Here is a 62,937-nt window from a genome sequence, read left to right on the forward strand (position 1 = left end):
TAATGAACGGAAACTGATGATGACGGAATGACGGAACAGGGTAACACTATATGCCCCTGCCATTATATGGCGGGGGCATAAAAAGACTACAAGCAGTTTGAGAAAAGAGCTATCATGCTTCATGACCTCTCAATAGGAAACATTAACCAGTTAACGGATAGTGTGAGGCAATATGAATCTGATGTGTGGATGATGAACTACAAAAACACATTTTTCACTGGTATTAGACGCACAAAAATGTTATGCATGTTTTAAAAGCATAATATTGCTAGTATAAACATGTTTTATTTAATCTTAACAAATAAATTACAGCCAAGGTATATAAAAATACAACCGAGACATAAAAAGGCAGACTATGGTGTGCAATCAATAAAATTAGTTCAGCTTGTTACTGTGTAATTACCGCCTTACAACAAAATTACTGACAACTATAGCCATTTAAGTCCGGAAATGACTGTGTGATGTATTCGCACACTGTTTTGTTACAGGTGAGATATACTCTTGTTAAAATTGCTTAAATTAGGTAAATTGCTATTTGCTTACATAAATATTATTCTATGAAAAATCCAAATATTTCTCATTCTGATTTTGAATACGGAAATATGACATCAAAAATAGAAGTAAATATTTATATATATTCATAATATAAAATATAGGCATTTAATAATTGTATTGGATGCTCTTAAGTCAAATTGATGCTACTTATTATTAAATGACTTGATTTTTCAATAATTCTAAAAGAGAATGGATTTTAGACGAATAATATACAATGTAATTGTGTTCAAGCATTAATTACGGAAGAGTATACTGACCCCCCTTATATATTTTTTATGCCTTCAAGAAAAATAAACCTTTGTATAATACATATCTTAAAAAAAATGACAAGTTATATGATATTTAAAATAGATCTTACAGAGTTTAATCCGTTATTATACACCATAAATCACAAATATGCATTGTTTCTTCGATGATATTTGGAAATTTAAGAGAACAGAATTTTCTTCTTAACATACAGTAGATGTGCACTTTAGCCTTTATAATATGTATCTCATGAAAAATATGTATGAATTTATAAATTAATAGATTCTCTTGGTATAATAAGTCGCATCTATTATTACAATATTTAACGGCCCTTTTCTCGTTTTGATATAAAAAAAACATGTATAATCATTGAAAAAGATGTAAAAAATATTTATAGTATAAGTTACTCAAAGTTTCAATACCATTTATATAATAATAATATATAACAGTTAAATTATAATTATATTATATATAATACTGGCAAGGTACTCGTGTACCGCAAGCGTGTTATCATAACGATCAACTTTTTTTACGACTCTTGACCGAAGAAGAAGCGGGAAACGCGTGCTAATCGTTGAGCAAACTGGAAAGCATGCAAGCTGAACATTATCCTAGCCAGACAGTAAGTTTTTTTCATTATTGATAAAATCATTAATATTTAATACACTAGTTTTTTGCAGATTTTTTAAAGTGTAGTCTTTTTGGACATGGAATCTAATGAAAGGTAATTTCAGGCAAATAGAATTTTTAGCTAACGTTTGTGAAACTTAGGAGGGCCATTGCCTTTTGCCAATAAAATGACCCTTACTGATTCAGAAGTTCAAAGGTCTTGATCAGTGGTAAATAATTATGTCACTGTAACAGTCAAATGAAGAGCTTCTGACTTATTTATATTTGACATAGTTATGACCCCTTTTATTGACAATTTTCCAGGAAGATGTTTTCCACATGAGGCAGTCACAATAGTTAAAGTTATTGTTACACAGATGTAACATCATAAAATTCAGGCTGGGTTCAAATATCTCTTTAGATTAGTATTCTAATTTACTATCCATGTGGTGGATGGTGGTGTAAATAACTTTTAGTGATAGCTCTAGTATGTGTATTTTTTGCAGACACAGCCACTCTAGTATGTGTGGTATGATCATGTGTTATGTCTATAATTGTTACAACTAAGTGAACATATTTTTAATAGAAAAATTCACAAGTTTTATAACTATTGGCAATTTTCTTTTAACAGATATAAACTGATTTTGAACAACCCTCATATACCAAATTTTATATCTATCCAGACCGCAGTTACAGCTAAACACTTCTTTCAGGAAATTCTTTGCTTACTGGTATTTTGTTAAAAATGTCGGGATTATTAACAATTGTATTTGAAAGCAGCGAGGACTTCGAAAAGGCTGCAGAACAGGTTAGATTATAGTATTTAATATTTGAACAGTTATTTAGATAGTTCTTTTATTCGAATAACATTTTTAGTGTTTAAAAATATATTTTGTCCAATTAGATTTTTTCATTTATTTAAGTTGCTGGCACATGAATTAATTGAATTTGATCTGCAATAACTCGTCATTAAACACCATTTCGTTTAATGTGCGATTACGTCACGATTCAAAAAAAATATATATAGTAGGTTAGTGTTTGTTAAGTCAGCATTAATGAAATTAAATCGGTCTGGCACGGCGCAGCACAAACACTAACCTAGACATAAATTGTTTCCAAAGAGAAGAAAATTGACCAGTCGTGTTTCATTCATAGATCAGTATCGATCTGGATCACCGCTTTGCAAAATCTGACGAAAGTAGATACTTACTTCATTATTTTTTTAATCTGCAGAGCAGACGATTTAGATGTTTAGTCTTCAATTAATGCGCATGTTAAGAAGCACACTCTTTATTATTATGAAAATGATTTTTTTTTATTTCAAACTTATTACTTTACCATTCCCAAATTGCTGACATGTATAAGTGACCATTCAAAAGATTTCATTTTCATGTGAAAAAATCTAATATAACATTTTTTTTTCATTTTGTCAAATGCAGTGTATAAATAGTCTTTTCCTACACAAATAGATATACATCATTTCATAACACACACAAAAATAAAAATAAAAACAGTCTTGTATACACGGAACCCCTTATGTATCGAAACCTTTTAATGAATCAAAGACGAATTTGTAGTTATTTATGAAATATCTTCAAAAAGTTAATCGTGAAAGAAACTAAAGTGAGTGTAAATCGCCACGACGTCCAAATATGAAGTACATGTATAAAGTAGTCGAATGCAACAAAATGATTTAATCTAAATAAATAAAGACCATTTAATCATTATAGCTGTTGTGGTGTTGAAAAATATTGTTAATAAGTGGTTTCAAAAAATAGAAGCAGGCCTTTATCCCACTTGGCACCATTGTTGTGGTGTTGAAAATTAAGTGTTTAGTCTTCTATAAATAGAATTTTGTTTACTTTTTTATGTTCTTAGTTTGCTCAGGAGTACTCTTTAATAGGGAAAAAACTAATTGTCAGGATGACACCACCCTTTGAATGCAAAGGGAAATAAAACACAAATGTTGAATAAATTTAAATCAACCAAATTTTTAATGAACAAAGTTTGTATTTACACTAAACTAAAAGTTACTTAAAACTAAACAAGTTGACAATAAAGTACTGTAATATAAACTGTTTGTAATTAACCAGAAATATGATAATCAGAATTTACTAGCAAAGTAAAAGATTTAAACCACTTGAAAATTGTTAAAAAATATAATAACTGAAAATATGAAAAATAACCTTAATGATTCTATGCTGTTAAACTAATTAACCTAAATAGTAGCAAGCCCTGTTTTTATCAGTATCAACAAAAAATAAAGATCTTATAATTCAAGATGGCTGCCACTTAAAACGAAGAAAAGATATTAATTAATCTTAATTAATTCTGTCAAAAATAATTACTTAAATTACTTACAAATTTATCAAAAATGTTTCAGTGAATTTAGATAATCTCTAAGGTTCATTTAAATGCCAAAGTGCCTAAAATAAATTAAATAATTAATTAACCTTAGAGAGCTTTTAGAGATCTTACTTTTCCAAAAATTAGCAGCAGAATGTCAAATTGCCTGAGATGCTTGTATAAACAAGGGGCAGGAAGCGAAGTAGTTGCACACTTGGTTCAAGCGGGCGAATTAGTTGCAAACTTGACAATATGGCGAACACGGCGTGATTTTTGAAACGGGTGAACACATTTTTGCCAGGCAAGTGGGTTTCTTTGTTCTTTTGAAGTTCATTAGTATGTCTATTTCATAATGCAATATATATGCCACACTCGGTTAAAGGTTTCAGCATCATAGATTCTGTTTTGACGAAGTTATTGAAGATATAAACTGATCATGTAGATATTTTTTAAATTTGACATGTGACTGTTCTGGTCGGTTTTTCTCCTAATTTATTCGAATTTGTAAGTTTTGAACTGCATTTAACAATAACAAAATATGTTTCTGTCAATGCTGTACAAATGGTTTAGTTAGCAAGTCCGAAGATAACGTTCAATACACAAAAATATCTTCTTCAAGCACATTTTGGTTGCAGACTTATACTTCAAGCATTGTTGGTTGCAAACTTATTCTTATTCTATTGAATTCCGCAAAAGGAGTGTAGAAGGTTATATTTATTAACCTTTTTCAATGGCAATTATTGACATTTATGTACTGTAACTTGTTTTTGTCATAAATGTTATTTATACTTTCTTCTTTTACAACAATTATGCAATTTATGTTTCAAATTACATGGTTCTCAGTTCATTACTATAATCATCAGTAAAAGCATGCAAACAAAATAATAGCATATAGAAAAATATTTATTGATACTTCAATTCTAAAATATGTCATCATATGTAATATGCAAATGAAAACTACATACAAAACAATAGTATGTGAGAGTACTGTTGTATGTAAGTGAATTATTTTCATCATAAACATAAGGACATGACTGTGCACAGATACGATGTTACTCGGTAAAATTTCCAAAGTTTATCAAAACCACAATAAATGTTAACTTGTTTGTTTCGTATGTAAAGATCAGCAGTTGCTTTAGACATAAAGTATGTAAATGTACATTTAAATATTTTTACAAACCAAAAGTTATCATGACATGCTTGTTTACAATATTTCGGATTTGATGTACATCATATGTTAATTGGTATTCTAAAGATGATTTTGATTATTAGATCATAATATAAATGATATACTATTTGTTATTTACATTGACTGATACGTGACAAAACTACTTAAAGTCATTGTTCGAGTTAGGGAATTTAGAAGATGTTTCGATTGGTCAATATTAAGGAACAATTTAATAATGCCCTTGTGTCAATGTTAATATAGTTTTTATCTACTATACAATCAAATTTATTTCAAATCTCAAAAAAGAACAATAATGAAAGCTGTTTTGCTATTTTTTCTTCTTTTCCTTTACAGTAAGTCATGCCAAGATATAAAAAAAGTCCCAAGACTTTGTAAAAAGAAAAGAAGTATATCGAGGAGTAAAAATGATGAAGATAAACACAACTGAACTTCAATTTAGCATTTTGTGTTTTATATCTATTTGAAAGACCCTGTGTTAGGATATATCTGCACGCATGCAGAATTTGTATATATATTTCTTATTAGATGAACCATTTGCGCCTGTTGTCTACTTTTGTAGACACTAGCAGTTATCAGTACACTAGGACCTAATTATGAGCGCACATTTGTTTACCATTGCTATTCTATACTTGTTGTCATGATAAGCGTTAATTGGACTATTTTGCTAGACAAAATGCAGACCACTACGTTATTTGCAGTGTGTTTTCAACAAGAATGTGATAAAAATTGCCTTGAAAATATTATTGAAAATGGCTAGCAGAAACAGGTGTGTAAAACTTTATATTGTTTTTATTTTATATCATAAAGTATGATTGTTTTATATTGTATAATTATATTTCTGCTTAATTCCTGTTTTATAATTCAGAAATATGTATAAAATGTGTTATGACATTCAATTTAGATTTTGTCTACAAAAGTAGACAATAGGATCAAATGGGTACGTTTTATCATTATGAAAATATTTTGTTGTTTACAGAAGATACACAGTAAATGAAATCATATCAATGCTTGAGGATGAAGGTAACTTTGAAAGGGCAGATATACATGTTCAACCACCTCCTGTAGATGAACTGACAGATGAAGATAGTGCAAGTGAAGATGAAGAAGTAGGTTACAACAACCTCAGTGGACGTCAGTTAGACCAACAAGCAACAGCGACAGTTATTCGCCTAGATGGACGTCATGTTGTTGATTCAGCATCAGACTCCGATCTAGTTAGTAATAAATAAATAAAATAAATGAATAAAATAAATAAATAATAAATAGATAAATAAATAAATACGAAGCAAGTAAGAAAATAATGTACAGTAAATCCAGTTGAGAATAAGATTTTTTATATTTATCATATTTTATTTTTCAGGAAACTGACCATTCTTCAGATTCTTCTGATACAGATGAATACGAAGTGCCTGCAAATATTGCAAAAAGACCTCAAGTAAGAATTGCACTACGGGATCCAGCTCCGCGTCCCAAACGACCTGCACCAGTAAAGAGGAAGTGGGAAAATAAAGATCTACCTGAGCAAGATAAAGACAGATTCACTTGGCATGGCTCAAATATAGACAAAAGTCGATGGCCGCAAACACCAGATGGCATCTTCAACTTATTTTTTGATGATGACGTGATCAACATGATTGTTGAACAGAGTATAAGATATGCTGGTTCAAAAGGCAACCATTCGTTTTCAACTTCACCCCAAGAAATTAGGATCTTCCTAGCAATTCTGCTTATATCAGGCTATAACACTGTGCCAAGACGGAGACAGTTCTGGAGCCGGGATGATGACGTAAGGAATGAGGCAATAGCTCGTACAATGCCGCGAGACAGATTCGACATATTGGTGCGATATGTACATCTTTGCGATAACAACAATCTTGACAGAGAGGGCAAGTTTAGCAAAGTAAGACCACTGCTATGTCTGCTGAATGAGCGCTTCTTGTTATACTTCTTGAAAGAGAAAAACCTTTCAATTGACGAAAGCATGATCCCGTACTATGGGCGACACGGAGCGAAACAGTTTATTCGTGGGAAACCAATTAGGTTCGATTATAAGATGTGGGCGTTAACAACAGCACTTGGATATGTTTTACAATTTGAGCCCTATCAAGGGGCAAAAGGCCACCAAACCCATGATCCTGGCTTCCTTGGAATGGGCGGAGCAGTAGTTATGGACCTGCTTTCAGAGCTGCAGAAAGATGATGCATACCATCTGACTTTTGATAATCTATTTACTTCCCTGAAGCTCGTGGACCGGCTTACAGATATGGGAATATCTTGCACAGGAACCATCCGTGCCAACTGAATAGAAGATTGTCCTGTCAAAAATGTAAAAGACATGGGAAAAACGCAACGAGGAAACTATGATAAAAGGTATGACGCACACAAAGGTCTGATAGTGGTGAGGTGGAATGACAATAATATAGTGAATGTGGTGTCAAATTGCCATGGAGTTGAACCATTGCAACAAGCAACACGGTGGTCAAAGCAGGCAAAAGCTAGGGTGCGCCTTCCGCAGCCATACCTTATAAAGCATTACAACCAGACAATGGGAGGTGTGGACAGGATGGATCAAAATGTTGAGAAGTATCGTATCTCTATCAGATCCAAGAAGTGGTGGTGGCCAGTGTTTATGTATTGCATTGACCTTGCGGTGCAGCAAACCTGGCACATTTACCGTGCTACTGATGCAGGATTGAGGCAACCATTAGATCTGTTAGGTGTCAGACGAGCTCTGGTTACTGTGCTGCTTGCCGAGGGGCGTACACCTGCTGTCAGCCCTGGCAGACCAAGAGGTAGGATGAGGCCATTGTCAAGAAGAATTCCAGACCATATCCGACTTGATGGTAAAAATCATTACGCAGAGCCAGCAAAAGAAGTGCGCTGTTCATTGTGTGGAAAAAAATGCAGGACACAATGTTCCAAATGTAATGTTGGAGTGCACAGGAAATGCTTTGAAATGTTTCACAGTGTTTAGGTACTCATACGATCAAAGCCAAAAGACATGAACAATAATAATTCATATTCAGAATGAATTTCAGAGTGAACACTTCTGTGCCTAATGTCTACTTTTGTAGGAAAAGTAATAGAAAACATTGCCTGTATAAACTTAAAGAATTTTTCAAGTAAAAGTTATCAAATAAACCAACAATAGGTTATCTGGACATATATTCTATATGTGTTTTACACATACCCATTTGCGCCTGTTGTCTACTTTTGTAGACAAAAGACAAAATATTAAAACACTAAAATAAAAAATACAGTACTTATATTTGAAAAATAAACGGATATATGTTATAACTATATGGTTACTATATGTTTTATACATTTCTTATATAAAAATAAAATTCCGGCACAAATGGGTTAATATTGCTAATTATTTTAAAAAAATAATTAGTTATTCCTCACTAAAAATATGCATGCCACATTATCGACACAAAAGTTTGCAACCCAAAAGGCTTGAAGTATAAGTCTACAACAAAAATGTGCTTGAACAAGATATTTTTGTGTATTGAACGTTATCTTCGGACTTGCGAACTAAACCATTTGTACAGCATTGACAGAAACATATTTTGTTATTGTTAAATGCAGTTCAAAACTTACAAATTCGAATAAGTTAGGAGAAAAACTGACCAGAACAGTCACATGTCAAATTTAAAAATATCTACATGATCAGTTTATATCTTCAATAATTTCGTCAAAACAGAATCTAGGATGCTGAAACCTTTAACCGAGTGTGGCATATATATTGCATTATGGAATAGACATACTAATGAACTTCAAAATAACAAAGAAACCCACTTGCCTGGCAAAAATTCGTTCACCCGTTTCAAAAAATCACGCCGTGTTCGCCATTTTGTCAAGTTTGCAAGTAATTCGCTCGCTTGAACAAAGTGTGCAACTACTTCACGTCCTGCCCCTTGATAAATGGACTTCTGCATCCCAGAGGGAGCTAGCATCTACCTACAGGTGGCACTGTATGTAACAACTTATCAGATTGGTCAAATTACAGCCAACCAGAACTTACTTAACAAATGCTATAGGCTTATCAGTTCTTTACATAACTATTCTAAAAATAGATTATGACTCATGGAAAATTTTGCAACCGTATCAATTGACCAGGATCACAAAAATAATAAAGTTTTGCAAAATATTTGTAACAATAAAACTAGTAACTAATATCAACTAAACATATTTACAAACATATATAAATGCTAAATCAGTAACTTGTATCTCAATAAGTTTAAGTATCATTGTAATTGAATGTAGAACCATTCTCTATATATTGTATGTAAAGAGTCTTAGGCTATGCTAAGTTACTGTTAAAGAATGTATCAATAAGTTCTACAAACTAGAATCAACATTAAACTAATGAATGATAAGAATGAAATGTCTATAAAACAATACATGTTCATTATGATTAAACTTTAAAATAAACTTAAATACAGGTTAAAGTTTAAACCCTTAATATTTCTTGAAAACATTTATGAAGATTATATATGATTTACTTCTTTAGTAATATTATACAATATTATGTTATCATTATATAACCTGTTGTAGTTGGAATCCAACTTTACAACATAGCCTGTAGATATTAATTTTGATTACGTAAGAAAGCTGACTTTTTTCAAATTCGTTTATGAACTTGAAAAATTTTTCCTTGTCTTGAAGTTATGAAATTGAGCGCCTGCAGAAACCATTCTTTGGTATAAAAGGAAATCGATCTTTAATTGGCGTGATTTCTAATAATATAATTATTCGTTTTTAGTCCCCTACCGGTTTACCGGAGGGGACTTTAGGTTTACCCTCCGTCCGTCTGTCTGTCTGTCCGTCCGTCAGTCCGTCCGTCCACAAAACTGGATCCCGCGATTATGCAAAAAGTACTGAAAATATTTTAATGAAACTTGATATATGGATAGATGGCAGTATGGAGATTATGCACGTCTTTTTCTTTTCTTGCTATGTTGAAAATTCTGGTTGCTATGGCAACAAATAGACTGAAAATATGGCAAATTTTACACATAACCTGGATCCCGCGATAATGCAAAAAGTACTGAAAATATTTTTATGAAACTTAATATATGGATAGATGGCAGTATGGAGATTATGCACGTCTTTTTTTTTTCTTCCTATGTTGAAAATTCTGGTTGCTATGGCAACAAATAGACTGAAAATATGGCAAATTTTACACATAACCTGGATCCAGTGATAACGCAAAATGTACTGAAAATATTTTTATGAAACTTGACATATGGATAGATGGCAGTATGGAAATTATGCACATCCTTTTCTTATCTTCCTATGTTGAAAATTCTGGTTGCTATGGCAACAAATTGACTGAATTTCAAGATTTCTGATTCTAGTTTTTAAGTTTTTTCACTATAAGTACTTTATTTCTTAAGGTATTTTCTTCGAACTTTAAATATAAGTTGCTTGTCATCAACCACATCATATGTGACAAAGTTTACAACTCTAGCACAAAATTTATCAGAATAACCTCCCTTGAACATAAAATTTTCATGAAAAAATTATTGTTTTTTTTAATAACTTCTTTTTCTGAATGTATCTACTTCAAACTTCATATAAATGTTTCTTGTTATCACTCAACATTTGTGAATATTCAATACTCTAGCAAGATTATATCCAGAATATATCCAGAATAATGCCCCTTTTGAACTTTTTTTTGAGAAATTGGTAATTTTTACTCCAACTTCTTTAATCATGATAGGATTTTAAAAATATTATATTTTGATAACAGGGATGTTTAAAAAATAACTTTAGAGTGTCCTTCAGTCTGTCTGTCTGTCTGTCTGTACATAAAAACTGTTTCCTCTGATCACTTTTAGAGTACTTTTTCAACAAAGATAGGAACATAAGTGAATGGCCAATGGCCCTTCAGAATGTTGCTTGGGCTCTTACTGGTAGGGGACTTATGGATTGCTTGCAATACTATGATAATTGCTTGTATTTAAAAGTTTACTTCAGGAAAATGTTTTACAATAGATAAGATATGTTGCCAGTTTTGTTTTTACACTCTATGTTTTATTGCATTTATATCATGTTTGATGTATATGTTTATTTATTTCTCTTCATCAACAGGTAAACAAAGGAAATATAATTGTACGTTTTGTGAAAAAACATATGTTTATTCTGGCTGGCTGAGGCGACATATAAGGCTTAAACATGGCTCAGAGGTGGGTAATCTATTATTTATAACAAACATGTACTCTACTGTTTTATAAAGCTTTTTTGTTTTCATTGAGTTTTGGTGTATACATTCAGCAAACTTATGAATGATACAAAAACTACTACCAGGTTTAGTTTTTTTGTTATTGCTCGGGCCATATTCTTGAAATTACTTGAAAAGGAGATAGTTGGTGTAAGAGGTAAAGAAATGCTTGTTTTTTTCTATTTTTTTCGTTTTTTTTTTTCATTTCACTATAAGGAATGCCCATGCTACACGATTTTATCCAATGTTATTGTATACGAAGAAGTATATTTTTGTTTATGAATGACTTGTGGTAGAAAATGTTAAGTTCAACATTCTTTTTATCATGATGTTTAATCAATAAATGAATGATATCTCATTTTAGGCAGCTACCGAAAAATGGAAAATTGAAAAAAAGAGCGGTTATCGGATGACTTTCTATACAGATGAGGGAGGTGAGAAAATGAAGCGGTGGTGTCAGGAGAACAAAACATCCCCTTCAAGACTGAATAAAAAAATGTGAGTTTACATATACTTCCAATTCTCAGTCTTTTTTGTGCTTTCGAACTCTTTCACGAAGACCAAAAATTTGAGGGTTTGAAATAATATATTACATTTTTTTTTCATATTTTGAAAAATACAGCCCCTCAAATCATGACTGAAATAAAATGATATATTTAGTAAATGTATCGAACTAAGTTGTCTTTTTTTTAATGCGCCTCTCTGCCCCTTCCCGCCTAAAAAACTGATGTTTAGACCAGGAATGGGCAGCAGAACTGGTTATTGTCCGCATTGCACTCTTTAACAAGAGCAGAATTTCCGAGGTTCAGGATATGAAGGTCTCGGACTATTTGACATTAGACAAAAATGACGAAACTGACAAGGACATCCTGAATTCACTTGACGTGTCCGAGAAAATTCTATCAAAACCGTATGTCTCTAATGATTTTGTTTACATATAACACTTTTGAGATGCTCTATTTTGTTTTTTTTAAGATAACCATTAACAGTATAGTGGGCTACTATTTCATGTTGACTAATGCTTAATGTGCAATCTATTAAAAGTTGTCAATTCATAGCAGATCTAAGCCTGATAGCAGCTAGCCATACATCAGTAAAGTATATTTTACAGCTGTTTACTTTCAGAATGAAAGTCATTGAAGTCAGATGGAAGTCAACAAGAGGTTTGAGGAACGTCTTCCTGATTTTCACTCCAGATATAGTGGATGCATTAGAATTTTTAATGAAAACTAGATACAGCAACAGTCCATTTTTGTTTTGCAGGTAGTCAATTACGTCAAATTTCTTTGAATGTTAAGTTAATTGACTTTTTATTCTGTTTCATATCTCTTTTTATTAAATAGCTTGTTCTTACACTATCATACTGAATTTAAAATTGATAGCATACAGTTTGTTATGATCATGTCCGTGTTATGAAATTAGGTGCTAATATTTAAAATAACTGTTTAAGTTTTGACAGGTTAGTCGTGTCTCGCATACCCTTTTTGATTAACTTTTATATTACTTATCATGATCTTATCTTTATAAATGGTCAAACCAGTCATAATATGATTTTATAAGGAAGAGCGAAAGGACACCCCTAGACGGTTGTGAGGCAATGCGAGATGTGACAAAGGCGTGTCCCGGCCTTAAACATCCAGAGAGAATACGCACTAGGGAACTCAGAAAATATCTTGCCACAACACAGGTAAAATACATCAATAAGTTACTTACAATAAGTACTTACAGAGTAGTTATTACGGTTTCTGTTTACTGCACCTTATTCTTCTAATAAGACTTACTGAACAATTATTTTTTTATGGAAAAAAAGTTTAAAATGATAATTGACATCTTATAATTTCTGTGTTCTGCTTATTTTTTTATAGAATATTTTCGATTTTTAAATTTTCATATTGCTATATAAGGAAAAATAAAGTATGAAGTGTTTCCCAAATGCAAGTGATGGTACTTGCAATGTAATAAATTGAGTCGTGCCGCTTCCATTTCATTTTATTAGTCTCTTAGTTCATGTTTAACACGAACCAAATAAGGTGTTTTCTGTATGACACTGTACATTTAGAATAACTACATTTGTGTATAGAATTGTGAATTTTTATTTGTTTTACTTCAGCAAAATCATAAAATCTCAAGTCCTTTGAAATAAGTGTTCTTATTTCAATATTTTATAGTTAATAGAAATGACAGAAGCTGAGTTGAAAATGGTGGCAGATCATATGGGTCACAGTCTGAATGTTCATACCGATATTTATCGGCTGCAGAGCTGCCTTTTAGAGAAGACAAAGGTTGCCAGAGTCTTGATTGCAATGGAAAATGGCAACATTGATTCATTCCAAGGAAAAAGCCTCCAATATATTGAAGTTGAAAGTATGAAAGTTTATTCTTTTTATTGTGTTTATGTCTCTGATTTTTATTTTTCCTTTTTCTATACTTATCTTACTTATTTCTAGAACGCATACACTACCCATCAAACATATTATTATGCAAAAACATCAGGGCCGTTGTCATTAGCTATGTAACAATGTACACAAGGCCAATTTTTATGAAGTATCTTTTTACCAGTGGTAATTAAATGGTTATTTAATGGTACAGAGCACTTCATCAGTTATTGGGCGTAGTTTATATACTGAAATGTTGAATACGACTGTGTCTTAAGTTTTAAATTAAAAGAAATACTCTTGAATCCTTCCTGAACGCAACCCGTACTCAGCAGTGAGTATAAAATTTCTCGTTCAAGGAAACGACGACTTGGCTCGGACCCATACAAATAGCATTCCTCAGCACACCAGTCTGACTTGCACATTACTCTCCGCCACGTCGCAACTCATATATCATAAATACATGTTTACTTTTGTATTGTTTATTCATTAAAACATGACACGGTAACAGTTGCCAATTGTTTAATGAAAATATAATAATAATGCCAATGTTTCAGATATACCGCAGAACCAGTCTCCTATGATGATGCCTGGACGACAGAAGGTGTGTACCTTTTTAACGGAAACTTCATTTTGTACTATACTCAGCAAAAGTATTGAGGTAGTAAGGGTGTGACGTTAATATATACTACATGTATATTGCTTTCATAATCTAAAACAATTATCTTTCTAACATTTAAACAAGATTTAAAAGACAACGTTTCATATAGAATGTATCAGTTCGGCGTCCCGAATCCATTAGTGTGGATTAAATTGAATCTAAGACTTTTATAAATTCATTTAAAGTGAAAAGGTATTTTTTAAAGTAATAAATGATCACACTTTTAACATCAACAGAAAAAGAGACATACAGGATATCGGTCCAAAAGCTCCGAAAAGAAAGGTGCAGGACTTATAGAAAAACTGGGAAAGAAAAGAAAGCAAACTATAATGACCCCTGAAGAACTTCACACCTTTCTAAGAAGCAGAAAGGTGGATTTATCAAGGGCAATTTCGAGGGTGAAGTTTGCTTTTAATCCAAAAAGTGGAGAAGACATTGTTAAACAGTTACAAGAAGCATACAAACGCTTGGGAAGACATTATGCCCAAGGTATGCTATTTAACATTACTTTCGGTGCTTTCCTTAATGATGTGAGAGCCTCAGGTTTCTTAAGGAAAAGGAAAAGGGATTGTACAGTGGAACGTGGGACACATGGTTATCATCTAAGATAGATATATCTATACCTCATGCTCGTAAATTAAGACAACTTTCTAATCTACTTAAAGGATTTAAGGGTTTTCTGAACATTAATGTCTCAATCAATGATATTCTTTCAAAACAAGAACTTATCAAACAAATGTTAGCAATAGATGAGTTTGCCACCTTTTGGAGACAGGCAGACAGTATTCCAGTAGATAGACTTACTCACAAGAGGTTTGATATGTATGTTATATTGATTTCCTTATTCCATATAAGGAGTGATCATACATGATCAGTGGATGTGACAGCTCTTACCATGAGCGGTTTAGGAAAAAGAACTCAGAACAGTGATATTATGTTTATTTTATTGTGTTTGACTTGTATGTATTTAACAGTGGTGAGAAGACGTTTTTACCTCGCCTCTTGTTACTGACACAAAACAGTAAAATCATGACAGAAATTTGCAAAGAATTAAAATGGTAATAAAAAGTAAAAATCTGCATATTTGTATTTTCTTAGTTTATGCGTGAAAATGTGAGAGAAAGTTCATTTCATATAAATAGGTGGTGGATCATTAATTATTGTAACTTTATTCAATAAAACCAAGCATTTTCTATTTTTTTGTTAACTCTGTTAAAGCCTGGGACTTGCCTTCCTCTATAAGTTTTTCTTTCTGTCTCACTCAATCCTGTTTGTTTTGAATGTATGCTATCTTTCAGTTCATTATATTTATCTAATTCATCTAATACAAGTTTAAATTCATTTTCAGATATCTGCCCATCTGTCAAAGCCTTAGAAATCAAGTCTTTTATACTATTTAACTTACTATCAGCAATAGTTTTAATCTCATAATGTGTGTTTTGTATGTAATCTACGTCTAACAAGTTTAACAACCCCTAAACTTCCACACACAACAGCAGCAATTTCCAACGGCAACATAATTGGAATAGTTAAACCAACACCTGCTAAAATAACAGACGCAGATTAGACCAGTATCAATTCCATCAGTAATATTAATTCCACGTTTATATTTCTTGTATAATGTTTTACTAGTATCTTTCTCATTAATTAATGTTTTCTCAATCTCTGATATCTTCTGTAATCTATAATTTTTCAATGTTTATTGGTGTTTTTTTTTTATTACTTGATCATTGTTGTCATAGACTTTAAGCTCTAATGTACGTAATCAATTTTTCAAAAAGTTAGGAAAATGCAACTACCGTATACCCCCGTTTAAACGCCCCCGGGGGCATTACATTTTACCAAAACAAAGTTCCAAATTTTTACCGGTCCCTTTTAAACGCCCCCTCTTCCAGCTTCCAGTTACTACCTTTAAACTAACGTTTGAGTCGACCCCTGTACGTGTACACTCTAGGTAAAGATAGCGAGCGGTTTAAATCAGCTGATTCTACCTAACGGTATACACAGGCTTGACACAAGTCATGTACGCATCGCTTCCCAAATAAGGTAATCCGGTTAACAGCATTTTAGTGTTAGCCAATCAAGTTATCGGATGATGTCACATGTTCGCTGCTGCGCGTGTTGCCGAAACTTTGGCGGTTTATCACTGCATTTCGAAGAAATGGCTTCAAGAGGGCATCGCTCTTTCACTGCAGCATTTAAATTGAAAGTTATTCAGCTAGCAGAAGAGAAAGGAAAGCACCATGCTAGTCAATTCTTTAAAGTGGACCGTAAGAGGGTTCGGGAGTGGTGCCAGAAAAAAGCACTAATTACAGATCTTTCTAAATCAGCCCGGTGTGTGTCAGGTGCCGATCATGGAGTTTTTGTTCAAATTGTTGAATGTTTATTATTAAATAAGCAGTTTAAGGAAGTGTTTGTGTTTAAAATTCGGATTTGGATTTATGCTAGGAGAGGAAGAATTTAAATGGAAGTTTTTATTTTTATTTAAAAAAAATTAAATTGAACAGACTTTCAATTGTTTAAAGACAAGTTGACGTTGTTGAAGACAAATTGATTCAAGGCTTTACAGGAATGTTGATCAGACTTATTGCCCTTGACTTACTGTAATATAAATTTGCAATTTTCAACTTGTTCAGGCATAGCTCAAAAAGTATTTCACTTGTAGGCCTGAAAGTTTACAAGAATGTTGGTCAGCATGTGTACTTATGCACCTTGGGGTTTGCTTGTGGATTTATTCAGTATTTGTAAAGTTCTTGCCCTTTATTTCAGGCACTCCAAGAGGTTCAAACTCACAAGAGGACATATGCACAGCTGGATATTATGAAATAGGAACTGATGTATCTAATTGATGTACAGTGGTAAGAAATGACATATCTTTGGTTTAAAATGATATAAAGTATAACTTGGATTTATTGTTGTAAATTTGATGGTTGATACATGGCTTTTAAAGAATTTTCATTAACAAATGACACGTAAGGGGTAAAGTGGTTCAAGATAGCAACTTAGCACTTACCAATACAATAGAGGCTCTCCAGTGAATCTCAAGACTTACCACTTAGCAACAATGGGGGCCCTCTGTAAAACCTCAGGGAGGTACCATTTCATTAATTTCCAAATGAATCAGAAGATTTTTATATAGATAATGGATGTTGAAATTTGACATCTTTGTGTGAAAGAGTCGTAACTCCTTCTTTATTTTATAGGAGTTACAGTCCTTTCACACCAAGCCTTTGGTTTGTTTGAGCTTTTAATTATTGAATGGAAAAATTTTTCTTCTTTGTTAGATACAAAAATATATCCGAACCTGAAGATAGGCTAGATGTTGATAAAATATTTTTATATTCTTACAAGGAACCAGCATATTTCTGGGACTACTCATATTTGAATTGTCTGACAGAACCAACAGGAGACCTATACCTTACTCCAGGTAAATTCTTTACTTTTATTACAAGTTTTAAATAATTTGTTACGATCTTATATCATAAGACAAAAATTTAAATGGTTGTGTAATGTTGGAAAAAAAATCAATGTTCTATTGTTATAATATAGGTTTGTTTATTTTTAAATTTTTGGTATTTAAACTGTGCTTTATAAAAATGGACAGTATCAAAAAATTTTGTGAAACCACCTAAATAATAATGAACAAGTCTAAAACAAAGTCTGGTAAGTTATGGATGCTGAAACCCCTAAACATATAAATGAAGAGTTCCAAATACAAATCTGGCTTGTCCATTATACATTTTATGATGTTTCCAAGGTAATGGGTCAATAAACCTCTTAACATATGATGTAAAAATTGATAAATTCTTATCACAATAAAAAAAGAAAAGGACTAAAATATTCCCATGAAAATATAAAGATTTTACAAAAGCATGTATCCTTGTAAAGAATTTTGCCCATTGTCATAATTGAAAGCATTCTTGATTTCAATTGTATTTATTTATATAAATAAATGATTTCAAAACAATGCCATGAGTACACTTATTTAATTTTTTTTTTAAAGTTTCTTGTTATGATTGTATTTATGACGAGGACATATCATGTTGCATGCTGGCTCCCACACACTATGAGCTAATAAGGAAAACACATGACACCAAATTTAGACACAATCTACATCTGCATAGATATATAATAAAACTCTCTGAACATTTATATTCCTTATGCAAAGAAAAGTGGAACAGCTAATAGATGAGAAGAGGAAAGAGTTGCTCCTGTCTGTTGTATTACGTGAGCCAGGTGGAACAGCTCATCGATGAGAAGAGGAAAGAGTTGCTCCTGTTTGTTGTAGTGCGTGAGCCAGGTGGAACAGCTCATCAATGAGAAGAGGAAAGAGTTGCTCCCGTCTGTTGTGGTGCGTGAGCCAGGTGGAACAGCTCATCAATGAGAAGAGGAAAGAGTTGCTCCCGTCTGTTGTGGTGCGTGATTCAGGTGGAACAGTTCATTGAAAAGAAGAGGAAAGAGCTGCTCCTGTCTGTTGTGGTGCGAGAGCCAGGTCTAATCCTGGATGCTCACAGAATCTTATCACTACCCAGTGAGGGACAACCACTAGAGCCAGATCCAGACCAGGGGTTGGGCCAAGCTGGTGTCAGATTCAGACAACTTTGCTCCTGATAAGCCATCCAATCAGATAAGCATTTGTGGAGAAATAGACCGATAGTCTATGATGACGACTGGACAGTAATATTCATAACAACCATTGTTTCCATAATGATAATCATGAACTCCTGGTGGGAAGTCGATCTTCAGGATGTATATGACATATGTCAAGGGAATTATTATCAACATGGCTGACGCCTGCAGTATGTATAACTTTTGTCTTTTTTACCATACATTTATGATATTACTTTATACTACTGCAGGTAAATAAATTTTGTTACAATTTTTTTTGCTATATTAATTTACCATTTTCTCTTATGGGAGAACAAACTTGGGTGCTATTCAAACGGACATTATTCCACATGAAAGCAAAGATAAGAAAAACAAGCAATTATCATAGTATTGCAAGCAATCCATAAGTCCCCTACCGGTAAGAGCCCAAGCAACATTCTGAAGGGCCATTGGCCATTCACTTAGGTTCCTATTTTAAGTAAATTTGTTGAAAAAGTTCTTTAAAAGTGATCACAGGAAACAGTTTTTATGTACAGACAGGCGGACTGAAGGACACTCTGAAGTTATTTTTTAAACATCCCTGTTATCAAAATATAACATTTTTGAAATACTATCATGATTGAAGAAGTTGGAGTAAAAATTACCAATTTCTCAAAAAAAGTCTAAGTTCAAAAGGGGCATAATTCTGGAAATAGTCTTGCTAGAGTATTGAACACTCACAAATGTTGAGTGACAATAACAAACATTTATATGAAGTTTAAAGTAGATACATTCAGAAAAAGAAGTTATTAAAAAAAAATGTTTTTTTCATGAAAATTTTAAGTTCAAGGGAGGTAATTCTGATAAATTTTGTGCTAGAGTTGTAAACCTTGTCACATATGATGTGGTTGATGACAAGCAACTTATATTTTAAGTTTGAGAATACCTTAAGAAATAAAGAACTTATAGTGAAAAAACTTAAAAACTAGAATCAGAAATCTTGAAATTCAGTCCATTTGTTGCCATACCAACCAGAATTTTCAACATAGGAAGATAAGAAAAGGATGTGCATAATTTCCATACTGCCATCTACCCATATGTCAAGTTTCATAAACATATTTTCAGTACTTTTTGTGTTATAATGTTTTTTTCATGAAAAGTTCAAGGGAGGTAATTCTGATAAATTTTGTGCTAGAGTTGTAAACCTTGTCACATATGATGTGGTTGATGACAAGCAACTTATATTTAAAGTTTGAAGAAAATACCTTAAGAAATAAAGAACTTATAGTAAAAAAACTTAAAAACTAGAATCAGAAATCTTGAAATTCAGTCTATTTGTTGCCATAGCAACCAGAATTTTCAACATAGGGAGATAAGAAAAGGATGTGCATAATTGCCATACTGCCATCAACCCATATGTCAAGTTTCATAAACATATTTTAAGTACTTTTTGTGTTATCACTGGATCCAGATTATGTGTAAAATTTGCCATATTTTCAGTCTATTTGTTGCCATAGCAACCAGAATTTTCAACATAGGAAGAAAAGAAAAAGACGTGCATAATCTCCATACTGCCATCTATCCATATATCAAGTTTCATAAAAATATTTTCAATACTTTTTGTGTTATCGCGGGATCCATGTTATGTGTAAAATTTGCCATATTTTCAGTCTATTTGTTGCCATAGCAACCAGATTTTCAACATAGGAAGAAAAGAAAAAGACGTGCATAATCTCCATACTGCCATCTATCCATATATCAAGTTTCATTAAAATATTTTCAGTACTTTTTGCGTTATCGCGGGATCCAGTTTTGTGGACAGACTGACTGACCGACGGAAAGATGGACAGACAGACGGACAGACGGACTGAGGGTAAACCTTAAGTCCCCTCCGGTAAACCGGTAGGGGACTAAAAAAGTTTACAAGTTGCTTTGAATTTTTTTTTGCATCATGGCTTACAAAAAGAAATCAGAACTACTGAGAAATATGAAACAAAGAATGTACTTTGATACAAAATGAACCCATTCAAAAGAAAGGACTGAGTTTGTAAGGTTCAATGAGTATGTCCACCTGTATACAAGACAGACAACTCTCAAACAAAGTTGCTGTGATGCCATTCAGTTGACATTGTCAAGATTATTTCTCTATAAGTCATGTCTGTGTACATAAACTACCACTCACATAGTCAAATTTAAAGCTTATTCTATTTCTTTGCTGGTTATGTTAAGGTTGTTTTCCTATATGTCAACATATATAATAATGTAGACACACAGTCATGAACATTTTTTTGTATAAAATTATAAATTGTCAATTCCCCCCCCCCCCTTACATGATTCGCGACAAAATACATTGACACTGGAAAAGACTCAAAATTAACATGTTCATTGTAGCAGTGGAAGAGTATGTTCCTATTGCCAAGAATTGCAGAATAGCATGATATTTTTATACTTTATTGAATTCAGCTTAATTGTTTCATTGATATCTCTTAATTAAGGGAGAATTATCAGGACAGACAAGACACGAGTTGCAAGAAATCTTATCTGAAGCTGTTGGAAAGTATCCAAGCCTCATGTTTGACATCATAAGACCAGCACAAGGCCAGCCAAAGGGTTACCAACCAGTACCTGGACATAATGGTCCACAATAATGCACTTGTAGAAAGTGCAGGAATATGCCGACTGAGGCAGAAAAAGTGTGCTGCAAGAAAAAAAAAACTGAGTTTTATGACACTGTTTATTCAAAATGTAAGACAAAAGATTTAAAATGTAGTTTTTTTGTTAGTGAAAGTGATAAAACTTTGCATATCTTGATGTCTTACAATGTTTGAAATATGCATATAAAAATCATTACATATATTAACTTTAATTTTTCAATAACAAGTTGCTTATTTTAAATTTGGTTTTTATAATCAGGTTTTTATTAAAGGTCATTATTTACAAAACAGTTTAACAAATAAAGAAGATTAAATGCACTCTGTTGTTTCCGAGGTGTTCTTCCTTCTTACATTTTATGCTAATCATAATTAAAACAAATAGAAAATATTACTTATATGAATAACTTATTTTTTCAACAATTATGTTAATTTATTTCTAAATCAAATAAAATGTTATTTTTTTTCAGGATTTCTTCAACAATTATGTAAATTTATTTCTTAATTAAATGAAATGTTAATTTTTCAGGATTTCCAGATGCTTGTCATCGACGAGGGTGTTCTAGCCATAGCTAGAATGTATAGACGAGACATCCTGGTCTTTGATGACGAGTCAGACCAGAAGAAAGCAAACAGGCATCAAGCCTACAGACAGTATATACTATGGAGCATTTTGAGGCTCAGTACTGGAGAAGGGAGTTATCCCGTCTTATTGTGTCTGGAAAATACAGGATTAATATCCATACTCCTTTTCCCAGTTCACTGGGTTTATTCCCTCGAGGATTTAAAATTTGTTTTTAAAAGAAGCATGCCACCAAATTTGTATAAATTGGTTTGGATGGTACATAATATCACCAATTTCTGCATTGCAGAACCAGCTTTACCAATCCAGCACAAATGTTAACTATGATATACTGTAAAATTCCTATTAAACGCCCCCGGGGGCTAAACATTTTTCAAAAGGGGGGCTATTATTACAACACGTTTTTCCTAAATCCAAAAATCATTGAAAATACATTTAGTGTAACATGGGTTGGTAATAACATTAAAATGTGTTAAGATTTTAAAGTTCATGTGATACATTTTTGTGTTTACTATGAAATAAAATGTGCTCAAAATCGCAGTAAAGAATTTACCAAAGAGTGAAAGAGAACATTTTGAGAGAGGATTGGCACTTTTAGAGAGTGAACTTGGCATTTTTAGAGAGTGAACTGGGTGATAAAGAAAAGAAAGCACCATCCAAGTCGACAAAGCTTAATGATGAAGCTATATTCAGAAACTCTATTAGTATTATTCCACAGATTGAAAGAAAAGTAGCAGAAATAGAATTAAGAATTTTTTAAGAGTAACTGCAATATTGGATAAATGGGAATAAAACCCATGCTTCACTGTTTCATCAAGTAATACAGCAGTTATATACCTTTATCTATAGTCTTGATGTGTTTATCAGTGAAATTAAAGTAACAGGCCTGCTACCTCGGACACTTGAAATGATCAATTAAGCGTCTTCACGATTATCAGCTGATATTCATATCTTTAGTGGGTGAACACCATGGTGCAAAAAATAAAACGTTTGTCAAAATTCTCTGAAGATGCGCTCAAAATCGCAGTAAAGAATTTACCAAAGAGTGAAAAAGAACATTTTGAGAGAGGATTGGCACTTTTAGAGAGTGAACTTGGCACTTTTAGAGAGTGAACTGGGTGATAAAGAAAAGAAAGCACCATCCAAGTCGACAAAGCTTAATGATGAAGCTATATTCAGAAACTCTATTATTCCACAGATTGAAAGAAAAGTAGCAGAAATAGAAAAGATGGAATTATCTAACCAGAGATGTGTACTTAAAAGTCAGATTTGACTTTAGAACAAACTTCAATGGATTAACTGAGGATCAGCGGAGAAAAGCGCATGAAAATGTTGTTGCTTAAGAAACGGGGCTAAAGAGTCTCACATTGCTTGCCCAGCTCTCCAGAGGTATGTTGTTCATAACATTGGCAAGAGAGTCGAAGCTAAACAAACAGAATTGGAAAAGTTTTGTTTCTGATGAGATAAAAAGTTCTACAATGACAGTGCTACGCTATATGACACTCAGTTCAATTATTGTCAATTACCCAAGGCTTATTCTTTGTGAACTCTCTTTTACATAGAGAATATCAATAGATATATCAATTAGAATTATCAACTTATACAATCAATGAAACAATTATTGGCTAATAAAAATGTTTTTCATACTAATCAATTTAAAACAATTAAAGAAATTGCCTAATCAAAAATGTGTTATGCAGTTGATAATTTACCATAATTTTAATGAAAACATCTAAACTAAATAAAGGTTAACTATTGATACATAATGATAAATAAAAAACAAAAGTTCATTATTCATCAATTTTTAGGGAGTACAATAATAAATTATTCATCAATTTTTATGGAGCATAATAATACATTGATTAGAAACCTATGAAACAAGGGGATTTTGTCCGGGTAGTGGAGGGGATTTTGTCCGGCCTTGCAAAAAAATGAAGGGGATTATGTCCACCAATGAAGGGGATTTTGTCCGGGTAGGCGAAGGGGATTTTGTCTGAAGGGGATTATGTCTGACATTCAATAAACATATATATTATGTATATTTTGTTGTGAAAATTTGTGAATATAATACTAAAAGTATTGATTGAGGCCCTATTCAGATACAACTGCAATGAAAAATTGAGCTTTTCTTTTTGTTGTTGTTACTTTCTTTTTTCATATTACAGAGGGAATTAACACAAGTATTTTCTATTTTTGCTTGATCCTAATTTTTTGTTGTAAAATGCGATAATGTAAAGACATACTTAAATTTACAAAATAATAAACATTAAACAAATAGTAAAATGATCAACATATTTTTTTTTTCTAGTTACATAATTGACTTAAGAATTCTGTTGATCAGTTCTGGTATTTTTCTTAAACAACTGAGCACCATTTAAAACCTGAAAATCATGTGGCAAGCTTTCTATCATACATATCTTAATTCCTACATCCTATAACTCTAGGAATGCTAGATTGACCATAATGGACTTTTCTCATTTTTAGCAGTGAAAAATTTAGCCCTGCCTTTTCCATACATTGCTATGTCAATTACTCAAAGTGTCACAAATAAACCATGTCTAGACAGATCCATACAGAAAACAAGGCAGCCCATTATGTGCAAAGAGCACTGTGAAAATTAAATGATGTACCACTTTTGCAATTGAACAAATAACAATAAATCTCTTAATTGTAGACAAAGCAGTAATATTTACATTAAAATTGTTAAATGTGTAAAAAAAGATAAGCCTTTTATGGTTAACCAACAGATTAGGTTAACTGGCTTCTTGCAGAGAGATAAATTTCTGATAAATATAAATAAATCTCATTATACATTTACTTATTTAGTAAAATAACACTCTTATAAATGGGCATGACTTCAGAATAATGTAACATTTTTGGTTATAACAAAAATACAGTTGTAAGTTATTCAAAGCAATGGTTTCCAAGCAAACTCTTTACTTGTGAAATCCTAGATAAAATACGAGAATGAAAATATTGTCAATGGAACAAAAGTATATCCAATTAGCAATTGATACGAACTAAATCTTTCAAGTAAAACTGTAGGAATGCCCCTTTACAAAGTGACGTAATGCAGGGTTTTCATTATTAAAAGATTTATAGATTTGTGATCCATTTAATCAGTTACAATATGTTGTACATTTAGCCTGTACATTAAAATATCCCCCTTGACCTCTAGCTAAAAGTCTTGTTTTAGTTAAGCACATCTATTGCCTCAGATAAAAATGAAAACTCTGTAATATATGGATGGTCAGTCTTATTTATATGTACAGAAAAGCAACCCATTTGACATTGAAACAGTACTATAATTTGACCTTGAAAATGCAGTGACTGTATAATAAAACGAGACATATATTTCAGTTTTCACTTTATGTACATGATTTCACTAGGAATGAGAAGCCACTGCTCTTATTTTTTGTAATCTTATGTTGGGTAATTAAATTAAAATCTCATTTTGCCATTGTTTTGTTAAGAATTTATATGTTATATTACTACCGATTTTCAAACCGAAAGTTGAATTGCTTCCACAGATTTTGTTAAATACATATTAATCGAGTAAATGTCTAAAATGGCAAAAATATATGTTAAACCAGGGTCTTTTGATTTTATAAAACCCTGGCAGAACAGGAATTTTTGGGCAGTATTTTTGATACTTTCATACTTTGTGGACAAAGATTTTATAAAGCTGAATGTATTATAATATCTCTGACAATTAAACAGTTGCCAAATAATGAAGAAGGTTAGTCATCAGACTGGTAAATTTCAAGAACATATTACAAAGAAGTTGTAGATTGCAAACAAATCTGATATAAAAACAAGGTATACATCTGCTATTATTGTAACAGATGAAAATTGACCTCAAAGAATGGTAAATACTTTGTGAAGTTACGTATCTGAAAAATGATCATTTGGGTAATGAAAATAGTATTTTTGATGCTGAAAGAAAGGAACTAAATAGATAAGAACCAATTTGAGTAAACTGTGATTAAGTTAACTGTGTTCATAAAAAATTTTTATAAAGAAAAATTTTACAATTTTTTTTTTTTTTAAATTTCATGGTACCAGACCCAAAATAAAAACTAAAAGATAGATAAAAACTAAACTCATTTCACATCAACCTCATTAGAATTTTAAAATTAACAAAATCCTTATAGTAATCAGTTATATACATGTAAGAAGTCTTTGAAAATAATGCTACATCATAAAAACATCACATAACTTTAAAACTTTGCATCTGATTAGAAATGCTTAAATATGTATGACAAATTAAAAACATTTTTTTTTTGCTATTTTTTTCTGAATAAGATTGACCATCTTAAGTTACTTACAATGCTATAGCAAGTTATTAACATGCTATCATAATCAAACCTTGTTCTATGTCAACCCACTCAGCTAGAAACTTCACTATCTATGAATCAGAAATAATCTCCAATCAGACCTAGAGCTGATGATGTAGAAACAGCAGCAGATGGATAAACACTTCACTTGATTTCTTGTCTGAACTTTCACTACTCTTTTTGAAGTTCACTTGTTCTATGTTACTTGTCTTTTACACAGGAATCTTTAGAATTTGGTTGATTAATCTGTATCACATTTTTGAGATCTCAGAATCGTTGTTACTGTCATCATGTTTAGCTACAGTGACATCATTACTGCCGGAAGCATGCTCACTTGATGATATAGTAGATGATACTGATGGTAGACTTGATGGTTTTTTCCTCACCACTAAACCTTTCAGTTTCTGCTTTGATGATAAGCTTCCTACACTCTTCTGCCAAGATTCCTTTGGTTTCTGAGATGATTGGCTCTTATCACTCTATAAGTAAACAACAATAAATTATATTGACCCAAGATTTTTCAGGAAACAATTGTTAAAACATATCGATAGTGCTGTCCATTATCACCGCCTCCGTGGACAGTGTTTACAGTGTATAAAGGATTATCCTTGTTGCCTTTGTAACATACTTTACTATCTGCAAGACATGTAAGTAATGACCTAATTACCTCAGCAAGTATATCTGTAGGTTTAGTGTCAGAAGCTGGTGTAGTCATAGCAACTTTCTTTTTAACTGGACCATCTTCATCACTGTCCGAATCATTTAGTCTTTTAACTACCATGGTACCTTTCTCTCCAAAAATATCCCTAAAATACAGAGACAAAATAACAGCCAACCTGTTGTAACATATTTATTCAAATTAAGATAACAGTCAGACAATTAGGTAATGATTCATGATTACTAATCATCTTCTGCAGAGATCTGCCGAGGACGCGATTTTGCGCCATTGGCGCTAAAAAAATGAGAATGGCGCAGGCAAATCAGCTGCAAAGGGCCATGGGCGCATCTAAAATCTGTGCCAGACTTATAAGAAAACAAAACTGTCTGCTGGGTTATTTAGTCATCCAGTCAAAACTGGTACCAACAGCAACATGTTACCCATGCTCCTGTAATTACGCATATTCATGAGTTTATCCATTCCCCTATAGCTTTTGTCCATGTTATCTACTTACCGCATTTCCATAGGCACTTGGTTTCGGGATAAAAAGCCTTTCAGAGGTTTGTAGAACTCAAATTTGATTGAATGTAACGATTTTTTTAACGTAGATGTCTCTTTCCTAAAACCGTCATTTTCCCGATATTATGTTTTTTTAATAATATCGAAAAAAAAAAAAAAAAAAATGACGGTTTTAGAAAAAGAACATCTACAGGGTTCGACATAACTGTGTTTTTACCAATATCCTGAGATTTAATTCAGGATTCCTCCTAAATCAGGGATTCTCAGACATGGAGGGACAAGGGAGTGCAGAATTTGACAAATTCTTTTCAAGACTACATTCAGGATATATTGTCTTGTTTTCAGATGCAGAAAATGTAGTTTATCGATTTGAAAAGCGTTTCAAAGCTATATCTTGGCTGCTAAGATAAATTAAAGCAAATAAAACCTGAATTTTCTGAACCTGAGTTCGATTTGAAAATAGCGTATTGCTAAAACCTGTTTTCTCCCTGGAATTGATAATTGTGAACCAGTTTCTGTATCTAAATGAAGGTATAATGCAAGTGACTTGACAAGGTGGTTTGAATTTTTGAAGTTAAATAGGAACTGGGGAAACATTTTCCCAGATAGCCTAGGGTTCACTGAAATAGCGCCCACTTATCATATGTAGATCTTTAAAAAGTTACAGGTAATGATTATGATTAGGCTCCATATTCCAGAAAGGTCTGGTATGGATAACTGTCGATAATTATTTACTTTCATGTCATTTTTAAGGAAATTCTTAATTATGATCACTTTAAAAAAATATTTGATTTCATTTTACATTTTTGTGTTTAAAAGGAAAATCACATAGATTGTTGTAAATTAAATATTTTGATAATTTTTTACTTAAGCTTATAAAAATATCAAGAAACAGTTTTGTTTGCATTACAAGTACGGTACCTTTAAATGATTTCATTTTTAAAAATGATAAGTTGCTCCAAGTCCATGAAAGGATGTGCAATATTCAAATTTATTGTTCTCAATTTTTACACTGAAATGTACGATCCCTTTCCTCCCTGTGTATTGATTTTTTTTTAAGCTTTGACACCTGTCACATCAAAGGCACTCACCCCATACAGCAGTCATGTAGCTCGCAACACTGATTGGCTCAAAGCACTGTCAGATGAAATATACGTCATTTGCTGTATATTTCGTCATTTGCTGTATGTTTCACGTAAGGATTTTTGTATTTCTTGTCGGTAAATAATGCGTGACCTTGATTGACCTTAGACTTTAGTTAGACAATTTTTTTAGCATTGAAGGCTGTGAGTTTCAAAAAGGATTTTAAACTTAAAAGTATGGATTCTTTTTATTTTGTTTATTAATTATACTTTTGCTGTAGTCTACTGTAGGGAGAAAAAATACACCAGTTATCTTTTTTTCACAATTTTGACGAAAATTTACAATGGTCACAAGTGCCGAATTTTGGCAATAAAAAAACAAACAACAAACACTGGATAACTGTACAGTAGCTATCGCCGGCATTGCCGATCAACACAAATTTAAAGTACACATCGCTTGTGTAATAATTATACGATAATTACATTTCTTTTTTGAATTTTCACAACTCTATTTTATGAAGTCAATGCATGATATAAAATTATACAAGAATGTTTCTTTAGTCAAAACATTTTTGTCATTATATATCGCAAATGAGTTGATAGCAGTCACTGCACAAAGAAAAACTAGCGTACATAATTCAAGAGTGTAGATTTTACCGGCGGGTTTTTTCCTTTTCTTTCTTGAACCACTTTTCATGAATATTTGTGATTCAATGACATTAATTCAGAATTAATTTCAAAAATTTACACAGCAATTTTTCAGGGATCCCAACGGAATCCCCAGCTAGGAATCACAGGGATTCCTCCCGACTTTTTGGGATCCTCGGAATCCCGGGACCCCGTTAGTGTCGAACCCTGATCTACGTTAAAAAAATTGTAACATTCAATTATATTTGAGTTCTACAAACCTCTCAAAGGGTTATTTTATCCCGAAACCAAGTGCCTATGCATTTCTTGTCATAATCCCTTTCCCACACAGATACTCATTTCTACTACCGTAAATTTAATCCAATAAAACAAACAAACAAATTATACAACTACTTAATATTTAAAAACTGAAAAAAAAGTGTTGCTATTTTAAGAAATGCTGTAAGTTACAGTATAATCTGACAGGTGTGCAACTTGATCAACCCTAAGGTCACTCAAGTTCACGCAAGTTTTGGCTGATGAAGTGTAAAAAAAGATGTATATTTCGTCATCAGAATGTTTGACAGGGTGATTAACCAATCAGAGAAACATTGTGCATGACTTTTTTCATGATCAAAAGGTCTGTCGGCAAATGTCTTTGATGTATGCTGTCTACACAGAGGCATACAAGGGGCAATAAAATTCGTCAATATACAGTGGTAAGGGACATTTGGTGCAAAGTAGGAACAATTAAATGGATAATGCACAATACAAGACATTACAAGTAGGACCAGCAATTATGTGAATAAATTTGCATATCAAATTTTTAAGCAGCCATTTAAAAAATATTTTCATTTTTGCCTGCAATTAATATTAGTTAGAAAGTTACCATGTAGGCATAATTTTTAATTATTGGTAAAGTACTGAATTATAAGTGAACCACTTGTCATAAAATATGATTTAAGTTTTATTACCGGGGGCAGTTCAATTATCTACAAACTTTTTAACAGTTATTTTGGTCAATGTTTACTTATTTTCCCAAGGCCCATACTTTGGTAAAAATGGCCCATCATTTTCAGACCAAGTGGGCCCAGGGCCCAGTACTTTCAAATTCTTGGCAGATCTCTGCTTCTGCATATATGTATATAATCTTATCAAAAGGACAGTATTACTATTAATATCTCTGCACAAGGACTTCAAAGAAATAATCTGGTACAGTAAAGACTGTCTTAGCGACCCCCTGTATATAGCGACGTTCTGTCTTTAGTGACCATAGTTAGGTGCGCCGAACAGTATTTACTATATAAATGGTCTGTATGTAGCGACTCCCTGTCTAGTCCGTACAACGACCATGATTTAGTCACCCGTTACGGTATTTGAGCCGTGAACAGCGACTTTTGCAAGGGGAGCAAGGCTTGAACTAGGTGACGACATTGGCGAAGAAGTCGCCTTCGGATCAGCGACTTTGCCTAAAACAAACTTCAAATAGATTTTGAAGTCGCCCGATTTTTATATTTTTCCGTCATACTTATTTACGCCGCTAGGTCTGTTAATAATTTGTTTACCTCTCAATTACAACCAATTACCGTTAATCCGCTAATTAAGAACGCGTGTCAACATCAACAAAGTTAAATACACGCCGCAAGGCAAGAGTTCACTATGTTTATCTTTCTTATTACGTATTCATGCGATTGACGAATCAGAACGCGCGTTGTATCTACGGCAGTTTGCATTGACCAATCGGCGACACGCTAATACACTGTGGCTGTTTGTTGACAATTACACAAAATGGCGACAGATTCAATCAATTTTCGCCGATAGAATGATTAAAAACACCTGCATATACATAATTGCTGCGGTGTTTTGGCGAGTAAAGATAAACAATGCCAAACGTCTTAAAGGTGTGGTTATGTTTGAAACCTCGATTGTTAATTTTTTTCGGAGCACTTATCTGTAGAAATTATGTGAAGATTTGTAATTTTTTTTTATATTATTTTTGTTTTACTAATACATTGAACTCCGTAAAGTAAACAGGCTGATTATACAAAAATAAATGTCTCTACAGTAACATCTCATTAGTAAAATTGAAATTAAACAGCAGAATATCAAACTTGTAACAATAAGAATATTGTTTCCACTCATTCTCAGACAAAACAAATCTCAATCCAGAGCAAATCAGCTAAAAATTTGAGGCAAAGATATGAGAATTCATATTAAAGCTTTAGAACTTTCCTTTTTAAATCATAGACTGCAGTAGCTCAGAGAAACTGGGGAGTTAATGGTTAAAATTGTACTTTTTTGTTGTTGTTTTGTTTAACATGGTACCAACACAGTATAGGTCATAAAGGTGCTTTCCAGCTTTACTGTTTGAGGAGGACCTCAGGTGCCTTTTCCTGAATTATTTCATGCTCTAACAGGTACCCGAGTAGAACCATGACATTCCGCAAGCTAGCTAGATAGCTTCCTCTGAGAGAATCCAAAGTTCCTGTTGAGATTCAAACTCACAGCTTCGAGGAGCAAGTGGTTTGAAGTCAACAACCTTAACCACTCTGCTGCAGACGTCCCTAAAATTAGAGTTGGGTACCGCCAGAAAGAAAATACCACGGTATACCACGGTTTTTTCCTAAAAACCACGGTATAAACCACGGTATACCACGGATTTTCATTGTATGCTATATGTTAATTTTTATCCCTAAAATAAGTATCAAGGTAGGCTGGTATAGAATTTCAAATATTAAATTTAAGCAGATCTATAAAATACAGATTAATCAAAGCATCATTTAACTTTTTTCAATCAGGTACTTTCGCATGTTGACAATCATAAATTAATTGGGTCATGGATCAGTTTTTGTTGTTTTTTTAATTACATAGGCCTATTGGTTTCTTTCAACATTTAACAACTGTTATATAAATTGCATAGTTAAAATGGAAAAATAAAATGTTTTTATTGCTTATTGATTAATAAAATAATAGGTCAAATGCACGTTAGCCGATGACAAATATTTATTTGTCGGTTAATTTTATAACAGAGTCCCAGCTGATATTGTAATATTTTTATTGCAAGGGCTAAGTATTTAATTAATCTGTGTCAAAAACCAAAACAAACATGTACCCCAAAAGCAAATTAAAATGATCACATAGAAAACAGCTGACCATGTTACTTCTTAATTAATATTCATTAGTTGAAAGAACATTACTTTTAATCCAGTTTCTACGCCGTTCTATAATTAGTTAATTGCCATGCGCATGCAGTAAGTGCGTGACGTAAGGAAAACCCCTAGCCTGATTGGTCGCTATTTATATAAATACTTAAAATAGTAACACCCTAATTTTATGCAAGGAATGCCCTCATGAATTATCAATCTTTACGATTAGTTTTCGTATCAAATAAGCGATATTTGGACAAGTAAATGTAAGTCGACAATTCTTGCTTCTTCAACTGAGATCATGCAAGTCGACAATTCTGGCTTACATGCGGTAATCGATAAAGCATTCAATTTTCGCTAAGAACTATCGAAGAATGAGAATAGTCGGCGAAAGTTGTTTGCAAAAAGATTAACTCAAAGAAACATTAACATATACAACAGAAAAAGTTTTTTAATTTAGTACATTTTACGGATCTGTGATTGCTTTAAATTAGAGCTAAAAGTACCGGTTTTCCAAGTCTGTACCGCGGTACGTACCGCAGATGTCTCGGACCGTGGTTTACCGGTATACCGGTTAAACCGCGCACCTCTACCTAAAATTAAACTATTTTCCACTCTTTTTTTCCCCCCCAAAGAAAGAGATTTAAGTATAACTACATAGATTGATATGTGGTTACAGACTGATGACACTCTTGAAAATACTCAAATGCTTTAGCAATACAAACTGTTCAAGTTCAAAAAAAGAATGATTCCAGTTATGAGCCTAACTCAATTATCTTCAATTATTTTATGATTAAAGTTTCAAATGAGTATTTTCAGTGGTTGCAGAGATGAAACTTACATGCAAAACTTAAACCATCAAGTTCATAAAGGTCTACAATTCCATAAAATTCCAAACTATACTATAGATAGAAATTATGAAAAATGGTCTTCAAACATTATCCTGCCAATTTATGTGAAAGTTTCAATTGAAAACCAAAAATAGCTACATGAGAAAACTTTGACTAAATGTTAAAACATAGGAAAGACAAGGCTTACAGTGAAAAGGAGAGCCAATTAGAAAGTCGGCAACAAAAAGTAAAATTGGCTTCAATTTGTTTGGACTTTTTTTTTATGCCAATTTTAAAACCTTTTTCTTTTATCCCGAGGTTGGTCAATCTTACAGGCCTTCTTTGATAAATGACCAGTAATTACCAATTTCTTTGCAAATGACTGACCAATTATCACACATGATTTCTGAATCAGCGGTGAGAGACAAATAACCCGTCATTACAAGTTTAGGAGGATGAGAACTTCACAAGCTACCTTAAATCCTATTAATTTATGTTTGTATTAGACCTACTTGATTTCCTCTTCTTCCTTTTCCATCTGAAGCTGAGCAAGAAGTTCCTCATACTTCCTGTATTTCTCAATCATTTCTTCTGTATTCACCTGGTTCTTTTTAGAGTTTATTTCCCTCAGTTCTTCCAGTGTGTCAATCTGATCCATCTCAGCTCTACTCGCCTTTGTTCTATTCTCTAACATCTAAAATTTATAAATTTAAAATCGCTACATTCAATTGAATGCCTTGCAACAAATATTTATTTGTTCATATTTTTCAATAATTAAAAGTACCTTTTAAGTGTCCTATGCTAACTAAATTAATTCATTTGTTTGATAAATTAACTTGACAATACTTTTACTCTTTAAACTCAGTTGAAAAGTTTGAGAATTTCCAATCACATGTACGCGGTTAAAATAACTGTTTATAGTTGCAAACAAGGAAAACAACTCTGACAAAACTGAAATAATCCATATGATATGCAAAACCTCTGATGCACAACTTCACATGCTGATCAACATTCCTGTATAGCTTGTTGGCTCTAGATCTCTAGATCAAGCACTTTTAGAGCTACATGTGACACAACACAAGAACTGACAGACAAGGGCAAATCTAAATCCCTCAGAGTTAGGGCACAAAAACAGCCAAAGAGACATAAATAGGCAGCTTTGTGTTGTACTATTACTGTATTATTATTGAACAAACCTTCATCGGGTTCATCTCATCCTCCTCTTTGGCTTTTCTCTCCTCCTCTGCCATCTGTTGAGCTATTTTCTCAGCCTCAAACAACCGTTTTGCACCGGCCTCCAGGGTATAGTCTGTTCGCTCCAAGTCAGTCTACAATAACAATATATTTCTGTTAATCATCTTTCTATTCTTTAGCAATAATAATGATTGCTTATATAATTTGAGCATTTGTACATTCTTATCAGAAATTATGCCGTCACCTGCTTTGTTTTAGAATAGAGATGTTTAAATCATTTCCATTAACCAGACATTCAAAAGGGCTAATTATCTCAGCTCTTGACTTTGTATTTTCACAAATAACATCTGTTTTTTCTCATAAAAGACTGTATAACTACCTGACCCAGGGCCTGGCCAACACTGATCCAAAGGGGCATGATTAATACCAGTTTTATAGAGGCCAACAAGGCAATGCTGTTACATGTCAAAAAATATTTAAACTCCATGAATTGAAGTTTCACTAAAATGTCACTCAAATGTGTTTTCATACACAAAAATATATTAAGTGAAAAACTCCCAACAGTTTCAGGTTCTTAAGTAACTAATCTTCAGACATAGTAGTTTCATACAATTAACTTGAATGTGTTTTCCTATAATGTGTTTTCCTATATAAGTCTATATAATCAAATAATCTTTAGTGCAAGGCCAATTTTGATCTAAGGAAGCCCAAACCTGGGTTCTGCACATTCATCGTTGTCTTAATATAAGTAATATTTCTGCCAAAAAGTTTTCATTTCTTTCTATCGGTTCAAAAGATAAAGAATGAACACACAATTTGGAAATTGATACAAAATGACTAAGTGTGACCTTGACCTGATGAAGGTCAAACCTGCCTCTCTTCCATTTGTTCAAAAGATACAGACTTGACATGAAAACGGTAAACAGACAGGCGGATGACCAGTTGCATAAAATTTTACATCAAAATTTTTTTGGGTGTATGAACTGAATCCTCAGCATTGTAAACCTAGAACTGCAATATAAACTAGTTCAGAAAACTACATACCTTAAAGGCTATCTCTGAAACACATGTTGGACACTTAATGTAGAACCGGAAAATTTTCAGACCAAGATAGTCTTCATCCATTACGTCCTCCTTCCTTGAATTAAACTTCTTCCCTTTATAGATGTATCCTTTACACATATTGCACCTAGAATAAAATGGCTAAAATTAATTTTCAATACACACAAAACATACTTTTTCTGTAATCTTTCAAGTATTATCTAAAAGGAAGGTAAAAGGCACATTATGCCTCAGAAATCCATATTTTTGAAATGCCACAGATGTGTTTAATAATATTTAAATAATGTATAAAGTGTACGTTAGATGTTTCAAAACTGCAAACGTAGCACCAAACATGCAGTCATGTATAGTAAAGGTAGTGAAATGTAAATAGAGTAGTATTTTGACTTCCATGAAAAATATTAATTCACTATAATTATAGCAATTGCCAACAGAACTAATAATGAAAAACATAATTAATGCATATAGCAAATAAGTATGTTTTTTGGAAACTGTAGCAAGAAACAAAAATAATTATTTTTCAGAAATAAAAATTATAGCATTTATACTGGGTGTGATTTTGGCAAGGGAAATCTATATCCACATGTTTTTAAATATCGAATTACAAAAGTAATATAAATATGTTGCAAAATTACCTGTTTGCTGCCAGAATTACATTACAAACTAAACAAGAGCTGTCGGAAGGACAGCACGCTCGACTATTCTAAGTGCTTGATAGTAAAAGAGCCTTGATTATGTTAATTTTTTTAAGTTCACAAAAGGGCTAATTTTTTTTTATAAATTCATGTTATAGGCCTTAGAGAGAGTCTAATTATACAGTATTGGCTTGACCAGGGCTCTCACTAGGATTTTTAAAGTAGGAGTCCAGGACTCCCAAACTGAAAAAAGTAGGAGTCCCCATGAAACAAATGTGGAGTCCTAACTCTACCAACCTAACTATACTGCAGTATGTCATATAATCAAGAAATACAAAGATTTTATCAACTTTTATTATAAACACAAGTTAAATCATGTTAAAACAATTACATAAACAGTACTGACTTTTGTAACATTTCAACAAATATGGTATATAATGCATTTACATAGATACATTTATAAATAAATACACAGTACATAGTGCATGTTGCAACACATGAAAGTAGAACCCTAACTTTATTGCATATACTTATAAGTTCAGTCAAAGCAGTATTCAAATATACACAGTTTCAACATTTCAAAAAACCAACCAGTATTCAAAAGTACATAGTAACATACACAGTTTCAAAATTTCAAAAAAACTAACATTTCCAAAAAATTCAATTGGATATAATATACAAATATACAAACAATATACATTTATAAAGACTCTCTACATTGAATCTCTTAGTCTATCAAGCAGACTTGAATGCATTGGTGCTTCAGTAACATAGACACATGAACATGAGCAATAAATCAGACACACATTGACATTTGCACATTTTTTAAAGTTTACTTCCTTCTCTTTTTCATTTGGCAGAATTTTACAACTGCAGGCACAGGGTTGAATGCCTCAACCTCAGGGCCCTCTTCAATGACTCTCAAATTTTTAAACTGGTTGGGGTTGAGCAATGCCCCCTTTTGTTTTTATTTTTATGGACACTGAATCCACTTCAAGAAAACAGTGTTACGGGGGATCAAGACAATACTGCCCAAACAAATCAGGAAAAACATCACAAATTTTACAAAAAAAGTAAAAACAAGTCTGCAAGTAAAAGTAAAGGATTCAAATATTTTCACCTGAATAATCTAAAACGCCATCTTTTTATAAACCAGACTCACCCCCAAAAAGTCAAAAATTTTTTTAAATTCGTTTCCATCTTTAAATCGAAATTTTTTGGGGAATTTTACTGGGACACAACACTTTTTTAAAAGCTGAAATTTTTTCATTGTTTTCTTTTTAAAACATCTCATTTTTGTTTTTTTTTAGATACAGAGATGTTGTATTTTGAAACTGCATCCTCAACTGTTCTCTGTCAGTCAATTTGACATTGCGGTACATGCCATTATTACTTATACCATTGTAGGTCTTCTCTAATTCTGGTCCATTTGAATGTTTGAATTGATTCAATTTCAATACTGTCGATTCTACCATGACATTTACAGTCTCTACATCAACACTGTCTCTCTGAAATATCTTTGACAATTTACACACTACAGATAAAACATCTTTCAAGAAGGCTGACACAAGGACAAATGTCACATTTCTCACCTTAGTTAACAGACCCTTTGCGTCAGCATTACCCTTGGCGGCTTCATGTTCCAGAGTGTTGTAAACAGCAGGAAAACAGTCTATGATAGCAAGAACTGCACCTTCAAGCGAGAGCCAACGGAAACTTGCTGGTTCTTTCAATGTGAGATACAACATATCTTCATCTTCTAATAACTGTGACATAGCACGAAGCTCATTGTATCTAACTGCTGAATTATTGAAAAATTTGTAAATAAGTTTCAGTGTCTGCTGATACTCACTGAGTAGAGGGACATCCCTGCATGCCTGTCCAGCAGCTAGAGCCAACCTATGTGCGACACAGTGAATCTGAATCATATGTGGGGAGAACTGTTTCAGTCTTACACCAACACCATTGAGTCTACCAGTCATCACAGAAGCCCCGTCACTAGCTAATGTTATCAACTTTGAAATGGGAATGTTCTTATTTTGGAAAAGCTTCACAATTTCACTTACTATGGTCTCTGCTTTTCCATCTGGTACACTGATGCAGTCAAGGAAATTAATGACAGATTTATTACTAGTATCAACACATTTCACATACACATTCAGTTTCTTAAACACAGTTATGTCTGTGCTTTCGTCAACAATGAGTCCTATGAAGTCTGACTGTGAAATATTTTGATTGATTTTTTCTTCAAGTGTTGAATTGATGGCATCTAACAACTCAGCTTTAGATTCTTCACTGGTGTAAAGCTTTGATGAATCTTGTAGATCTGGACATTTGTTCTTGATCTAAAATATGCAAGTATGTTAATTCTTTAGGCTTTATGAGAAACTTATTTAAAAGAAATATTTCAAGTAATTGTGAAAACTTAATATTTCATGTAATGTTAAAAACATCAATTCTTTAGAAATTTATATTTAAATTGATCATGCCTTTTAGACTGAATTGGCGGTAAGTTATTTTAGAAACATAAAGAATTTGAGTTCTTTAGAAACATCATTTATTAATAAATTATTAAAACATTACATTTTTTGGGCTTACTCACTGTACTTATAACATTTCACAAAAAGAAATAATACTTACTTGTAATTTGAGAACTTTGTTGTACTGACTCAGTGGTTGACCTTCTTTGGCTATGTAATACATGGTATTCATCTGTGCTTCTTTGGTTGCGTCACATTCAACCCTACTTTCATTATCAATAATAGTCTCAACCACCTACAATTACATAAAACTTATTAGTATCATAAACATACAAAACTCGTCAATATTATGAAATATATAAACATAATAATACATGTTCTAATTTATAGATTAATTATTGTATGTATATTTCCATCAAATACAACTGAATAAAAAATAGTATTTATAAATTACATTTGTCAAATGAAACTGTATTAGGAATTTAATGTAAGGGAAAGTACTTTTTTATGGTTAAAATATTACCTGCTTAATCATTTTATTTTGTTTCTTGTGTTGACGAGCCTCAGCTGCCAATAGGTGGTCCTTAGTTTTTTCGTGTCTGCTGAAGGTTGAACTCTGTAAGTTTGGAGTTCCAGTTGTAGCCATAGAGTTGGTTCTTTTAGAATCCTTACACCACGTACATAAAGCTGAAACACTTCCATCTTTGTTAGTGCTTTTTTCCAACCACGGAAAAGTCCTATTCCAGGCATCATTCCAGGAATTTCTTTCTTTTTTAGCCTTTTTGGCTGATATTTCATTTTCACATTCGGAAACATCATCAGGTTTTTTCCTTTTCCCAACAAATTGAAACAAAGTTTGTTGTGACATTTTTAATTTCCAATTTCCAATTATACAGTATCCACAATCATTTATAACACCAAAGTCATTCAATAAACATTTACTGTCAAATAACATGTCCACGATCTGTTGACCAACATTTATATCGGTAAACGTATCCATTGTTAAAATAATTAAAAGCAATTAAAAATCGAGTAGCATTAATTAGTCTTTTACGCGAGACACCTGTGAAAAACGCATGCACAAGTCTCCATCAATTATCCGTCAATTATCCGTCAAACAATCAATTATTAAGAATCAGCACATATGACTTCAAACGGTCAATAAAATCAACACCGCAATTTCCACTGATTGACTATGCCGTGTTTGTCGCATGCCGAAACATCATAAACACGCGACCTCAGCTGCAATCAATTAGATTATTGGAAAAACTTGCGTCCTGATTGGCTGATGATGCATTGCAGTTGACAAGCGTAAAGCCCCGCCTTAAAATTTACACATTAGCCGCTGTGTATTGCATATTAGAAGGACGCAGTGACACGCGGATTTGGAATTTTTATGCGTACAAGGGACTGACGATTGGATATTTTAAGCGTCCTTTTGCAAAAAGTATGCGTAAAAATACGCTCAAATAAGCGTTTCCGAGAGCCCTGCTTGACTATTCGGAAGGTAATGTCACAAGGGTGTTTTATTGAATATAATAATACTAATTACCTATGAAAAATAAATTTGACAGACAAGGTACAAAGGCTTGTTATTAAGATGTTTTATCAAGAAATCACTGCTTTATTATTATGAATGCATAAAATTGTCCCAAAAAAGGCACAAAGTGACAAACCCTTCAGTAGTTATTGAGATAACAGCTTACAAACAAAACTTTACCATGAATTTCTAAGTTGAAAAAGGGGAGAAAAATCAGCCTAAATGCAAGATAGAATTATGGATCTTTGTCAGTGACCTACAATTATAACCCTAAATGCATATGTGAAGTTTTAAATAAATATCTTTAATAGTTATTGAGATATGTAAAACTTGCATGTAAACATTAACCAAGAGACTAAGTAGAAAAGGGATATGAATCAGCCTTAATGCAAGATAGAGTTATGGAACTTGGTCAGTGACATACAATTATGACCCTCCAATTATGACCCTAAGTGCATGTGTAAAGTTTCAAGTAAATATCTTTGAATACCTTTAACCTTTAACCAAAATTACTAAGTTTCAAAGGGGCAAATAATTCTGCAAATATTGCAGGCAGAGTTATGCAATTTTTGCACACTGATGTACATTGTTACAACAAAAAAGTATTTTAAATTTCAATTGAATATCTCAGCAATAATTGAGATATTTGACTTTACAAAAAAACTTTAACAAAAAAGTTCCAAAGGAGCATAATTCTGTCAATATTGTAGGCAGAGTTATCCCACTTGTCAATCTGATGTACCTTGTTACTTTAAATAAGTATTGTAAGTTTAAATTGAATATCTCAAGCAATAATTGAGATATTTGACTTAACAAAAAAATTTAACCAAAATTTCTAAGTTAAAAAGGGGCATAATTCTGTAAATATTGTAGGCAGAGTTATCCCACTTGTCAATCTGATGTACCTTGTTACAATAAATTAGTATTGTAAGTTTAAATTGAATATCTCAAGCAATAATTGAGATATTTGACTTTACAAAAAACTTTAACCAAAATTTCTAAGTTAAAAAGGGGCATAATTCTGTCAAAATTGTAGGCAGAGTTATCCAACTTGTCTATCTGATGTACCTTGTTACTATAAATAAGTATTGTAAGTGTCAATTGAATATCTCAAGCAATAATTGAGATATTTGACTTTACAAAAAACTTTAACCAAAATTTCTAAGTTAAAAAGGGGCATAATTCTGTCAATATTGTAGGCAGAGTTATCAAACTTGTCAATCTGATGTACCTTGTTACTATAAATAAGTATTGTAAGTTTCAATTGAATATCTCAAGCAATAATTGAGATATTTGACTTTACAAAAAACTTTAACCAACGCAGACGCGGACGCTGACGCCGACGCCGGGGCGACTACAATAGCTCTCATATTCTTCGAATAGTCGAGCTAAAAATAGTGCCTGGGACATTTTTAAGAATTACAGGTATATATAATGAATAAAAGGTAAGACACTTTTGAAATGAAGAACGTTTTACTGACATCAAACAAAATTATAATAAAAATACCTGTCACTTAGACAACTATAAACTATAACAAGAGGGCCATGATGGCCCTGAGGTCGCTCACCTGTATATAGGCCCCCGGAGCGGGGCCAGTTTAAACCCCAGGGCTTTTATTTGAACAAACTTGGTAGACACCCACAAGAGGATGTTTCATGCTACACATCTAACCTCTAGCTCATTGGGTTTTTTAAAAGAAGATTTTTTAAGTTTTTACTATACACAAAAAGTCATATAGTTAAAAACAATGACACCTCTGAGGCGAGGCCAGTTTTGACCCCAGGGCTTTTATTTGAACAAACTTTGTAGACACTTACTAGAAGATGTTTCATGCTTAATATCTAAACTCTAGCTATTTGGGTTTTTTTCAAAGAAGATTTTTAAGTTTTTGCCATACACATATTTAGGAAAATCAATGACCACCGGGGCGGGGCCAATTTTGACCCCAGGGCTTTTATTTGAACAAACTTTGTAAACACTTACTAGAAGATGTTTCATGCTTAATATCTAAACTCTAGCTATTTGGGTTTTTTCAAAGAAGATTTTTTAAGTTTTTGCTATACACACAAAAGGAAAATCAATGACCCCCGGGACGGGACCAATTTTGACCCCAGGGCTTTTATTTGGACAAAATTTGTAGACACCCATTAGAACATGTTTCATGCTAAATATCTTAGCTCTAGCTCTTTTGGTTCTTTAAAAGAAGTTTTTTAAGTTTTTACTATATGCATATAGGAAAAATCAATGACCCCCTGGGGCGGGGCCAATTTTGACCCAAGGGCTTTTATTTGAACAAACTTGGTAGACACTCATTAGAAGATGTTTCATGCTAAATATCTTAGCTCTAGCTCTTTGGGTTCTTTAAAAGAATTTTTTTTAAGTTTTTACTATATGCATATCGGAAAAATCAATGACCCCCTGGGGCGGGGCCAATTTTGACCCAAGGGCTTTTATTTGAACAAACTTGGTAGATACTCATTAGAAGATGTTTCATGCTAAATATCTTAGCTCTAGCTCTTTGGGTTTTTTATAAGAAGATTTTTTAAAGTTTTTACTATATGCATATAGGGAAAATCAAATGACCCCCTGGGGCGGGACCTTAAAATTTTGACCCCAGGGCTCTTATTTGAACAAACTTGGTAGACATCCATTAGAACATGTTTCATGCTAAATATCCTAGCTCTAGCTCTTTGGGTTCTTTAAAAGAAGATTTTTAAGTTTTTACTATATGCATATAGGAAAAATCAATGACCCCCTGGGGCGAGGCCAATTTTGACCCCAGGGCTTTTATTTGAACAAACTTGGTAGACACCCATTAGAAGATGTTTCATGCTAAATATCTTAGCTCTAGCTCTTTGGGTTCTTTAAAAGAATTTTTTTTAAGTTTTAACTATATACATATAGGGAAAAATCAATGATCCCCTGGGGCGGGGCCAATTTTGAACCCAGGGCTTTTATTTGAACAAACTTGGTAAACACTCACTAGAAGATATTTCATGCCAAATATCTAAGCTCTAGCTCTTTGGTTTTTTAGAAGAAGATATTTAAAGTTTTTTCTTTTGGTTGCCATGGCAACCAGAGTTCTGCATGGAATTAAATTCTTTGAACACTTTTCAAAGGTGACCACCAAAGGAACATTCCTGTGAAGTTTGGATGAAATTGGCTTAGTGGTTTATGAGGAGATGTCATTTAAAGCAAAAGTTTACGGACGGACGACGGACGGACGACTGACGGACGAAAAGCGATCACAAAAGCTCACCCTGTCACTTTGTGACAGGTGAGCTAAAAATCAAGTCCATTTTCTATATTAAATATCTTATTTACAATATCTGGTTTCTCTGTTTCTCAATTCCACTTTTTGTCACTTTCAAACACATGATTATGTTGTAAAAATGTTTGGTATTCCTTTTCATTTTCTTTGACCTCTAAAATCTTGTTTTTTCTTGTCTGTCATACTCATTTTGCAAGAAATTCGTCCATAGCCTTCTCTAACTTTTAATAATTTCTTTCATTATTCTTTATTAGGATCTTCATCATTTATTTCATTTTACTAAAAAAAATTCTTATAAAATTATAATTATAGCTTAACAACATGAGTTTTCTCCCAGTTCTACCATACTTGATCCAGCCTAATATGTCTTCATTGAACTTCTTTGTTTCAATCATTTTTCTTAAATAAAAGGTCTAATGAAATTAATAGTCACAGATAGTGGCAAATAGATATGTTACAAAGTACACCATATTAAACTATCTTTGTTTTTCCATTTTCTTTAGGAAAACCCTATAATTAATAAATTGAAAATTATTATTTGTAAATTAAAAAGATGGCGAGTTTTATGAAGATAATATTTAAGGAATGGCGTTTTAATAACTAGTTTTACTAAGATTTTTATCAAGATGAAAAGAATGGTTATTGCTTTTAATAACTTTTTATGACAGTTATATTTTTTAAATAGAATTCAAATTGTACTGACCTCTGGATTCATTGATGGAAAAAATTCTTATTGAATATTAGTGTTTGAAATTATGTTTTTGTACAATAGAAAGGCAGTATTTTAAAACCACTTTACTTTGGAAAATCGTCTATTATTCAGATGAGTAAATTAATCAAGTGTTTGAAATTATTTTTATCAACGGTTGCGCATACAATGCTTACTACTAAACACCAGGGGAATTCTATTTGATAGACCTTGCAAACACTAACCTCTACAAAATACAGTGTGATGTAAAATTATTCAAAAGGTACCATAAACAGCACTAGAAAGTCAAGAAAATAACTCCATTTCAACCTCATATTTCAAGATTTTCTCCCCTCCCAAGCCCACCCCAGTTATATATCAGGGGTGTGGAATTACTATGCCCGACTTGCCCGACTTGGGACTTTTTGCTGGCGGATAAGTAGATTTTAACTTGGCACTTGTCCGCGGACAAGTGTAATTCTGAGCCTGAGACAAACCATGTCAAATTTCTAACTGTATTTGATCGCCAACATTTAATCCGTGTTTGAAATGCATGAATTTTATTTGTACACCATCCCCAACAGCACAAATAAAAAGATACTATATACAATGCTATTTCACTTCGTACAAGGCCTTTTGCTTCTATTACAAAACAAGCTTGGCGATTGGTGGTATCGAGGCAACCGAATGTTTTGATACAAAATGGACAAATTTTTTCGTTAGGTTTGAAAATAATCTGAAAAGCATAAATCAAATGTGTAGAGAGGCAAAGTATATGACCGTAAACGCATTCCTGTTTAAAGAAAGCAGCCTGGTTAATTGATTTTACTTGTACTACGCGGATATCCTCCACACAGAGAAATCATTAATAAGAAAGGACACTCTTACATCGCATCAAATGTTGCCCAAACGTGTTATGCATGTCCAAATACAAGTTTCAGCAAAACCCAAGTAAACAAGGACCTATTGGTAAAATAAAGCCCAATAAAAACAAGAGCTGTCAGAAGGACAGCGCGCTCGACTTTTTTAGTGCTTGCCTATAAAACAAAACTTTGACAGTTAAGGGCACACAAGACTTTAACTAGGAATTTCTAAGTACAAATCAAGAAACATTTTCACAGAGTTATCTTCTCTTGCTTACAGATAGGTCTCATGATGGCACATAAGAACTCCAACTTCCAAAGTAATATCTCAAATGGTTAAGTCAACAAGTGGACAAGAATGAAAATCTTAACTGAGTTTCTAAGTCAAAAAGGGCCATAATTCAAATAAAATCCTTAACAGAATTACCTTCTCCTGCCCATGTTTTGGGACCATGATGGTAAACAAGTATTCCAACTTTCAAATTAATATCTCAAAACAGTTCACTCAAAAAGTGGACTGGTACTAAAAACTTAACCAAGATTCTAAGTCGATAAAAGGCCTTAATTTTTAAAACAAATCCTTGACAGAGTTACCTTCTCTTGCGTACAGATGGGGGTAATGATGTGAAATAGCATTAAAAGTTTCAAAGCAATATCTCAAAGGGTTAAGGCAATAAGTTGGATTTTACCCATATTCAATGTATTTTCTAAGTCAAAAAGGGCATAATTCTGTCAAAAACCTTGACAGAGTTATGTCCTCTTGTCTGTTGATGAAGGTCGTGATGGTAAACAAGTATGGTCAGTTTCAAAGCAATACCTCCAATGGTTTTGAAATAAAGTGAGGTGGTACAAAAAACTTAACCAAGCTCAATACACTTTCTAAGTCAAAAAAGGGCCATAATTCTGTCAAAAACCTTGACAGAGTTATGTACTCTTGTCTGTAGATGGAGGTTATGATGGTGAACAAGTATGGTAAGTTTCAAAGCCATACTTGTAATACTTCTGAAATAAAGTGGGGTGGTACGAAAAACTTAACCAAGGTGTGACGCCAACGCTAACGCTAACGCCGACGCCGACGCCGGGGCGAGTAGGATAGCTCCCCTTTTCATAGAAAAGTCGAGCTAAAAACCTGTTTTTGACTATTTATTTGGACAAGTGAATTTAGCTGCGGACAAGTAGAAATTTTAGTCCAACTTGTCCGTGGGCAAGTGGAAAAAATCCGAAATTCCTCACCCCTGCATATATTTTTTCTAAATTCCATACTGTATCCTATACACATTTATAAGCAAAGTGCATTGCCACTCATAAGATAAGCTATAAAAACAGAGAAAAGTGCACTAATTTTCGCCTGTTGCGTTATTTTTATCAAAATCTTCCACCCATATGTCAGCCCCCCCAGGAAACCATGTTCTGTATCCGCCCCTGTGGATGTTGTAGCTACTGTGTAGCAAGAGACATAAAAATCATTAACAGGGCAAAACGTGATTTTTATTCAAGGGACATAACTTAATCTTCAACCATGTACAGTAACAACTCTGAAAACCGGATTCCTCTGAAAACTGGACGATTTTAAAAGTCCCGTATTTCCTCCTTATTTAGTTCATTGAAAAAAACCTCTGAATACCGGAACCTCTGAATTCCGAAAACCGGACGATTTTCTATGGCTACTAATGCTAAACATGCATAAAAGATCCTCCAAAAACCTGACAGCAACTTTATGTTTCAAGTTTCTAAGTAATTCATTGTAGATTAAAACATAATCTCAACAGAGGATACGTTCAATTACCATTTAATGGTCATCTTTTTATCTATGCAGGTGTGAAAACACCTGTCAGTGTGTGTTAAATTCTTTTAAGCCATTAAATTATAGCTCTCATCATAATTGTGTCTTTCCCTGTATAGACCTGTATGATTTATCAAAATGTATTTAATTTGTTGATGTCTTTTTTTAATACAAAATGTAGAAAATAATTGGGGAACTTTTGTTAAATGATTCCTGTTTTGATTAAAATTTTCATCTTAAAGTTATCTTTGTTTGGACATTAATTTTATGCTAAAACAATTGTACTAAATTCCATTAATTACATATTTCAAAAGCCAATGAAAAAGATATTGTGATATATTTCAGACAATGTGTTGTTTAAATTTCTATATTAATGGATTTCATCATTTGCTTAATAAGAATACTTAATACAGTTATTGCAAAAAATTAAGATATGACTTAGGGAAAAGGGTTGAAAAGTCATTGTTCAAACACATCATAATCATGAATATATGTAAAAACCTCTGAAAACCAGAATCCTCTGAAAACCAGACTTTTGGTCAAGTCCGAACAGGGTCCAGTTTTCAGAGTTTTTACTGTAATATGTTGTTTAAATTTATGTGCATTTTGAAATGCTTTGATAATAGGAAAATCAGTATCGTATTTTTCACCCCAGAAAGATCTTTTAAATGGTTGAATAAAGTCCTGCCCCTAACACCCTTTTTCAACCAGTCTAAATAAATACCATTAATGTTGTCACCTAAAATTTTCATCTATTCTAAAACCTTTGACACAAAATTATTGGGTCATGGAATCTTAATTTTGAAATATCAACATCATTATTATTTTTCAACCTATCATAAATTTGATCTGCATATTCATAAGAATCACCATCAGAACATATTATAATTTATTACTATACTCGATATAAAAATTAAATTAAATTTTTATCATAATAGTGAACACAATATCATGAACAATAATAAAAACTAAAAAGAGGGCCATGATGGCCCTGAGGTCGCTCACCTGTATATAGGCCCCCGGAGCGGGGCCAGTTTAAACCCCAGGGCTTTTATTTGAACAAACTTGGAAGACACCCATTAGAAGATGTTTCATAATGTTAAGTTTTTACTACACACATATAATGAAAAACAATGACCTCTGCACCCCCTGCCCCTCCTCCCCCCCGGCAGGGCCAATTTTAACCCAAGGGCTTTTATTTGAACAAACTTGGTTGAATGTTTCATGTTAAACATCTTACCTCTAGCTCATTGGGTTTTTTAAAAGAAGATTTTTTAAGTTTTTACTATACACATATAATTAAAAGCAATGACACCTCTGGGGCGGGGCCAGTTTTGACCCCAGGGCTTTTATTTGAACAAACTTTCTGGACACTTACTAGAAGATGTTTCATGCTTAATATCTAAACTCTAGCTATTTTGGTTTTTTCAAAGAAGATTTTTAAGTTTTTGCCATACACATATAAGGAAAATCAATGACCCTTTGGGGGGGGCCAATTTTGACCCCAGGGCTTTTATTTGAACAAACTTTGTAGACACTCACTAGAAGATGTTTCATGCTTAATATCTAAACTCTAGCTATTTGGGTTTTTTCAAAAAAGATTTTTTTAAGTTTTTGCTATACACATATAAGGAAAATCAATGACACCCGGGGCGGGGCCAATTTTGACCCCAGGGCTTTTATTTGAACAAACTTTGTAGACACCCATTAGAACATGTTTCATGCTAAATATCTAAGCTCTAGCTCTTTGAGTTCTTTAAAAGAAGATTTTTAAGTTTTTACTATATGCATATAGGGAAAATCAATGACCCCCTGGGGCGGGGCCAATTTTGACCCCAGGGCTTTTATTTGAACAAACTTGGTAGACACTCATTAGAAGATGTTTCATGCTAAATATCTAAGCTCTAGCTCTTTAGGTTTTTTAAAAGAAGATATTTTAAGTTTTTTCTTTCAGTTGCCATGGTAACCAGAGTTCTGCATGGAATTAAATTCTTTGAACAATTTTTAAAGATGACCACCAAAGGAACATTCCTATTAAGTTTGGATGAAATTGGCTTAGTGGTTTATGAGGAGATGTCATTTAAAGTAAAAGTTTACAGACGGACGCCGGACGGACGCCGGACGAAAAGCGATCACAAAAGCTCACCCTGTCACTGTGTGACAGGTGAGCTAAAAACAAAGGTTTCATCCCCTTTGTACATGTATTTGTATTATAACTAGACTCATCACTTGATTTTTAATGGCCTGTCAGTGTTTCACATATAATGTAGTATAACAAAGCCACAGTATCTTCATGGTTGACCTCTACTACCAAGATCTCACAAAGATCTAAAATGTCTGCAAAATCCACTAACTCTTCTTGATTAAGCATGGAAATTTGGTTTATTATCTATTTTACTAATTTCTTTCAGTGTTTGATCAGCATAAAATATGGAAACGCACTCACCACTGTGATTGAATATTGAACAACTCATGAACTGGTAACAAAGTGGTCAAATTCTATTTTCAGACCGATAAATAATTCCTCAAAATCAGCCCCTTTTCTACATGCCCTACCTACTATTTGCTGTGACAGACAAGTAACAGATAATATTTTCCATGCCATGCTCACACACCTGTTTTCCTTGAATTGTGCTAACTATACATGCACATGAAATAGCCCCTTATCTTGGAATGCTTGAAATAGATTCAGCATAAAAAACATCATTCTGATCTCTTATAAATCCCCAGTATAAACATTATCCCCAGTATAACTAAAATGTTATTAACACTTAACAAGTAAACACCAAAATGACCATAAGAAAAACATATAATTTAAAAAAAACACAAATTAATCACCTGTTTTAATCCTAACTCCAAAACACTGCTGTTCCCTGCTTGTTCCGAAAAACGAATACCCTTTCCTAATCCTAAGCATTCAAGAGATACTGTGTGTTTGTGTCACATAATGGGCTTGTCCGTACAATGTTATTTATAAACTAGCTGAATAACTAATATAACTACATCACCCTTCTCATTAATACATCATCCTATAAATACTACTTAATTCAAGAGCATTTTTTAAAACATCACAATCTCTTATTTTCTGAAAATATAGTTAAGCATTTAATATCTACATCAATATTTTGTATGCATTTTAAGTATTTTTTAAACCATTGTTTCTCACAGTACAACCTAGGCTGTGAAAGGGTGAATTTTTGTCTACATTTTTGTCTGGGGTAGAGAGAAAGCTGTGAAAGTTTCCTGACATGGGATGTTGCCTAATTTTCTATAATTAACTGTGATGACATTGGGTAACATTACACTGTATGACCTGTCAACGTGAATTACTATAATCACTGCTGGTTCCCACATTTCTACATTTAACTTGGGGAGAGATTTTTTTATCCTTTATCATAATATGATTTTAGGATCATTTTGCTATTTCTAATTTTCAGTATTAAAACAATGTGATTATTTTTTTCAGTTTGTAACTGATACATTGTTGTATTTACCTTCTTCCCATTAATAGTTAAGTGTTTTTATAACCTAAGAATGGCAAATATGACTAACATTTTGAGTGGCTAAACAGAATTCTTCAATTTTAATGTCACTGACTTATAGGCAAATTATTCAAGACAGTATACATGTATATATGTAAACTCAGAGACCTTCAGTCAAGTCCGGGTATGTCTCACTGACAAAATGTCATCACAACCGTAAAAGCTTAAATTGCAATATTTAATGACCTAATGTCAAACTGTTGTAACTGCAACAACATTATTAACTTTGAAGTTGAGAGCGTGTATTGCACTGGGGTTTCTTCATTATAATAACAAAGTTTTGCAGCAGAGTTCCACAACTGTGTGCCAAGCAAAACAATTTTGACCATGGCGACTGACAGCGTGAGACCTGGAATTCTTGCATTCTTTCTCTGTCTGCTATAATCTGGACATAACCAATTTCTGTCCGAGTCAATGTCTTTTGACGTAAATGCTATTGGTTAATCATCTTGCAAGCAGGTTTCCACTAAACTTTGACTTCTTGAATTGACTTGGGTCTTGACTGGCTATTTACTGTTGTAATAAACAAGTAAAGGTGACTCAGTGTAATAGCTTGCTAAAAAACCTTCTCAAATGCCTCATCCTAGGCACAGTCCTATATTTTTCAGTACGTCCCGGATTGGGACTAACTACTGTATTCCTAGAAAAGATTTCGCGCGTTTTAAATCAGGGCTTTTCAGGGTAGGCATGATTCCGTGAATCTTTATGGCCGCAAATATGTCACTTATAACAAATCCGCGAACATTTCTAGCTTCTACCAAATAACTAGAACTCCGCGAGTCGGATGTGTCGCCTTGTGAACAATATAGTTTAGGAGAAATGGCCACGACAAAAATGAAATTTGAAAATCAACAAAGGGCAATAACTCAAAAAATAAGAAATGCAGAGCAGAAATTTGAAAATCAACAAAGGGCAAAAACTCAAAAAATAAGAAATGCAGAGCAGCAGTTTCTGTGCACTGCACTTCTTATCAATAATATCTATCATCCTATTAAGTTTCAAGTCTAAAGCTTTTATAATTTATGAGAAATGGCCTTGACAAAAATAAAGTATGAAAATTAACAAAGGGCAATAACTCAAAAAAATAAGAAAGGCAGATTACCAGTTCTTGGGCACTGCACTTCTTCCTAATGAGATCTATCATCCTCTGTAGTTTCATGTCCATAGCTTTTATACTTTAGGAGAAATGACCAGGACAAAAATGAAGTATGAAAATTAACAAAGGGCAATAACTCAAAAAATAAGAAATGCAGTGTACCAGTTCTTGTGCACTGCACCTCTTCTTAATAAGATCTATCATCCTATGAAGTTTTAAGTCCATAGATTTTAAACTTTAGGAGAAATAGCCCGGACAAAAATAAAGTATGAAAATTAAAAAAAGGCAATAACTCAAAAAATAAGAAGTGCAGAGTACCGGTTCTTGTGCACTGCACTTCGGGTCATTATAAGAAGCATGCATCCCAAGTTTGAAGTCAATCCAACTTATAATGACTGACTTATGCTCCGGACAAGCTTTAGGGGACTAAATCTTTTTAGTTCTAAGTTTGTCTATATCATAGTAATGTGTTAGTTTCCCAGCCAAGTAAAGAAATTATGTTTATACAAAAGATAATCAAAAGGTCAAATTTTCTCAGGATGAATAAGAATAACAAATAATTCAACTTTTCTCTATTGTAAGTAAATTTGTTCGAAAAAATATTTGAAAGCGATCTCAGGAAACAGTTTTTATGAACAGATAAACAGACAGACTGAAGGAGACTCTAAAGCTTTTTTTTAACATCCCTGTTACCTCAATATTACAGAGGAGATAACTCTTGAAATAATGATGCTAGATTTATGAACATTGTCATACTGTACATGATGATACCATTTACAGTCACAAAGAAGAAAAGTAAATAAATAACAATTTTCAAATATAGCATTAACATGTATAGTAACAAAGATGAAAATTAAAAAAATATATATAATGTAGGTGTTGATAATGAATGTTTATTTTAAATTTGAAGTAAATCCATGAAAAATTAAGAAAACTAAAGAATGAATAAGAAAAATTCAAAGTTAAAGAAGGAGATCATTCTGGAAATATGGATTCTAGATTTATAAACCTTGTCATATTATTATGATGTGGGAGTTTGAAGTAAATCCTAAAAGGAATGAAGAAGTTGGGAGTAAAAAATACCAATTTCTCAAAAATAATTCAAGGGGGGCACAATTCTAAATCAAAATCTTGCTAGAGTATTGAACCTTCTCAACATAATTATCATATGTTGAATGATAATAAGAAACATACATATGAAGTTTGAAGCAGATACATTAAGAAATAAAGAAGTTGTTAAAAAAAAAAGAACATTTTTCTCATGAAAATTCTAAGTTCAAAGGAGGTAATTCTGATAATTTTTGTGCTACAGTTGTAAATCTTGTCACATATGATGTGGTTGATGACCAGAAACTAATATTTAAAGTTTGAAGTAAATACTTTAAGAAATAAAGAAGTTATAATGAACAAGGGTGCCATAGTCACAAAATACGCCCGTTTACGAAAGCTTTACAGTGTAAGAAATTAGGATTTGAATCCACTAGGCTGGTCGGACTACCAGATTGGAATATTCACTAGCCCAAAAGACATTTTACTAGCACAATTCATTTGTTCAAAACAGTTGCTTATATTGCCTCTGAAAATACAGTAGCCTGGTCGGGCTTGTTACTGTGAAAAGTTGGTAGCCCGAGGAGAAATTTAGTAGTCTGGGACTATAGGACTACTGCTAATTTCGAACACTGGCTTTAGATGGAGATGGGGGCATTATGGATAAGTGTTATCTAGCAAGCAAGTTTTTATTCTTGGCACTGTGTTGTTAAATGAACCTTAAAACAAATCAGTAGGGAAGATATGCACAGGATGTGTGACCTTGACTTTGGTCGCAGGGACCAGAATTTTATGCACGGCACTCAGCCTCACAATGATGAACATTTGTGCCAAATTATATTGAAATCCCTCTATGCATGTAGAAGTTTTGCTCCAGACAAGCGTTTTTCTATGAGCTCTAACTGTGACCTTCACCTTTGACCTAGAGACTTGGTTCATGTGCAGGGCACTACGTCTCATGGTGGTGAACAATTCTATAAAGTAACATTAAAATTCCTCCATGCATGTAGAAAATATGCTCCGGACAACATCTGGATATTTAATCATCTCCAGTGACCTTGACCTTGCAAATATTAACCTAAATTAAATGTGTCACACCTGTAGTCATGATAGTTACCATTTGTGCTACAATCCATCAATAAATGATGACTAAATGGTCCATATACACATCTTCAAATTTTTATCTGAACTTTGACCTCTATGTGTAACCTTTACTTTGGTCGCAGGGATCTGAATTTTGCGTGCGACACTCAGCCTCACAATGGTGAACATTTGTGCCAAGTTATATTGAAATCCCCCTATAAATGTAGAAGTTTTGCTCCGGACAAGCGTTTTTCAATGAGCTCTAAGTGTGACCTTGGCCTTTGACCTGGAGACCTGGATCATGCATGGAGCAATACATATCATGGTGGTGAACATTTCCAAGTATTATAAAAATTCTTCCATACATGTAGGAGATATATTCCAGACAAAATCTGGATATTTCACCATCTTTAGTGACCTTGACAGAGCTCCAGATAGCGTGCGTATAAGCGTAAAATACGCATAGAAAATCTAAAATACGCATCACTTTCAAAATTCGTGCGTCACAGTTACGCACAACAAAATGAAAATACGCTCGTATGTCAAAATTTATGCGTGAAAGAATAGAAATGTAAACATTTGATATGTAGAAAGAAAATGTTTTGAGCATAAAAATACCATATATTTCCATTTTATTGCATTGAAAACTAAAAATTCTGTTGTCAACAACGCATGTTAAAAACGAAAGTAGCAGGAAATACAGAAGGGAGGTAACTCCCGTAGATCTATCAACCTGTGAAATTATCAGATAATCATCGTAGGAGCTAACACAGTATTAAGTTTGTTTAGTCATCTATTGACATGCTTATGCTTCAATATAAACAAAAATATATTTTAATATCTTTTACTTTTGTTGTTGGAACAAAATAACATGTTTTTCACCTGCAGTTTTGTACTCAATATTTTCGTACCCAGTCTACAGTTACGGACAATTTTCTCTCAGACCAATATTTTTTTTAAGGAAAGATATAAAAAATCTTGTTTATGTTTCTTCAATTCTAATTTCAACTATAATTGTTCAAAATGGAGTACATGATAAGGTTCACGCCAACAAAAATAAAGAAAGAAAAATATTGACTCCTAGAAAATAAAATAATTTCAGGGCTTCCACTAGTGGAAGTTTGGGAGTCATTTACTCCTTGACTTCTGAAAATCAATACTTTCCCTTCTTTACCTATAAAATGTGACTTCCAATATCAGAGATTTTGAAGTCTTTGACGTCCAAATTTTGAAAATGGAAGCCCTGATAATTTTGCTGTGTATCCTAAACTTGAGTTCCAGTATACTCTGGAAGTCTGACTTTACATGGCATGTTTTGTATTGTTTCACATTTAATCAGTATTTAATTTGTACAGGTTTTTCTAAAAAAAAGAAAATAAACAAACAAACAAAACAATAAGTTTAATTTGTTTATAAAAAATGCAAAATGCTTTTTTGACAGATTTTACCCCTTAAGTTTTTCAGAATTTGCATTTTACCCCTCACTCTAAATTTTGAGGGGTAAAAACCCCTTGGCCAAAAAAATTATCTGGAGCTCTGCCTTGACCTTGCATATATTGACCTAAAGTACATGTGCCACAGCCGTAGTCATGATAATGACCATTTGTGTTACAATCCCTCAATAAATGATGATTAAATCGTCCCTATACACATCTTCATATTTTTATCTAAACTTTGACCTCTATGTGTGACCTTGACCTTGGCTGCAGGGACCTGAATTTTGTGCGCGACACTCCGCCTCACAATGGTGAACATTTGTGCCAAGTTATATTGAAATCCCTCTATGCATGTGGAAGTTTTGCTCCGGACAAGCGTTTTTCAATGAGCTCTAAGTGTGACCTTGACCTTTGACCTAGAGACCTAGTTTATGTGCGTGGCATGGCTTCTCATAATGGTGAACATTTCTATGAAATTTCATTAAAATCCCTCCATGCGTGTAGGAGATATGCTCCAGACAAAATCTGGATATTTCATCATCTTTAGTGACCTTGACCTTGTATATATTGACCTAAATTATATGTATCACAGCCATAGTCTTGATAATGACCATTTGTGTTACAATCCCTCAATAAATGATGACTAAATGGTCCATATACACATCTTCATATTTTTATCTGAACTTTGACCTCTATGTGTGACCTTGACCTTGGCGGCAATGACCTGAATCTTGCGCGCGACACTCCGCCTCACAATGGTGAACATTTGTGCCAAGTAATATTGAAATCCCTCTATACATGTGGAAGTTTTGCTCCGGACAAGTATTTTTCAATGAGCTCTAAGTGTGACCTTCACCTTTGACCTAGAGACCTGGTTCATGTGCGCGACACTGCTCCTCATAGTGGTGAACATTTCTATGAAGTTTCATTAAAATCCCTCCATACATGTAGGAGATATGCTCTGGACAAAATTGGACGCCGAAAGCCCGCCCACCCGACAGGGGCATTCCCATAATACGTCCCGTTTTTCAAACGGGCATATAAAAAGCGTAAAAACTGGAATAAGAAATCTTGAAATCAGTGTATTTGTTGCCATAGCAACCAGAATTTTCAACATAGGAAGTAAAGAATAAAATGTGCATAATATCCAGACATCTACCCATATTTCAAGTTTCATAAAAATATTTTCAGTACTTTTTACGTTATCACTGGATTTAGTTTATGTGTTAAATTTGCCATATTTTCAGTCCATTTGTTGCTATAGCAACCAGAATTTTCAACAAAGGAAGAAAAGAAAAAGACATGCATAATGCCCATACTGCCATTTGCCCATATTTCAAGTATCATAAAAATATTTTCAGTACTTTTACTTATCACTGGATCCAGTTTATGTGTTAAATTTGCCATATTTTCAGTCTATTTGTTGCCATAGCAACCAGAATTATCAACATAGGAAGAATAGATAAAGACGTGAATAAACTCCATACTGCCATCTATCCATATATCAAGTTTCATAAAAATATTTTCAGTACTTTTTTAGTTATCGCGGGATCCAGTTTTGTGGACAGACAGACTGACGGACGTTCTAACAGGAGAGTAATAATGTGGTTACTCTATTGTTCTTTTTAGCCACACAAAAGAAAATAGCCACATAAAAGCATTACAAAATAAAATGACATCAAAGAGAAAGACCAGTTACCTACTGTCCCTCTAGCCACATAAATACTGTCCTGTGAGTGCGGATGTGCCACTTAAATGGACTAAGGGGCCATTTCTTTTGTCATTTTCTTTTGTTTAATAGAGGGCCATGGCCTCTTATTCTATTGTTACAGAATGAACTCTATTGTTCTCTTTTGTTCTGTTTACAGACAGATGGCCCCCTACTTCTCTTAAATAGCCCGGACTGACAGACGGCCGGTAAACCTAAAGTCCCCTCTGGTTAAACCAGTAGGGGACTAATAACAGCTAACGGGGCTGACTAAATCTTACTTAATCACATAGTGAAAAAGGCACTGAAATAACAGAATAACCGTCCGTGTTCGACTAGTATAAAGTGAAAAGGTATCGAGTAATGTAGCGCTTTAGTTGTAAAATAAGTAAAAGAATAAAAGTACCCAACAGGCAAGGTCAAAAACGTAGCCTCCAAAAACTGTTATTTAGGCCGTATCAACTTAATATTTGCAGAATTCACGGTTACTACAAATCCTCAAAAATTAACTCAGCGAAAATGCCGACGTAAAACCGCGAAATATTGTATCCGCAAACATTTCTAGGAATACAGTATTTCTGACAGGAACTTTACTTTGCCAGATATGTAATTATGGCTTACAGAGTTTCCAACTCAGCTCTGTTTTGTGCAGGTTTCATGCCTGTAATAGCTGAAACTTTGTCAGGGTTAGGTTTCATTCCGTCAGAGTTCAGTATATGACCAAAGTATTTTACTGTGTTTGCACCTATTATGCATTTGTCTGTATTTAATTTCATACCATTTACTTTTGCCCATTACAGCACCTTTGAAAGATTTGTCATTATGCTCTTGTTTTGTGTATCAGTTAAATGTCATCTATTATGGATGTGACACCAGTCAATTCTTGAAAAATTCATCAATTATTCTTGAAAAAAATGAATTGAAAATTCCCATAGGTAAATGCAAGTACAGATATCGTCCAAATGGGCTTTTAAATGCAGTCAGTTATGACGATTTATCAGTTTAATACACTTGTAACCTTTAGCGAGTTTCCAGCAATTGTTACATTTTTTCCCTTTTCCCGGGCAGTTTGGATATTTTATATGTAATGTCTCTAATTTTGAAACACTTGATTTGTTTTTCTTTTTTAAGTCAGTTCTCCTGTTTTGGTTTGTTCCAAAAGAGATGGACATCTACCACATCAATGTGCCCCATGGCCATTATTTGCTGTTTTGCATAATCCATGTTTTGTGCTATCTGTATTGGCTATTACCTTATCCATAATAAATGTAGCTCCCTCTTTTATAAGTCTTTTTCTTAATTGTCTGGATTTGCAACTCAACCACTAGGCGGTCACAAATCATGTAGTCCGTATCATTCAAGTTTTGAACAGTCTATTGCATTAATAGGCAGTTGCGTAATGCAGTCTTCTCTTTGAATGTGGCAGAGCAATTTATAGAATGCAAAAATCAGATTTAGTTTTTGTCATACACTCTTAAAAATGTTCTGGCTCCGATTTTTCTTAGATTTTAAAATAGAAGGCAATCTTTATTTTTAAGTTTCCTTATATTGTTCCAACAGTAATCCAATCTAACCTTTTAAAATCTCTATTAGATTTCTTCTGACACCATTTTAGAGTTATATATGATAATCAAGTAGACTTCACAAAATAGTGATATAACATGAACACAGATCATATACTCTACAAAATGTAAATTTATTCTTCTAAAATCCCTAACATCAAGATTTCAAGACCCTGGCTAGATATATAATACGCGGAAAGTCCGAGCGGGGCCAAAGGCCCCGCGAGGGCTGTAGCGCTCTTAGATAACATGTATGACGCGTATCAGTTCAAAAGGAAATCAAATTCAAACTAAATGAAAATTTCAAAAAAATATATAGCCTATACCTAATGAGCTGTGAAAAAATTCTTAGTTAACCGGGCGCCGCCATTTTGAAATCCTTTTGAGCCCTTTTAATGAGCGTCTACATAATTCAGACTATTGCAGACGCATGCTAAGTAACACTTCCGGTGAAAGAATGATGTACAAAATCAGAAAATAAACCTGCATTTCATTGAAAAGAATTATAGTAACGATTATAAATATAAAAAGTTATTCAAACATATTCTTTTTGATAAATTAGCACATTAAAAATAACGTAAAAACAACAACTGTGATTAGAGATTAACAAAAATGGCGGACAGGATTTTCCAAACGCTGACACATGCACAGAGGTTCGGAGTTTTTCGGAATAGTCCGAGCGTTCCGATGATAGGTTGAACACCACCAATTTATTCGTTTTGTTTATTCAAAAAAGATCAGGTTTACATGTACACTAAATACGTTATGCTAAAATCATAATTCATAAGAGCTTTCCGCGCCATAGGCAGTGTCTATTCTAGGAATTGAAAAATAGGGGTGATTTTCCCCCCTCTATTTCAAAAAAGGGGGCGATTTTCAAAATCAAAGGGTGCCAATATAAACTGCCAATGTTAAATCGTCTGCATTAAGTTTACACTGAGGCGTTCAACCGATGAAATAATTAAAACGATAATATTTATTTAAGGCAGCAGAAGTTGTCCCCCCTGAATTTTTAAACGAAAACAAATTATTACAGAACTGCCGCGATTGATTATAAAGGGATTGGCAATACAAATAATCGAACTATCTTTCACGTCTAGATCGTAGCCAATTAGCTAGGAATTGCCTCATTTTTCTTGATTATTTACTACACTAAAATGGCACCCAACTGTCAGACCTAGCACACTAGTTCCGGTCGATAGGGAACATTCCGTTAATTTCCGTCAACTCACGTAACCAGTACCATACGGTACTAAATTATTATAATTAGCTTACAGTTACCTCCCTTCGGTTTTCGGTGTAAATGTAAACAAAACAACCAAATATAATGCGGGATGGAAGTTTTACGGTTTTATTAACTTTTTTTATAGATGCGCGATTTTCACGCACATGATTTTGAATTGTGCGCGATCTGTTAAATACTAGCGTGAATCGCGCAATCGCGCGTCCTAGAATAGACACTGCATAGGTAGCACCTAATTTCATATTAGTAAAAAATAAAATTACCTCATATTGAAAGGAGCCATTATACGAATGTTAAAGGTAGCATTTCTGTTTCTCTTGCCCTTTGGAATCTTTGATGGATCATAATCAGCTGGGTAATATTTCTAAAAATATAAAACCATAATTTAAAAAAAATAGGAAATCATAACTCTAATTCTTGTAACAACTCAATCACTTTATATATAAATTTATAATAATAAATCATAAATGTTGACCTCTTTTCTGTTTGAACTTTTTAATAAACAATCTTGAAAAAATAATTGCACATAACAAACTCTTTGTATGACTTACACTTATCTAATGTATGTAATTTATCATGCTTATTATAACATCACTGATCACACAAGTTAGGATTAAAATTGACAAGTCAGGCTTGTAGTTGTACTAAACAATTTTAAATGCCAATTGGGAACTTCTTGCCCTAGAAAATTTGTTCTAGCCTTTTTAAAATCAAGCTAGTTCTCATAAAAGTTGTATACATTCCTGTGAGGGGTTTAACATTAACCGAAGAGAGAAATATGACTTGAATGAGTGATTTAATATGAAGGAGGTTCAAGTTGACATTAATTTGGAGGTAATCGACGTTAAATTGGTCCGAAATCATTATGGGGCGAATCGCGAGTGGGGAGAATCATAATAAATAAATTCCTCCAATTTTTTTATTTAAGTAGGTTTGAATACCTACGACGATGAAAAATATACCATATAAACTTCAAGGCAAAAGTTTGAAAGAAAAATATTACGTTTAAGACTTTCCTTTCCGACATTTTTAATACTCAACAAAAAGTTTCGCCAAAAATATATTCGCGCACACTCTACGTTAATAATCAAACGCTTGATTGACATGGATTTAATTCAACATATGTACAGAAAAGTATCCGTAAATACCACAAAGAAAGATTCAAAACACGCAAGTACACAAGAAAAGTAATATAAATTTCAGTGCAATTGAATGTCTATGTAATGATATATTAAAATCTACAAAAATTATAGACCGGAGTAATTACATATAATTACTGGTTGGAGAGATAACTCCGACGAATAGATAACCCCAAACTCCTCACAGCTTTGCTACTTTAACTTTATTTACTTTTAGTTTCTGTACTGATCAGGGGAAGTAACCGCTGCGGGGAGTTTGAGATAACCCCGACACTTGGTTTAATTTTTTTGTTTATCTTTTTGTCATGGTCACATAGTACCGGAGTAATAAAGGAGAAGGACAGACTGTGATGAGTTTTTAAATTTGGTAAACTTTTAAATGTGTTTATGTTGACAACAATTTTTTTGTTACAAAAACGGCCACAAAACACTCTTTTTACTTAACTCCCAAACGGTAGTTAGAATTGTCTTGAACACAGGCTACTGACATGGACAAATTTCATTAAAAAGATGTTAAATTATCAATTAGGCACAGATAAAGCATGTAAAATGTGAAAACGAGTGATTCATTCTAATTTTCAAGCTAGATTTTACTTTGAATAAAATTAATGTGTCGACTTTATCTACTGTACAGGTTTAAAAAGATCATATTTCGGATACCTTATTCATTAGGGAGTACCAGTTTCCATTTCAATAAAGGAAATTTGCCTATGATTATAAATGTTTGAACCGAACTTTGTTTAGGCGGGTAAAAATTAAATATACGCAAAAAAAGTTATTTAAAAATAGTGATTTTGTGTCAAAGTTATCTCTCCAACCAGTACAGTACAGTAGATAAAATATACAAAAAGCACCGACTTTGATCAAATTGAGGTAAGCTTAAGGAAAATATTTAATAAGCTAAGTTTAACCTCAACTGGAGTATGCAGTCCCTGTATGGCGTCAGCCTTTGGACACAATACAAAGAAAATTCTTATTTAACTGTCTTTGGTTACACAACACAACCAGTATGGTTGCGGTTGAGGTATTGGCTGGAGTTCTTTCACTTGATTTGAGGCGGGATAAATTGAGCATTTGTGAATACGGAAAAATAATGGCAAAAAATATGATGCAGAACTTTAATCAACTACCGAGATATAAATGGAAAATTCAAAGAAAAAAATCCAATTTCCATTTTGGTTGCGTTCATCGAACGCCACCTTTCCTTGTTGATATTGTTTACAAATATGATTAATAATATCACTACACAAAACAGTATATTGAACCAAAGTTTCGATACCTTTAATAATACCTGCAACCATCTAGAACCAGGTAAGATTATTGGAACGATCTAGGATCGCCCAAATACAGGACTCTTGAACAAAGCAACTTATCTCATCATTTCTATCTGATGTAGATGCAAAGCAGCTGAAGAATTTACTGATGGTTACTTAACAGGAAATCCAAGTCACTGTGGTGAAGCGGCATGCACCCTCCTTTCAAACACAAAACTTATTGAACCGAAACAACCAGTAACAAAATCATCATCTATTCAAAAAGGAAAACTGGTTGCCATTAAAATATAATCCTTCAAGCCCTACGTACAGGAATAGGGAGATATTTAAATTGAACAAGAAAAAATACCTCATTGATGGCCAATTAGCTGTTGGAATAATTATTCTTGGCTTGGAAAATAAGACACAACAAATTTTTATCATCAGAGATACTCCAGTTGAGGAAAGAGGCATCCCTTCCAAACCAACCCTTTCCCAGATATCACTCAAATAATAAAAAAATAACGATTCACTTGTTTATACTGTCACAATAATCAATATTTCTTCAGTTATGCTGTTCCTTCACATGTATTAATTAGAATAATCTTAAATTAATGTTGTATCATTAAACAACTGATGGCAGTGTAAATCTGAAATGAAATATGAAATAGAACTTGATTCTCCCTTTCTTTTCCTTTTTATATAAACTGTGTAAAATATAGCAAAACCTGTTTCATTTATTCGTTACGCAAAAGGAAATACTAGGCTTTATTAAAAGTTCTTAATAAAATATTTCACACACATAAATGTAATGCCAAGTATGCAGTATACAAAGTATTGTGCATTTATGCAATTACCAAGTAATTCACTAATGTATCACTATGTTTTTGTGATATGTTAAATGCTACTAGACACAATTTGCTTAAAATGTCAAATGAGGTTTTGTACATTTATAGTAATTTCGCATTGGATTTTTGTCAGTATAACAATATACGATGATTTACCAAAGATAAACGGTTCTGTTGGATATCAATACTGCGGGATACCAATACTTATAGTATTATTACAAACCAATACCACTAAT

The 62,937-nt window shown here is 33.0% G+C and overlaps 3 protein-coding genes across 3 annotated transcripts; 2 read left to right on the top strand and 1 right to left on the bottom strand.

Moving 5' to 3' along the window:
• The first annotated feature begins 560 nt into the window (after positions 1 to 560).
• LOC132714024 (uncharacterized) lies at positions 561 to 15,774 on the top strand. Its single transcript, XM_060696755.1, has 9 exons — positions 561 to 2,218; positions 11,536 to 11,669; positions 12,297 to 12,434; positions 12,732 to 12,858; positions 13,340 to 13,535; positions 14,104 to 14,150; positions 14,444 to 14,696; positions 14,873 to 15,020; positions 15,672 to 15,774. Exons 1-9 carry the CDS (start codon positions 2,156 to 2,158, stop codon positions 15,772 to 15,774), a joined length of 1,209 nt encoding a protein of 402 aa, XP_060552738.1. The 5' UTR covers positions 561 to 2,155.
• Positions 5,554 to 8,041, top strand: LOC132714022 (piggyBac transposable element-derived protein 3-like). Its single transcript, XM_060696754.1, has 3 exons — positions 5,554 to 5,711; positions 5,922 to 6,159; positions 6,306 to 8,041. The coding sequence occupies exons 1-3, from the start codon at positions 5,695 to 5,697 to the stop codon at positions 7,245 to 7,247; spliced, it is 1,197 nt and encodes a 398-aa protein (XP_060552737.1). The 5' UTR covers positions 5,554 to 5,694; the 3' UTR covers positions 7,248 to 8,041.
• Positions 15,775 to 26,616: 10,842 nt separating the features above from the next.
• On the bottom strand, positions 26,617 to 60,551 carry LOC132714025 (splicing factor YJU2-like). Its single transcript, XM_060696756.1, has 7 exons — positions 60,465 to 60,551; positions 59,725 to 59,825; positions 35,466 to 35,610; positions 34,424 to 34,555; positions 33,740 to 33,921; positions 27,033 to 27,171; positions 26,617 to 26,844 (listed from the first exon to the last, which is right to left on the bottom strand). The coding sequence occupies exons 1-7, from the start codon at positions 60,486 to 60,488 to the stop codon at positions 26,617 to 26,619; spliced, it is 951 nt and encodes a 316-aa protein (XP_060552739.1). The 5' UTR covers positions 60,489 to 60,551.
• Positions 60,552 to 62,937: the final 2,386 nt, after the last annotated feature.

This window comes from Ruditapes philippinarum, unplaced genomic scaffold (assembly GCF_026571515.1).
Source record: "Ruditapes philippinarum isolate M1 unplaced genomic scaffold, ASM2657151v2 ctg3995_1_1_1_1, whole genome shotgun sequence".
Classification (NCBI taxonomy): domain Eukaryota; kingdom Metazoa; phylum Mollusca; class Bivalvia; order Venerida; family Veneridae; genus Ruditapes; species Ruditapes philippinarum.

Coding starts and splice junctions, on each gene's coding strand:
- LOC132714024 (XM_060696755.1), top strand. CDS start 2,156: ATGTCGGGATTATTAACAATTGTATTTGAAAGCAGCGAGGACTTCGAA. Junction 2,219..11,535: donor TCGAAAAGGCTGCAGAACAG/GTTAGATTATAG, acceptor ATCTCATTTTAG/GCAGCTACCGAAAAATGGAA. Junction 12,435..12,731: donor AGTCCATTTTTGTTTTGCAG/GTAGTCAATTAC, acceptor TGATTTTATAAG/GAAGAGCGAAAGGACACCCC.
- LOC132714022 (XM_060696754.1), top strand. Junction 6,160..6,305: donor CAGCATCAGACTCCGATCTA/GTTAGTAATAAA, acceptor TTTATTTTTCAG/GAAACTGACCATTCTTCAGA.
- LOC132714025 (XM_060696756.1), bottom strand. CDS start 60,488: ATGTCGGAAAGGAAAGTCTTAAAC. Junction 33,922..34,423: donor ATGAGATGAACCCGATGAAG/GTTTGTTCAATA, acceptor TATAAATTTTAG/ATGTTAGAGAATAGAACAAA. Junction 26,845..27,032: donor CTACAGATATACTTGCTGAG/GTAATTAGGTCA, acceptor GTTTACTTATAG/AGTGATAAGAGCCAATCATC.